This window comes from Gopherus flavomarginatus, chromosome 11 (genome assembly GCF_025201925.1).
Source record: "Gopherus flavomarginatus isolate rGopFla2 chromosome 11, rGopFla2.mat.asm, whole genome shotgun sequence".
NCBI classification, from domain to species: domain Eukaryota; kingdom Metazoa; phylum Chordata; order Testudines; family Testudinidae; genus Gopherus; species Gopherus flavomarginatus.
The window spans coordinates 47,361,178-47,419,015 of record NC_066627.1 but is presented as its reverse complement, the minus strand read 5'-3'; the positions used below and the strand labels follow the sequence as shown (position 1 = coordinate 47,419,015).

Genomic DNA, 57,838 nt, shown 5'->3' with positions numbered 1-57,838 from the left:
GGGAGGGATAGCTCAGTGGTTTGAGCACTGGCCTGCTAAATCCAGCGTTGTGAATTCAATCCTTGAGGGAGCTGCTTAGGGGATCTGGGGCAAAATCAGTACTTGGTCCTGCCAGTGAAGGCAGGGGGCTGGACTCAATGACCTTTCAGGGTCCCTTTCAATTCTATGAGATAGATAGATCTCAATATATTATTATTTATACATTAGAGGGCTCTGGAGCCTCTTGTTTTTATTTGATAGGAGCTGTTATGCTGCTGTTTGCATTGCAATAACATCTAGAGGCCCCATCCCCTTGGTGCTAGGTGCTGTACAAACATGTAACAAGGAGATGATTCCTGCCCCAAAATGCTTACAATCCACCTGGTCTCTTTTCCTCCTCTCTAGATTTTCAGGTGATCTGTACACCTCACACTGCTCCATCTGTCAGCCATCTTCTCCACCCAACATGACGGCCAGTGAGAACAACGTTTCATCCAGTCTGACACCTCTTGTACAACTGTGCTTTCCCTGGTACCTGACTCTCTGCACTGACAGCTTAGAGCCCTGAACCGTCTCTGCCCCCCTCTGCTGCAGGGGAAGGGTTCCTCCCAGCCTGCAAACCTCTGCATTGCCCTGTTTTAGGCAAGCATACCTGCAGTCTGCCACGTGCCTGTAGGATCTTGCTTTTCACCAGCAGAGCCCTCGCTCAGAAAGCAGAGACAAGTTAAAACTGCTTTGATGCATCATCCTGTAGGCTTTCCTCCTCCAACTGTTGATCACATCCGCTTAGCTTTTGCAGCAGGTATTCCTAGGGCACCCAAACCCGTTGGGAAGATAGCATACCTAGCAACGCTTCTCCCAGATGAGCCATCTCAGACAGCAAGGTCAGCAAGGATTTGAAAAATCTGATCTCACGTGTTTAAATTTAAAAAAATCCTCTTCTTACGTAATTGAGTGAACGAGAGCTTCAGGGACTGTGAAGCACTACTGGCATGGCCTGCAGTTAACGCAAGCAGTGACAAGAAAACCCCCCATCCATGGAAATATTCCTCCTATCCTGAGCCTAGAATGCGGTACTGGAAACAGAAAGGAGGTTAGCTTACCCTGGATCCTTTACTTCCTCAGTCATGTTAAAACTAGTGGAATCTCCCCAATTAAATCTCAGCGACTGACTCTACCTTTTGCTGCCCCGTGGTCACAAGCGTTTCTTTCGCTCTGGACTGTGCTCTCCACACTTCGACCTTTAAGCGTTTTAGCTGGGTGTGTGTTTCCATCCGTCTTTCCCCTCTTAAGGCTTTCAGCTGGAAGATACATTTACACTGTAAATACAACAGGACCTGACACACAACCTCAGATAATTAAATGTAATAGCCCTCTAGTTAATAGCCAGGAGCGGCTGTGTTCCATCAGTTAGCTACGTGGAGAATACCGTGTGCTGTATTTGACACATTAATTAATGTAAAGTGTTGTTTGTATTTATTATTTCCAGGTGCTCCACAGCTAAATAAGAAACATGTAACCAGCTTTTGGGGACTACTTTGGAAGTGCTTTTCAGTGGTGCTATAATTTATAACCATGGGACTCCACGGTAACTGAAAACTTGTCAGTCACAGGCAGATAGTTTTTTCTAAGAACATACCTGAGTCCTTAGTTGTTATCTCTGTTCCTCCCATCATCCCTTTCTTTTTCCCAGCCTGTATCCTCCCCTTCCCACAGTACAAGGATCATAAACTTTTCCAAATATGCTTGTTCTTTTTTTCTTCTTTTTAGACCTGTTACTGAATTGAAGGGACCCAAAGCCTGTGATGCCCCTGCTAGGATTTGGAAGTTATTAGGAAAATAAAATGATGCTAGAAAAGGGGTGTGGTTGGTGAGATTTTATCAACTATTTCTTGGTGTGCCAAGGTGGATGAGGTAATGTCTGTTATTGGACCAGAAGATGGTCCAATAAAAGAGATTGCCTCGCTCACCTTGTGTGTCTCATATCCTGGGACCCTGTATACATACTTCTGTGGGACTGGGTGTGTAATGCAAGTGCCTGCTTGTAGGGATGGTAAAAGCTACACCGGGATGGTTAGCTCAGCTCAGATGCAGTGTCTGGTTCTAAGTGGCATTTCTGCTTTTCTAGCTATGGTGGAAATGAAGAATCAGGAGGAAATACTCAGCTGCTGTAAATCGGCTACCGTTGGCTTTTGCTTTACACTGTCTGAGGGTCTGGCCCCGTGGGACTTGACAGAGGTCAGGAGTGAGTCCAATATTCCGTGTCTCTTTCAGCAAACAAGAAGTTTATGCAGCCCTCGTTACAAATAACAAGGTGCAAATGTGCGGATGCCGACTGTCCAGTTTAAATGCCTAAAGAGACGCAGAGCCATGGTGGATTTTTCTCTTGATGCACATGGTTAAGGCTGGTGGGGGCATGGAGAGCATAGTTGTGAACAGCAGAGTTGTTGGTGTTTTACACATAGTCCAGTGGGCAATGCGGAACTTGCTATCTCTTTTTTCCCTACAAGTTGGAACCTCTGCCTTCCCCACCCCCCTGCCTTTTTGATTCCTGTTCTTATGCTGGAAGTAAGAAAAGCACAACTTGGTGAAACTCCCTAAGCAGAAAATCCTCTCTCCAGTGCCTGGTGCTTGTGCAGATGATGCAGGCTGATGGGCAGCCATCAGTGGAGCCTCTCAGGCCAGGTAGGGCACGTTTGCTGTGTTGCTTTCTTGTGGGTAGGAAGTGGCTGGTGTATATTCATGATTACAGACCCACCAGTCCTTCCTTCCCCACAACGCCTATGCAGCAGCCTGGAATGATTCTTCGTGGAGCCCAGGTCAATGGTAGATGTGGAGAGGACACAAGTTGAGTGGCACTTCTGGCTCTCTGAGCCTTCGGGGTGGGGCCAGATGCCCCTAAAATCTGATCAAGTTTTGAGGCAGGCAGTTGGGGTATCATCAAAATCCTGGGGAGCACGCAGGGCACACTGGCACCGAGCCACGGGATTTGCACACGTTGGTTTGCTACCCTCTGCCACCTCTTCATGTTGATTTCTGGTCTCCTACAGCTGCTGCTGTGAACCGGGACTTATCTCTCTGTATGTCTCATGGGAAACCCGATGTGATTTACTAATGCGGCACCTTGAGACACTTTGTTCCTCACAAAAAGCAAATTTACCAGCCCAATGAACTTGCGTGTGAGTTTTTGCACTCAACATCAATGAAGTTACAACTTTCATAAAGGGGTGTGTGTGAGAGAATGAGAGAGAGAGAGAGAGAGTGTTCATTCAGTACTCATAAACATTTATCCTGAGGAGAGCCGATAGTGCTCTATGCCAACCCCATCCCAGGTCACTCGAGAACTCGGTGGCCCCACTCTGAGTAGCCCTGTGGACTCTGGAACAACAGTCCATAGAGTCCCAGGCCAGAAGGCACTGTTGTGATCAATGTGTAAGACAGGCCAGAGACCTGCTCCAAAGCAATTCCCAGAGCAGATTTTAGAAAAGCATCCAATGTCCAAGCCAGCACTTGGCAGCTTCAGAATGGGGTGATTGCCAAGTGCCTTTGCACCCAACCCCCCTAAATTGCACATGGCTCCAAGCACCCAGTCTCAAGGGCTGGTCCTATGGGCCATACCCTCAGCTCCACTGCCTGGCCTTTTGCCACTCACGTTTGCTACGTCAGCGAGTGGAGGGGGGATTTACTGCATCAGGGAATGGAGGATTGGCTACTAAGGGGTGTGAAGTTTAAGGAATTTAACTTTATAATATATCCAGGTGAGTAGACGGCTCTTCTGACCACAGTATCTGAAGGCTCCTGTGAGTTAAAAGATGCAAAACCGGACAGATGCGATTCCTAGAGCCAAACTCAAATGAAAAGAAAAATTGAAATCCAGATAAGAGAGAGGTTTTCAGCTAAATGTATAACGGTCTGAATTTTGCTACTGAAGTGGGCTTAAGTTGACCACTTAAGTGATCTAGCTTTGCCACTTAATTGAAAATTGCAACTTCGGCTGTCCGGACTCACCACGTAGGCACTGTGGTCCTCTTAAGTAGAGCTCTTAAGTAGCTGAGACCACTTAAACGGCATTATTATTCACTAAACCTCTGTTCAAACCATCACAACAGATCTCTTCCTCTCTCTCTTTTTTTAAACCATTTCTTTCAAACCAACAATTTGCATCCAGAAAAGGAACCAGAGTCAGCAATGGAATTCCAGACAATTATAACTAGTTTTCAATTCAATTTTTATTTTTTTATCATTTCTATGGATAATATCGATGTTTATTTTTAAACAATTTTTTCTGATTTTTATCAATTTAAATTTTCACAGTTGTGGGAAATTATGGGGGTCAGACAATAATTATTTAATTGACAGTAGACATTGAGATTCAAAAAGTTACAGCTTTATAACCGTTCAAACACAAGGTTAACATCACACATCAAAACATACAAAGTCAATATCTTTAAATCAAGCTCTAAGTTCTCAAGCAGCGTTTTTCTTACTTTGCCTCGCAGTGAATTTCAGTCATCGGTGGAAATATTCGTGTGTTCGTTTGTGTGTGTTTGGTGAAATTGACATCTACCAACACTGACTAGTCCAATCCCTCCCACCGTAACTATGGCAGCAGAGGAAAAATAAGAGGCACAAGAGCTAGAGTTCAGGGAGAGCAGATCACCTGGTGAGAGATGCAAATCTCACTAACATGGAAACTCCATGCAAACTTCAGACCATTTCAACTGGGATTTTTCACATTACATCGCAAACCTGAGGCCACATAAATGGTAAACTCCAGACAAGAAATGCAATAAACCTCTCCCTTTTATTCAACAGTCTGTTTTATACTGATTGCATCCACTAAAGAGCTCCAGTTTAAAAAAAAAAAACCGAGGCAGTTGCAATGGAAGGGGAGTTAGTGATCCAGACAGGTAGAGCCAGATGTCAGAACCTGCCCAGGACGAGGGCTGTACCTGGCAAGCAAAAAAATATTTGAGGCAAAAATCCAGACTACTCCAGCGGAAAACCTCCCCCTCTTACATTCTCTCGCTTGCTGTCTCTGTAACTCTTTTTTTTAACTCTAGCACATTTGAGGAGATAATTTATATGAAAGATCCTGCACAAAATAGAGGGAAATTATTATTTAACTGAGAAGTACCACTTGTACGTCTGAGTCCCTTCTACCTACCAGTAACTGGTAAGTACCAGAATGTATTTTTGGTTAAGTTCTAGTTCAAAAGACTCCCTTAATTCTTAAAGTGTAAACAGAGTTGACTAATGAAGCACACTCCAGCTGTGATTGTCAGGCCAGATGTGTGTGCAGGTCTGAGCCTATGGCTCCAACCCACAACGAGTTACACCTGATCTTCTAGTTTCACTTTCAGAAGTAGGAAGTTCTCAGTTAAAGGCAGCACAGGCGCCTGTTCCAGCACTGAGCTAGCATCACACGCCCCTGAGCGTTGATTTGAACAGATGATGTGCAGGGCTCAGGACTGAAGACATGGGTCCAAAAGTCCCTGCTCTGCTGTGGAGAAATTCTATGGCATAGCAGCCCCACGCTTGGACACAGCTTTGTTTGGAACAGGGATGGAAAAACATGTCAGGAAGCACTTCAGCTTCCTGACCTCCTTCTGGAACAAACTCTGGCCAAACACTGGCTCTGCTGACAGGCCCTCGCAGGGGTATTTTGATCCTGATCCTGTCGCCCTGCGGCCAGACCTAGAGCCGGATCCTGTCCTCCCCAGCGCCTCTCTCTTTAGTGCGCTGTATGATTTCAAAGCCAGGAGTGCAGAGGAGCTGAGCGTCAGCCGAGGAGACAAACTCTGCGTCCTCAAAGAAGAGGGGGAATATGTCTTAGCCAGGAGGCTTAAGGGGGAACCAGAGCTGGGCTACATCCCTGCTAATTACGTGGCAAGGATCAACGAGGAAACCTCTCACCAACCGTAAGTATCTGAATCCCAGCTCTTCACTGTGGCTTGTGTGAGGATAATCTCTTGTAAGTGGCGCACAAAGCGTGGGGAGTTACTGCAAGCTGGATCTCACAGCACCAGTGCTTTATATTGATCTAAGGCCTTGCAGAACGGGGCACCAAGAGCTCCCCTCCCAGCTAGGGACAAAGGCCAAAGGCTGGGCCTGCTGCCCCTACACTGAGGCTGTCCCCGATCAGCTCGAATGGTAGCATTGTCTTGTCTGTTTTTCTTTGTCATTTGCATTTGGTATTGTCGGCAGCCAGGGCCCAGGTCACACTGCAGTGATTGGGCTGGGGGTTGGAACCGGCGCATTGCACAGTTCTGGGCCAGGGCACAGAGATCTCGGAGCTGTTTGTTCTGTTTGTAGAGCAGCTCCCACAACGGGGTCCTGCTCCAAGCTGGAGGCTCCCAGACGTTCCAGTAATGCAAGTAATTATGATCCCTGGCAGTTGGCAGCCAATGGCCTGCTCCACTCACAGGTCCTGTGTGGGTGTTGCTGTGTCAGTTAGGGTGTGATTATTTTTTTTAACTGAAATAGTGATGCTGGTAAACCCCCCTGCCTGGGCACATAGATACCAGTCTGAAGGGGTCTTGTCCCAGGTATAGCTATTCCCCTTCCTGTCTGAGAAGACACTGTCCCAGGATACATCACCTTTCTAGTGGTATAGCTGCCTTTTAGACGAGGGGGCTTAGACCAGGTTGATGAAAGCAATGCCGTGTGTGTGTAGAGACAAGGCTTTTAATCCCTCTTTGTGCTGCATCAGTCCCCAAAACCACTGCTTGTCCTCTTCTCCCAGACTGGGGGGAGCAGGCCGAGGGGGCTGAGGCTGAGCAGACAGCTGTGGCAAACATGGCAGAGGGAGGCAGCTGCCATGCTGAACCCCTGAGCCGCACCAGACAAAACCCCTGTTTCAGCACAGCCATGGGCCAGTCGAGTTCTCCAGCTCGGGCTGGCACAAGGGGCTCCAGCAGCAGCAATCTACTCCTGCACCCCGCTCCCCCCACAACAACTCCCCTTCGATACCTTTGCAGCAGCTGGTTTTAAATTTAGAACATTAACCTCTTCCTGCCCAGTGGGTGAGTGAGTTTACTATTCTATAAGGCAGCGTTTCTCTCCTCACTCACAATAATCCAGTTCCAACATGCTTTGTGAAGCACACCTGAGACACTTCCGTTCTCCCCGTATCAGGCCCGTGAGTCACTCAGTATCATTAGCATATTACACACACACTGGAAGAAAGCATTGTGAAAACTCCTAGTGAACTCCCAGTAAAAGTTTCTCCTCTGGTCTTTCAAGTCTATTCAGGTGGCATCTGTGCTCTTACTTATCTTCCTGAACAGGGACTCAAAGGGATGGAGGATGGATGACAGCATCCAGTACACACCACAGTCAGTTTTCAAAGTGAAATCACTGCATTTTAAAATAAATAGGTTTCTGTTTCATTTCTCTATCTCATTGAGATCAAATAGACAGGACACCGACAAAACAAATGGTTGTGTGGTACAGCCAGAGTATACTTTTTTCAGCACTGATAAAATAGTTTGACTTAATCAAACTACAGGTACAGCTGAGCAAGCAGTTTGGGGGCTGAACTGAGAAATACAAGGAAAAACTGATTTTTTGGGAGGGTTTTTATCAAAGTGAAAAAAAAATTGCAGGACAGAGGGATCAGCATTTTCTAAACAATTTGCCATTTGTTAATTTTTTCCCCAGCTCAAACTGTCCACCAGATTCAATCTGAATTCACAGGTAGGGTTGGTCACCCCAAAACTGCATTTTTCAGTTAATTTAGTAATTGCCAAAAAATAAAAATTCTCCTAACTCTCCATACAACCGCCTGCAAGCCCTAGTATCAATGGCAGGGTGGGCATTGTACTAGTAGTCACCAGTATATACCGATGCCTGTCATATGCCAGGGGCATGACACTTGTGTAGTCCTGACCCTCAGCCACTGATTGGGGCTGGGTCAGTCTCTTCCCAGCACACCTGTGTTTCACACCTGTATTACAGGTGGCACAGGGGGCAAAGGAACCCACCTTTTCTTGCTGGTGGTATCAAACCTCAGTTTCGATCAGGAGTGACAAGGTTTGGTGATAGTGCATGTAGAGCATAAACCCACAATGCAGTTTAGCTGTTATGATTGGCAGCGCACCAGGACAGCAGAGGGCAAGTCCAGGCAAAGCTTCATTAACAAATTCATTCATGGGCCCCATGAATGAGAGGAGCTGCTATAGAATAATTCCAGGAGAGGAGTGAAAGTCACTAGTACTCCTATGTGGAAGAAATTGATCCTGAACCTGTGAAGTGTTCTTGGCTCCATTGATGCTATCCATTCCTCACTTTCATGCCTTACCAATTCATAGCCCCTTCAATAATCTGCCGCCAGCAATAATCTGTGTGGCAGAGAGAAATTAGTGGGGCCTACTACAGGCACCAGAGTCCCGATTTCTGAAAAGCGGCTTCTGAGTTTGTTACCGAATAGTATCGTGAGTGCAGTTTTACAGGAGCAAAGAATCAGATCTCACTGAGTCATCCAACTTGCTGGCTGCACCCACACAGCACCTAGTAAAGTGGGAATTTCAGAAGCAGTACCCTAGCTGAAATCCAGCGGCAAAACTCACCGGCGCCTCCGTGGCAGAAGCCTTGTGCCACCGCTGAATGTTTTTTGGGACTCCCACCTATGTATCCAAGTATTTTCAAATACACTTGCAATTGTTTGCACCTCACCACCTGCCCCTAGTTATCTGGGGGTGCAAGACTGATGGCTGAGTTGAGGCCCATATATAGGGCCCTACCAAATTCACGGTCCATTTTGATCAATTTCAGTGACATAGAATTTTAAAAGTCATAAATTTTATGATCTCAGCTATTTAAATCTGAAATTTCACAGTGTCATAATTGTAGGGGTCCTGACCCAGAAGGGAGTTGTGTGTGGGGGGGAGGATTTCAAGGGTTTTTTTTGCGGGGGGGTACTGCTACCCTTACTTCTGCGCTGCTGCTGGTGGTGGCAGCACTGCCTTCAGAGCTGGGCAGCTGGAGAGCGAAGGCTGCTGGCCAGGAGCCCATCCCTGAGGGCAGAGCCATCACCAGCAGCAGCAGAGAAGTAAGGATGGCAGGTATGGTATCACCACCCTTCTGCGCTGCTGCTGGCGGTAGTGCTGCCTTCAGAGCTGGGTACCTGGCTACTAGCCACTGCTCTCTGGCCTCCCAGCTCTGAAGGCAGCACAGAAGTAAGGGAGGCAATACCACGACCCCTCTAAAATAACCTTGTCACACCCCTGCAACTCACTTTTGGGTCAGGACCCCCAATTTGAGAAATGCTGGTCTCCCCTGTGAAACCTGTAAGTGCACAAAAGACTAGATTTCATGGTGGGAGACCAGATTTCACGGTCTGTGACGTGTTTTTCATGGCCATGAATTTGGTAGGGCCCCACCCATAGGCCAGTCAAGGCCAAAGATTCTTTTCAGATTCAGTCATTTTATTTTCAGGAACGGCAGCAATGCATTGCTAGGCGCAGGACAGTAGCTTCTTGCCTCCCTCACCTGTGGTCAGGACCCCCTTGTGCGAGGGGATGTCCCTGCACACAGGCATGACGCAGTCTCTCTCTGCAGCTTGCAAGCTAACTAAAGGCGAAAGATAAATTGTGGGAGGAAAAACTGAAAGGAAGCGACTAGCCCAACCGGTAGAGCCAGGAATTGGGCCTGGGCTGGTGCCCTAGCTTGTAGCCCACATTGCCTGCTATTTTGGAAAATAAAAGTTAGAGGCTTATCCAGAGAGGTGGGACTGTGGAACGGAAACACCAACCTGGCTGTAAGGACAACTGTAGACAAATCGGGTTCCACTCCAGCCGGGAGATAGCCAGGATTCCCCCAGCTGGCTAGAATGCTGAGGGCAAGACTGCAGCCCGAGGGGGAGAGGGAGCCTTTCTCCCAGCTGTAACACGGGCTGGAAGGCCAGGGTCTGTGGACGAGCTGCCTGCTCACAGGTGTGTGTGCACTTCGCCCCCTCCTATGCAGCCAGGCAGTGGTTGTCTTCGCCTGCGGCCTGCCAGTGATGCTGTGATTCTGCCCCCATCGCAGGTAGGAGTCTTGATAGCACTGCGTGGCCGCGGGCCTGGCACCCTCGATTCAGTTTTCGTCGATGGGGGTGAATGTGCGCTTGCAGCTTGCCCCGAACCTTCACGCTAGGTGAAGAGACGGGAGGGGGGACAGTGCTAATAGCCTGGGAGGAAGCAACTAGCCGGGGTTTATTGCAAGTGAGCCTGTTGCTGGGAAGCGAGACCAAGAGCCTGTCAGCTCCACATCCCATGACTGAGGCAAATACTCCCTTTCCTGCTCCCTTCTGTACAGATACACCAACCCCGGGCCCCAGGACAGGCCCAACCTGTCTTCCTCCCTGCCCCTCCCAGCAGGAACAAACAAGCAAGGTACACACAAAGAACAGGACGTGCCAGCTGTGTCTTGGGCCGAGTATACAAAGCTCCTGGATGAATCAAGTCACTGGTAAATGCAGGCTATGGGGCACCATTCACCCAGCACCCTTTGGGAGCCTCTCCCGGTGCATGCGTGGGGTGTGCGGGGAGGCTAACAGACCCCTTCACTGCTCATCCCTTTGTAACAAACACCAGTGCAGCTTTCTGCAGCAATGGCCCTGGCATCTGCCTTTATGCATGGAGTGGCTGGCAAGCAATGACCTCAGACCCTTTCCCAGGTGATTTTTAAATAGATTTGCACAAATTATAGGACTAGAGGAGTTGGAGAGGGAGGACAGATCCACTTGCATCCAACAGAATTCCGCACCAGCAGGATTTTAGGAGCAGTGCAGTTTAGGTTAGTACTTGTATTGTAAGTTTCTTGGGAGCAGGAACTGTCTCTTTCTGGGTTTGTACAGCCCCTAGCACAGTGGAGTCCTGCTTCACAACTAGGGTTCCTAGGCACTATAATCATACAAATAAATAATGTAATAATCAGAAGAATGGTGAGAAGAGACATATAATAGTGTCCCTGGCCCCCTGCTCCCTTACACACACGCAGTGGCCACGTATACATTTGAGTGTACAAATTCTAGTACCCATGCGTGTTAAGATGGGATAGTCCAGACTGGAGACAAGGCTGGCTCTGGGCCGGGACTGGGCAAAACGTCCCTGTTGTGGTGGTTAGTGAGCCCTCCACACTTAAGGAGCTTGCAAGAGTTGTGCTTCATTCTGTGTCCAATTGCAATTGGCTGTGCCTGTAGCAAAGAGCTTCCCGGAGCCCTGCCCAGACTATGTCTGGGAAGCTCAGCCCTTAAAGGTTCTGTCCCCAATAGCACACTTTGCACAGCTTTGCCCAGAGCACCTCACACCTAACCTGCAGCCCTGCCTTGCTACTCCAATCTTAGACCTCCTTTGGTCAGACAGCATTTTGCCAAGCGCAGGGTAGTTTTGTGACAGGAGGAATAGAAGAAAGGCCACCAGCACATTTGTACTTGTGACCTAATCCATATTTGAACCTGGATTTTCTAGAACTGAAGGGCATATAAGTGCCTTGTTTTAAGTACTACCAAACCCTTCTCATTCTTCCTGCTTCCTTAACTGCTGAATTAAGATAAACATGGCCGGTGTTTTTGGTGGAGTTAAGTGTTCATAGGCGACACGCCCTTGGTTCTCAAGATCTGCTCTTATCTGGGGCAAAGTGCCAGGCTTTCCTGTACTCTCCTCTGGAGTCCAAAGAATGAAGGAAATAGTTCGACATTAACAAGCTGGGATACCAGATAACAAAAGGCCCGGGTGAAACTGAGCTAATCAGTCAACAGCCTCTGAGCCCAAAGGTTAGCAATGACATCCGAAGGTGCGATTGTTTGCGGGTGCTCCTGTCTCTGTGCTGTAAATCAGCTGCTCTGCTGCTCATGTTGCAGTGCAGTGTCAGTGCTTGTGGTTATCACTATTTGTGTTTGTGCAACTATGGGCTGGAACTCAAGAACCAGCGTCTCTGCTATTCCAGCTCGGTGGGGACATGGTTGGGGGACGGACATCTGGCATCCTGATCTTCTGTCCTGTCCTGCCACTGGGGGTTTCTGGCCACCCCTCAGCGCTGGGACTGGGGTTTCTGCTCCCTTTGTGCCACAGGAGACGTACAAAGACACTGCAGAGGGCAGGGAATGAGTGTAACATGGTTCATACCCAAGGGGAAGGAAGCTGTGTGGGAGACATCAGAAAACAGCGTGTGTGTCTGATGTGACTAGTCCAGGGAGCGACATTCTACATTAAGGAAGAGAAATCGACATCAAAGGGCAGCGCCTTCAGTCCTGGGGCGCATGCCCCCGCAGTGGGTGTGGGTGAAGCTAGCAAACTGTGCTGCTGGCTTGTATGTGTGCAGCCACAATATACATTACTGAACTGAAATCCACATCAAAGGGCAGCTCCTTGCATACTGGTGAGCGTGAGCACTGGAAATTAGCAAACGTTTTCTCTGGCGTTTGCCTGGGCATCCCTCGCACTAGGTGTTCGGTGGGCTAAGCAGGGCTGGGTTACAGATGACGAAGTCTTTTCAAAACAAAGGAAATGGTTGGTTGAACTCAGTATCCAGCCCCACGTCCAGGCTCACGTGAGCAAACACAGTTATGCACCAATGTAACCCACTAAACGCCATTCCTAAGAAATGCCAGATCATACAACTTCAGCAACACCCAAGCAAGTGAGAAATATGCAAATTAAACCTGCCGGCAGGTGGGGGATAGTCGCTTTCCCCTCTTCACATACAGGGGGCGCCGGAGACCTGCAGGTTTCCTAGTTCCTGATCTCTGCCTGTGCATTACCCTAGCCCATGCAGGTTGTTCCTGCGGCAGCAGGTAGCTCTTTTTCTAGGAAAAGGCACATTTCTCTCTTGTGCACCCTGGGCACTGGCCACCCCATTTTTACTTGCTAGTTATCAGGGGGGCTGGATTTTTTTTTCACCAAGTCTTTTTTTTTTTTTTACCTGCCTTAGGAGATTTTACTGGTGCCCATCACTCCCATACCACACCACCTTCTGCATAAAACAGAGTCGCGCCCGTGAGCCCACCTGGGTCAGATTCTCAGCTGAGGTCGATCAGCATAGCTCTGTTGAAGTCAGTGCAGTGCTGCCAATTGACCCCAGCTGAGGACCTGACCCTCTGTCACTTATCCCTTGGCACATGCTATGGCTAAATGTAGCCACACGGTGCAGAGCCCAGCACAGTCAACACTGCCCATTTATATGCATTATTGGGCTTTACTCTGACTCACCTCGTCTCAATGCCTTTCAGGGCCTGGGAGCAGCGAGGGTCTGTCTTGGGGGCTCTGCCGCTCTGATTGGCCATTTGTCTTTCTTGCAGCTGGTACTTCAGAGGAATCAGTCGAAACGAGGCCCAGCAGCTCCTTCTTTCACCACCCAATCAACATGGCTCCTTCCTCATCCGCGACAGTGAGAGTAGCCGGGGGGAGTATTCTCTGTCAGGTAACCCCGAGCACTCCGTGGCGTCCAGCCCTGCTGCTCTGCCGCTGTCTGTGGTTCATTTCTGCCTTCGTGCCACAAATGGGGCTCAGCGCTGCCCAGGAGCAGCTGGTGGGGCGGGGAAGAGAAGATGGTTGTGAGCTACCTTGCCACCTACCTCCATCCTGGGGCTGGCCAGAGGCCAAACTGATCCCTGGCACAATTTAGAGCAGCCTCAAGGCACTTTTTGGCAGGATCACTTTTACGTTCTCTCTTGGTCGCCCTTCCCTGGGCTGTGCCAGGCCCTGCTATAGATTCGGTAAGATGAGGGGAAAGGGAAGCAATCAGCATGTACCACATGCAAGTGGGAGAAGCCCCTGGGCAAAGGAACTTTCTGCCTGAGGACTCGGGCTCACCAACATGCAGGAAAGAGCAGGGATGTGTTTAAAGCGGTTTATAGCATCCTGTTAAGATGGATTCACTTCAGCTCTGAAAAGGGACAGAAAGCCACTCCAATGGCCACTGCGTGCCCTGCGTATCTATGCAAATATTGATTGCTGAATCATTGTGGGGAGGGAAAGTACAATGCTCTCATTCAGGGATATGAAAGCCATAAACAATTTACAGCTTCATAAGATGGCTTCATAGTCCTTAGCCACAGGATTTATTTCCAGTGGCTTGTTCTATTATTCCGTGGATTATATAAAGAGAGAAATTGCCGCTTTAAGCTATCAGGGCCGGATTCAGATCTCATTTACAGTAATGTAAATTCATAGATTTTAACACCAGAAGAGCCCATTTTAATCACTTAGTCTGACCTTTGGCATGACACAAGATAAAGAACTTCACCCAATAATTTCTGCATCACGCCCATAAACTCTGTTTGCAAATTAGCATACAGTGATATTCAGTCTTGACTTAGACTTCAAGTGATTGGAGATTGCATCATGTCCCTGGGTAAATTGTTACAATGGTTAATTACCCTCACTGTTAAAAATTTACCTTTCCAGTCTCAATTTGTCCAGCATTAGCTATCAACCATTGGCCTTGGTCTGCTAGATAAAGAGCTGTCTACTACCTAATCTCTGCTCTCTGTTAGTATTTAGAGACCATTTATAGACCAAGTCACCTGTTAAGAACCTCTTGGATAAACTATCGTGATTGAGCTTCGTTAGGGTGGAAGTCAGTGTTGTTACGCTGGTGTAAATGGGAACAGAACTGAGGCCAGAACCAGCAACGCTCAAGGGAGGGGACTAGTGCTGGTTGCATGGGTGACTGAACTCTGTTTCAATTTCTCCTTTGTTTTTTTCCCTCGCAGTCCGTAATCATGCTCAAGTTAGTCATTTCCGGATCTGCAAGGGGCCCGACGGAGAGCTGTACATACAGAAGGGATGCCATTTTCCCAACCTGGAGGAGCTGCTTACCTTTTACACAGTAAATTGGAAAGTTGTACAGAGCCCCTTGTTACAACCCTGCATCCCTAAGGTCTGTGTACACAACACTAGCGTCAGCTAGTTTCTTTTACTCTTACCCTCATCTTAACCTTGATGCTCACCGTTTGGTTGCTGGCCTGGGCCGTTCTCTTTCTTCATTATTTCATTTTAGTCTTGTAACTTAGGGTATGTCTACACTACCCTCCAGATCGGTGGGAGCTATCGATTTATCGGGGATTGATACATTGTGTCTCATCTGGATGTGATATATCGATCCCCGAACGCGCTCCCGTCGACTCCGGAACTCCCCCAGGGCAAGTGGCAGTAGCGGAGTCGACGACGAGGGAGCCGCAGCCGTCGATCCCGTGCCGTGAGGATGGGAGGGAAGTCGAAATAAGATACGTCAATGTCAGCTACACTATTCCTGTAGCTGAAGTTGCGTATCTTACATCGACCCCACCCCCTACTGTAGACCAGGCGTTATTCTGTGGTTGTGCTGGGGTTGGAAGCAGGTGATTTGCTGGGGGACATGCTGCGATTAGAACAGAGGCATTCTGAAGGACCACGCAGGCGGTTTCCTATAGAACTGCTTGCATTTTTTATTTTATTTTTTGGTCAAAACTTTTTTTTTTTGGCGCCAAAACAAAAATTAATCAGAAAACCGTAAAAATTCTCCAGTGGGAGAAATGGGGCCAGAATGAAAAAAAATCTGCCTTCATTCTGTCAAAAAAAAATCAGTGAAAAAATGTTGAAAATGAAAATATTTTATTCAGCATTTTTTCACAGATATGTGTCCATAATTTTTGAGCTGCTCAATTTTTGACGCTTTATTAAATGAAAAGTTTGTGTCCTTTAATATAGCTGCCTTCTTATCCGTCCATCAGCCTCTTTGCTTTCAGGCTTTGCTGTTAATTATAAGGTTAAGGAGTCTCTCTTGTTCTGGGACTTTTATCTGGTTTGGTTTCCCTTTCTTCTAGTTGAATTGCACGGGGCTTTCTCAAATGCTTACTCCATACTCAAGGCCAGCTTTAAGGTCATTGGTTCCAGTTCAGAGTGAAAAAGAATTTGAAATGTAGAATTTTCCCTCGAACATAAACTCCAAGTTTCAACCAGCTCTACTGAGAAATTTAATTTGCAGGGGACAGAGACCAGTTTCCTATATCTTCACTGAGCACCCTCTTAACATACAAATTAATATTAATGGTGCTGGTGGAATGGTCTCTCCTAGGGATCTGCGTGGTTGCTGCCCGCTGCATACCCCTTCCAGCAGCTTCTCTGCCTTCATGCTTCCTGCAAGACCTAACTGCCTCCTGAGAGAGACCAGAGCCCTCAGTATCCCTTGAGACTTTGTAGGTCCTGGTCCTAAAATGGTGACAGATTCCTGCAGTCTCAAAGTTCTGTTCTCATGGACATCTCTGGCTCCCAAATGTGTCCAGTGCTCCAAAGGCAGCAGCCACTGCAAAGGATTCTGGGACACATCTGAGGGTCAGAAGTGCACATGGAGAATCAGGATGAAGAGATGCTGTTTGGGACTGGCCTGGATGCTGACTTTGGTTGCTTTCTCAGCCTATGCCCAAGTTTGCCCTGGTTCATAAAGCTGCCTCTACCTGATGGCGCAGGCCTGAAATGAAATGATCTATGTGTCTATACGTTTAATACAGACCCCTCCGGTGAGAGATGCATGGGAACGGCCCCGTTCAGAATTCATCCTCAGGAGGAAACTGGGGGAAGGATACTTCGGAGAGGTGTGGGAAGGATTGTGGAAGAACATGGTGCCAGTTGCCATCAAAATCATAAAACAAGGTGCGTGGACATGAAGGCAGGGAACATTAACCATGCGCCACCTCGTCTCTTTCACTCACTGCCATGAAAGATCTCTCCAGTCCGTTTCATTTCCCCCTTGATCACTCAACCTCTCATGTAAACAATCAGACTGAATAAACTAACTGTATATAGGACCTCCTGCCTGGTATAGTCGGGCAACCCTAACTCATCAGGCTACTTGCCTGTAACACATCTGCACACACCCATTTGAAAATCCAGTCCAATCTACGCTGAGGCCTTTACAACATGGCTCCTCCCTACCCCTAACCCTCCATCTGGAGGTTTCATGGTAAGACACTGCACTGTTGTGTGGAACAGGGGCTCTCAACCTTTCCAGATGACTTCTCCCCCTTTCAGGAGTCTGATTTTCTTGTGTACACCTAAGTTTCACCTCACTTAACAACTCCTTGATTACAAAATCAGACATAAAAACACAAAAGTATCACAGCTCACTGGTACTGAACAATTGCCGACTTCTCATTTTTACGAGATAATTATCAAATAAACCAATTGGAATATAAACATTGTGCTTACATTTCAGTGTGTCGTATATAGAGCAGTATAAACAATTGTCTGTATGGAATTGTAGTTCATGCAGACTTCACTAGTGCTGTTTATGTGGCCTCTTGGAAAACTAGGCAAAGATCTAGATGTGTTGATGTACCCCCTGCAGGGCCAGTGCTTCCATTAGGCGACCCTAGGCGGTCGTCTAGGGCGCCAGGATTTGGGGGGGCGGCATTTTGTGCACTCCCCACAGGGCGCACGGGAGCTTCCAGTTCTGCTCCTGTCGCACCGCTGAAGAAGGACCTTCTGCCTATGTGCCACGGAAAACAGTGACAGGCAATTGAGCAGCTCAATGACTGCCACTGTCACCTGCGGCATTTTGGCAGAGGGTCCTTCGGTGCAATGGAAGCAGAACCAGAAGCTCCTGCGCACTCTGTGGGGAGCGAACAAAATGCCAACCCCCCAAATTCTGCCTACAGCACCAGAAACCCTGGCTCCGCTCCTGACCCCCTGGGAGATCTCTGCATCCCCCCAAGGGTAGGCTTACCCCAGCTTGAGAACCACTAAAGTGGAAGTCCCTGCTGCACTCAGCCAGCTACCTGAAAATGGCATCTCAATCCTAACGAGAACAACCTCAATAAATGTTACTGTTAATGAGCTGTGAGGGAATGGGGTGCGTGAATGCTGAGGGGTTGGGTTGGGGCTGGAAAGCTCCCACAGTCACGTGGAGAAAGCCAAGATATGAATGGCAGGATGAACTTAGCAAGAACCTTACCCCGGCAATGTCTCGGCTTCCTCCACAGCTGACATGAAGGCGGAAGATTTCACCAAAGAGATTCAGAATCTGAAGCGGCTGAAGCACGAGAGGTTGATCCAGCTCCATGCCGTCTGCTCTGTGGGCGAGCCTCTGTACATCGTCACCGAACTCATGAGGAAAGGCAACCTGCAGAGTTACCTCAGCAGTCAGTACCACCCTGCCCTTACTGCCTAACCCCCCTGGGGAGTCGCCTGGGTGGCACTGCTGCTCTTGGTACTCGAGTATCCCGGCACTTGAGAGCACCTTGAAGGGACTGCAAGGCCCAGTCGAGTTCCTCTGCCCTACCCAAATTAAAATGGCAACAACGCACTAATGTCAAAAGAGGCAGCTCGCCAAGCTCTGCTCTCGTTTACATTGGGGCGAAGGCAGGACAGCTCCACTCTAATCGATGGAGCAATTCCATGCTTGCACCAGTGTAAGGGAAAGCAGAATTTGGCCCCAGGTACATACTAATTCACCCTATATGGACCAGGGACAATTCGCCATTTTAAATTTTAAACCTGTTATAGAGGCCCTCGTCCCTATCACCGGTAACCACACAACAGGCCTCTTTGCAGAAAAGCTTCAGTTGTCCTAAGCACCCAGATCTGAATGTAAAGCCTGGTCTTCGCACTGTTTTTGGCACTGGTATAACTCACTTGGTTGGGGGTGATTGTTTTACTGAAATAGATATACCGAAATAATATCTCATGTGGGTTATAGCTGTATAATGCTGTCTTATTCCAGTACTGTTTATTCCCCCTTTATGGAGGGTGGTACTGCTCTGACTATACCAGTGTAGTGAAAATGGTACAACTTGTGTGTGTTGACAAGGCATAGGCGTCCTCAAAGCTCCTGCAGGTTTGACCTCCTGCCGTTGCTTGACACTCCTCTCTAAGAAGAGCTGCTGTGGTGTGTTAAGACATTTGCGCAATCCGAATGGCATGCAGCTTTGTTGTTCACTGACTCCAAAGGCGGTTGTTTCACCAGGGGACTGCGAGAGGGAGTTTTCAGCTCCCCAGCCTGCTCGGCCACAACCCCAGTTGGAAGCAAATTGCCAAAACTTGCGCATCTGAAACTGATAAAAGGGCAAGTCTCCTGTCGCCATCTTGATAAGTCAGCCCTGAAACTGCATGAAGAACATGCCTGTGGTGTTATTTCTCTCGTTCTTTTCTTTCACTCCCCCAACCGGGAAATAGTCGTTAGGGAAACAAGTCACACAGCTCACAGCTGGGACCTGTTCTTTTCTAGGTAACATCCTCCATTGACTAATGGGACCTCTTTTGGGGGCATGGGTCCAGCAGGGCTCATTATCCTAGGAGCAGCAACTCCCAAGTAGGATGGTTTCTGAAACACAACTCCCAGCCAAGTGGCTCTTACTCCTATCAGTGAACTACTTACGAGGAGCATCTTCCTCACTGCAACAGAGGCCACAGGGGTCCAGTGCCTGCCAAGCTCTGAAACGTGCTTAACTTGACAGACGTGGAAGTCAAGGGCAACCTGCACGTGCTCAGAGTTAAGCATGTGAGTGAGTGCTTTGCAGAGGTGGTGGCCGAATAATGAAGTCTACACACGTTCATAACACGAGTGTTTATTTTGTCAGTTCCTAGTGGTGGGTCTCTTTCCCAACAAGGATGTACTGATTCCATAACGTGCTCTGTGAGAGTTTTAATGGATCAGTCTAAAACAGAAAGTGATTTTGGTCCTTCGATCACTGGTTTAACAGGTCTGGAAGGGAGGGCTCTGAGCACACTCCACCTGATCAGCATTGCTTGCCAGGTGGCCGATGGGATGACGTACCTTGAAGAACAGCACATCGTTCACAGGGACTTGGCCGCTAGGAACATCCTTGTGGGAGACAACCTCACCTGCAAAATCGCTGATTTTGGACTTGCCAGGCTCCTCAAGGTCGGTCTGCTGGAAGCTGTTGATCCCTTTGCCTTGCTTATTTCCACATTCCCTTCTTTGTCCCCAAGGGGCTCCCAGTTTCAAAGCTGCAATTCACACTGGAACCTGCTAGCCCCACCCTTGAGGCTTCTACAAGGTGGCACTATCCTACCAGCTGGTTAAACCCAGAGACAGCTGATTAACTGGCTCGGGGGTTGGGTTTGAATGCTACAGAACAGACAACTCTACCTGTCCCCAAACACTGACTCTCTTACCTCCGCTCAGTCCCTGCCTGCCTAGAGGATGAGAAACTAGCGCCCGGGATCCAGCCTTGGCTGACCCAGGTTAACAATGCCCAGAGCAACCAGACCGAGGTACTGAAACGTAGTCTCCAGTTACATCGCGTGTGGCTGGACACATTTTGATACCTGGTCTGCTCAGCTGTCCCAGGTCTCTGCCAAATCAGTGTCGGCATTGAAACCAGTGCACTGTCGGAGAGAGAGAGCTGTGGGGCTAGTAGGGGTTACTTGAGAGAGCAGTTTAGGCCTCTCCTGCCCCCGAGCCTTTGAGAGGGGGGATATTATTGTTATTTTCCCTTTGCTCATGGCCTATCTCCTGCCGCTTTTTAGGACGATATTTATTCCACCAGCGGCAGCACCAAAATCCCAGTGAAGTGGACGGCCCCAGAAGTAGCAAACTACCGTACCTACTCGCTGAAGTCCGATGTTTGGTCCTATGGGATCCTGCTCTATGAAGTCTTCACGTACGGGCAGACCCCGTATGAAGGTATGGTGCCCACCCTTCCCCTTCCTCTTTGTCCGGCCGTGCGGCCTTCAGGGGATATCGTGCCACGCTCTGGCCGAGAACGCCCTTCACGGTGCGTCTACACAAGAAACGCAGCTGTGTCGCAACGCTCGGAGCCCAGGTCAGCTGACCCGGGCTCGCACTGCGGGGCCAAGTGTAGATATTCAGGCTTAGGCCGGAACCCAGGCTCTGAAACCTGGTGAGGGGGGAGAGTCTCGCAACTCCGACCTGAGCCTAGGGTGACCAGACAGCGAATGTGAAAAATCGGGACAGGAGGTGGGGGGTAATAGGAGCCTGTATAAGAAAAAGACCCAAACCTCAGTACTGTCCCTATAAAATCAGAACAGTGGTCACCCTACCTGAGCCCTAATATCTCCCCAGCTATTTTCAGCCCCCTGGCACAAGCCCTGCCAGCCTGAGTCAATTGCCCCAGACTGAGACTCGGTGCCACGGATTGGTTTGGTCTTTTGCAGTGTAGATGTACCCTCATTGTGCTCCCCTTACACAAGGCTGCTGTCCTCTGGCTCCCCACCTCACCGACACCCAGCAGACCTCTCTGATGAAACGTGCTCCCCTCCCCTGCCCCGCCACCCAGTCTTGCTGCCGGGAAAGGAGACTTTCAGCACAGTGCGTGGAGCAGCTACTGCACGGCCAGGAGGCAGCCTGGAGAGTCGCTTGACACAGGTTTCACTACACATGGGAGGTGCACTTGATGAGGGATCGAATGGTGCTGGAGAAGCCGTTCCATACTAGCAGTTGCTCAGGCTGGCTAGACTCTTCACAGCCACCCTGAGCCATTTTGGGGGATAAATTCCACAACATGATGGTGAATAAGGTCATCGGAGTTTCTTGTTTCCTTGCAGGAATGACGAACCAAGAAACCATACAGCAAATCAGCATGGGTTACCGCCTCCCCCGGCCAAGCACTTGTCCTCCTGAGATCTATGGCGTCATGCTGGAGTGTTGGAAGGGTAACGCTGAGGAGCGGCCCACCTTTCTCGCTCTGAGAGAGAAACTCTGCTCCATTTACAAACGGGTGCACAATTCACTCTCCTGATGGAAATGGCCTTACACCCCACCCCCATGATTATTTGGGGTTCCATTCCCACACCCACCAAGTGTAGCAGCACTGCGGGGAGTATCCATTCCATTGGCTACCTGCGCAGGACTTGAGTCCAGGGGGCATTCTTGTGTTGCACATTTCAGATGAAGATACACAAGGCCTTCTCCTTAGGAGGGACAGAAAACCATGCTCCATTTTGGAGAAGTTTAGCCTCCTTGCTATGGTCTGGCTGCTCCCTCCACAAGAGGACTATTCATTGTAGATGTGGTACAGCAAAGATGTCACCCTGGGTATAAGAAGTTCTTAATCTAAACAGTACGGCAGGATTTCACAAGCTATTCACTGCGTTGAAAGTGAAGTTTCCCGTTTACTTTGTCTGTGTAAACTATTGATTGCTATGGATTTATTCATGCCGTGTGTCTGATTTATTTATTGATCAATGCATGTAAACCCACCCAGTTTTCACAGTGTGTGTGGACAATCTAACTCTTCAGTGTACTTGCTAATATCAGTGGCAAGATCAGACCTGATCGTGTTGTAGTTCACAGCAAGAAAAAGCCATGTAAATCCCTGCTTCCTCATGGGGGTTTGGAGACATCCAGGCATCCCACATATGAGCAGAATTTGAGTCTCAGATTTGCCTGGACTTTTCCCTCTATGCCTGGAACTGCCCATTACCACTCCCCCCATTCCCCACAATTTGGGGATTGTATTCCTCTAACCATCATCTTTCCTACCCCCTCCCGGTGTATATTATTAAGCTCTCATTTATCTCTCACATTCCTCATTTAGACTGTTAGCTCTGCAGCAGAGGAACCTGGCTTCTCGGTGTTCCCCAACTGTGAAACAATAAATCATCATCGTCATTAATTCATACTCCAGGGAGAGCTGAGCCTGATCGCCCTGTCTTTTAGCACCACTTAGTGGCTGCCTGAAGTATGACATTCTTTTTATTTGTTAATTGCAAATGTTAACTGTACATTTTCTGCCTCTTTAAATACAAGTATTTTAACCAACTTTCTCTGTTTTTATCATCAAAGTGTTGGAGGAGGATCTGTGAAGCTATTGGAAGGTTCTCAAGAGAATCTAGGAAGTGTCCTCTTAAAAAATAAAAACACATCAACTATGTGTATATCCATCTCTTACCATACTTCTTATCTTTCTTATGCATTGGGATAGTTTGCACTTGTGCCTGTAATAATGATGCTTTAAAAAACTGCCAGACGTCTTGAACTCTCTTTCCCCTTAGACTTGCTTCCCATGGGATTGTACCTACCAATTCCCTGGGTTTGCTAAACTCTTCCTTCTTGAAGTCCATTGTCATTATTCTGTTTTCCCTCCTACCGTTCCTTAGAATCAAAAACTCTATCAATTTCATGATCGCTTTCACCCAAGCCTCAGCTTCTCAACCATTTCCTCCCTATTTATCAGAATCCAGTGTAGAACAACCTCTCCCCTAGTTGCTTCCTCCACCTTCTGTAATAAAAAGTTGTCTCCAACGCATTTGAAGAACTTGTTGGATAATCTCCGGCCCTGCTGTATTATTTTCCCAACAGATGTCTGAGTAGCTGAAGTTTCCTGTCACCACCAAGTGTTCTGCTTTGGATGATTTTGTTAGTTTTAAAAAAGCCACATTCACTTGTTCTTCCTGGTTAGGTGGGTAGACACCTACCATGACATCAATCTTGTTCTAACCCCATTTAGCCTGTCCCATCCATAGCCTTTCGACAGGTCTGCCTCCCATTTCTATCTTGATCTCAGTAGGAAAGACAGTAAGTATGGTAAGAGCCCACCATGGCTTAACTAGAAGATCGTCAACGACCTGAAACTCGTACAAAAAGTGGAAACCAGGTCAAATTACTCAAGATGAATATAAAAAGACAACAACGCCAGCATGTAGGGACAAAAATTAAAAAGCCAAGGCACACAATAAGCTAGAGATTTAAAGAGTAACAAGAAAACATTTTACAAATACATTAGAAGCAAGAGGAGGACTAAGGACAGAATAGGGCCATTACTCAATGAGGAGAAAACGACAATATCAGAAAATACAGCAATGGCCAAAGTGTTAAATGCCTTTTTTGTTTCAGTTTTCACCAAAATAAATTTAGCAGTGATTGGACTACTAATATAGTGAGTATCAGTGTAAATGGGGTAGGATCCAAGGCCAAAATAGGGGAAGAACATATTAAGAATTACTTAGACATGTTAGATGTCTTCAAGTGGGCAGGGCCAGACAAAATACATCCTACAAGACTTACAGTACTGGCTGAAGAATCTCTGACCCATTAGTGATTATCTCTGAGAACTCATGAAGAGCGGGGGAGGTCCCAGAGGACTGAAAAAGGGCAAATATAGCCCCTATCTATAAAAAGGGGAATAAGGACCACCTGGGGAATTACAAATCAGTCCGTTTAACTTCAGTACCCAGAAAGATAATGGGAGCAAATCATCAAACACTTTGTAAGCACCTAGAAGATAATAAGGTGATCGTAACAGTCAACATGGATTTGTCAAGAACAAATCATATCAAACCAACCCAATATCCTTCTTTGGCAGGATAACAAGCCTTGTGAATAGGGGGAAGCAGTAGCTGTGATATACCTCAACTTTAGTAAGGCTTTGGATACTGTCTCACATGACCATCTCATAAGCAGACCAAGGAAATATAGCCTAGACAAACCTACTATAAGATGGTTGCACAACTGGCTGGAAAATCATACTCAATGAGTAGTTCTCAATGGTTCACAGTCCAGCTGGAAGGCCAAATCAATGGGGGTCCCTCAGGGATCTGTCTGGATAATAGGATAGAGAATACACTTATAAAGTTTGTGGAGAATACCACCCTGGGAGGAGTTGCAAGTGCTTTGCTTTGGAGGCCAGGATTAGAATTAAAAAATGACTTCCTTTTGCCTCAGTTTCCCCTAATGCTGGACTGTAAACCATTGATACCCCTTCTTTGAGTGTGATTTTCCAGCCAGTTGTGCACACACCTTATAGTAGGTTTGTCTAGGCTACATGTTGTGAGCTCTACAGGTGAAAAGCCCTGTATGGACCCCGTCCAGCACAGTCAACAGGAAGTATTCCATTGACTTCAATGAGAATTGGATCAGGTCCCATAAAAGGCACAGGGGAGTGGGATCCCATGAAAGTGGGACTGCACATACAGCTGAGTGACTTTTATGGAGCAGTTATTACATATGGCAGATAATGATGTAAGACAATATCCTCCTGGCCTCTGTTTTGGGGGAATGCGAGAGACATTGACCATAGCTCCTTGCCCCAAAATGGAGGACAGGATATTGCCTTTACACCCTTATATGTCACATGCAATAACTGCCTTTTTAACATGCCTGAAATGCTCAGGCTGACTCAAGAATCAACACTAACCCTCTAAAATTTCATTTCATTCCCTATTCCCCTCCCCTTCGCCCCTTTCCCCATTTTCTCTCTCTTCCCTTCCTCCCTTTTTAACCTCCTTGACCCTCGTCTTTCTCTATAAATTCGTCTCCCTCTCTTCTCTCCTAGCATCACTGTTTTTCCCCTTTCCCACCCCTTCCCCTCTCCCATGTAGCAGTCTACAGCTGGGTGAAATTCACCCAGGGGACGGCTACACTGCAATCGGGGTGTGCTTGCAATCTAACTAGCCTGGAGACCACTAGCAATGAAGCCATGACAACACAGCTAGCCATCCAAATGATACCCGGGTCCCAGTGGGCTTGCAGAGCCCGGGATGAAGTCCGTCCTGCCACAGCATCACTGCTATTAGTATGTGAGCTAGTTAAAGGTAGGTCTTGTATGTCTGCACATGCGTCAATCACACCTCCTGATTGCAGTGCAGATTTTAGGTACCCAAAGGTGAACCCTCTTCGTGTCACCCATGGCCTCTCCACCTCTGGCCTTTAGCTAGGCAGCCCTGCTTGCTTCATGGGGTTGGTGCCCTGCACCCATCTGAGACCTGGCAGCAATTCACTTGGCTTCCTCTGTCCTTTTGTTGCCAACAGAGGCGTGGCTTAAGGGCAGGGCTGCAATTTAGCTATAAAAAAGATGATGTACAGAGGGCGTTATTGCAAAGTCTGCTCCTGGCAGGTACCATCTGACCTGTCTCCAATGAGATACGTTGGCAGAGTTACACAGACACCTTTGGAAGGCAGCTGGAGACAAGCATTCCAGGGCTGCTCGGCACAGCTTTTTAAAGAGCTCATGGCTGGAAAACTATAAGAACCTCGTCGACGTTGGCTCTGCTGTGGGGAGACCTAACTCCTGCCATAATTCAGCTCCTCTACCCGGTAGCATGAATTCCAGGCTTGGAACCAGTCCTCTGTACACCAGCCTCTGGGACTTTGATGCTAGAACACGGACAGAAATCAGCTTCCGGGCAGGAGACCTCTTCCAGGTCATCAGGCAAGAAGGAGAATGGTGGTGGGCCAGGAAAGTCGACAGCTCGAACAGGATCCTAGCCGAAGGTTATGTTCCTTACAATTACTTAGCTGAGCAGGAGACAATGGAGGCAGAACCGTAAGTAAAACCTTGCCGGGATAAGGAATCTTAACCACTGTTTAATGCTGGAAGATAAGAGGGCTTTGCATTTGTTAGCCAAATGGCAGTCTAGCTACACCAAGCAGCTTGGTGTCAGTCTCTGAGCCTGAGCCGTAGATAGTGGCTTGGTTCTGTATAGGAAACTACAGCCCTTTTACAAAGATTTGGGTTACAATGAAATGCCGGGGCAGCATCCCACAAGGCAAGGCCAAAGAGAACCTGTGTCTGACGCCCATACACCCAGCACTGGATGGCAAGGACAGCCTCTGGAAAGGGAAGTAGGGAGGGCTAGGTATCTAGGGCCTGAGTCATCGACCTGCTCTGGCTGCCTTCTTTGTGCCATGCCAGTGTCCCAGACCAGGCATAACCTCAGGTCAACAAGCTTCATTTATGGCTGTTTTGCCTCACCAAGGTGGTGCAAAGCAGGTGAAGGGTCCTGGGAAGCCTGGTCCCCTACTCTTTGACTGTGAATCCCAGAGAGACATTGAAGGTGTGTATGAAAAGCGGGTGGGGACACCACTTCCCACCAGTGACTGGCTCATGCTCTTTGTTAACCAACTTCTGTAACTTAAATAACTTGTAAAGCGAACTCATCCATAGGGTTAATGGGGCCGATTAACCAGTGGCTAGTGCAGCCTGGACCCCTGTGATGAACTAGTGGGGTCCTGTGGAATATGATTAGCCAGCGGGTAAGCCAGCAGGAGGAAGCTCTCCACCAGCAGCCACTCTGGTGCTAAACCTCATGGCATGAATTTATGTCCAGGGAGCTGGGAGCTGGTGCGCCACAAAGACAATGCAGCAACCCCAAAAGAAGTCATAGATGCAGAAAGAGACTGGACCTTCCTTAGCTTGAGGGGTGTGTTGATGGAGTGGGGGAGCAGAGTCCTGTCCCCTGAAGCAGGTTCTTTGTGGTTGGGGGATGCAGAACAGCAACACACCGAGGTCTCTAGGTGGCCATGGAGTTGTTCCAATGGGTTCATGCAGAGATCCCCAGGTGTGCTGACACTCTAGGGAGACTCCATCTCAACACACATTTATTTTATCTCCTCCTCCAGCTGGTTTTTTGGGCAGATCTCGCGTTCCGAGTCATTACACAGGCTGCTGTCAGAAAAGAACAAGACGGGGGCCTTTCTAATCCGAATCAGTGAGAAAAAAGATACTGACTACGTGCTTTCAGGTAAGTCTAACTATTTCTCTCCCTCCTTCTGACCCACCTTCAGTAACAAAACACCAGCCCTTTTGCCTAGACCACTGAATATGGAATTTCCTTTTCTGGATATTTAGCAACTTCACAGGAGCCAGCCATACTAAAGAGACACTATCCATTTTTTTGAATTGGCTAAATTGGAAGAACCTTGCCCTTTCAGATAGAGTGCCCTTGCATTCAGTGGAATGTCTTGATTTCTTTTTTAAATTCCTTTGAAAGAAGTAATGAGTTTTTCTGCTCCACCTGTTGCTATTAATAAGGCATTTTCCTGTGAAATTGTTTAGCTTGTTACTCCAGGGAATTGGTGAAACTGACCACAAACAAAGCTCTGTCAGATGCTGAAGATACCCCAATACCTCTTTCACCCATTTCTTTCATAGATAGTGATCTGGGTAGGTACAAACATTTTGGAAAGAAATGTGCTTAGCAGGCTGGCATGTCTCTTTTAAGAAACCATATGTGATCACTCTCCATTCCATAATACAGAAATCACATACTACTTCCCCTCCTCCATCCCAGATCAAACACATTGAAAGTTGTTCCTTTGAGCCAACTGCTTGGACAGCTGCTAGAAATGAGGATTCTGAGCCTCTCTGTTACAGGAAGACAGCAGTGAAGTTTGCAGTCTGCAGTTCCAGTGGTTAATCTCCTGCGGCTACATGAAATCTCAGGACAGTACCTACCAGGAAACAGAGCAAAAATAACTTGGAAGGTTGCCAGTAATGAGTGATTTAAGTTAAGGTCAGGGCTTTAAATGTAAATGTATTTAAACCTTTTAAAAAAAACCCATAGTTCCAGCTGAATCCGGGGCTTGTGAGTTCCAGGAAGACTTCCTGGAGGGCATATGTCTAACAGAGGTGTGCACTGAGTCAATGTGCAGCAGGGAACAAGGATCAGAAACACAAGATAAGAGGACACTGGATTCTTCTCTGCAAGCATTGGCAGTGTTTGAAGGGAACTGACTAAAATTCCTGAATGCATTGCTAGTCCTCACTAAGACACGTTCGAGATGGTTACGTATTTGGTTTATTTTAGTGAGCAAGGTGCTTTATAGACACTTTTAAGTTAGACATATTCTCTGTCTCCAGGGATTCCAATCACCATTACACCAAGGGCTTTATTTCCCAAGGTGCTGAGCACCCACAACTCTGCAGTCAGTGAGAGTGACAGATTGTTCAGCACCTCTGACAACCAGGCCTTAAGTTAAAGTAAATTGGTGATTTTAGTGAGGGATCACCCCATTCGATTCTGAAACCCAGGCGCCGGCAGCAGGCAGACCCTGTACAGATCCAAACCTTTCCCCCCACCCATGACAGGTGTGTGAGGAATGACTTCTTGCCTCCTGGCATGGTGTCAGTTACTGGAACGGGAAGGTAGCAACATATTTAATGACTGTTTTGCATTGTGTGCTCCTCCCGCCTCTCCTCCTTAATTTCCCAGTTCGGGATGACTCAATTGTGAGGCACTACAAGATCTGGCGGAACTCCCAGGGGAACCTCTACATGAACGCTGCGCTCTCCTTCCCGGATCTGCTCAGCCTAGTGGAGCATTACAAAGCGAAGAATCTTTCCCATGGCCTGAGACTGACAATCCCCTGCTGGAAGGTAAATCTGAGCCAGCCAAGAACTGCCAGGATGATGCTTGTGGTAGGAGTGTTAGTTGGTGCGTGAGTCAGGATATGGCAGGGCAAGCTTGACGTCTTCTTGCATGCAGGCCTGGAGGTCAGATGGGCTCAGTACAGGGGTGACGGGGTGAAATTTTATGGCCTGTGTTATACAGGAGGTCAGATGGGCTCGATCACAGGGTAAAATTCTCTGGTTTGTGTTCTACCGGAGATCTTAAAATCTATTCATTAGACCAAGGGACTTGAAATCAGAAGACATAGATGCTATTCCTGACTCTGTCACCGACTCTCTGACTTTGGGCATGTCCTGAAACCTACCTGTGCCTCAGTTTCTCAATTTGTAACATGAGAAGAATAATACCCACTTTTGTAAAATCATTAGGAGGTAGATGCCATATAAGCACCGACAGCCAGATTTCAAAGGTATTTTAGAGCCTGGAGGTGCAGATAAGCACATAGTAGCGTTTTCAAGAGCTGTTAAACAGGTTAAGCCCCTAACTCCCATTCAAATCAATAGACGTTAGATGCCTAATCTGTTTAGGCATTTTTGTAAAATCCCTCTAGGCACTTACCTGCATCTTCAGGTGAATAAATATCTTTGCAAATCTGGCCCTACGTATTCCTATTGTTAGGTGATACATGAGTTGTCACACTTATATCATGAGAGAGATACCATGGTCTAGATAATACTTAGTCCTGCCATGTGTGCAGGGGACTGGACTAGATGACCTCTCGAGGTCCTTCCAGTGGTATGATTCTATGACTTCAGGAACTCAGCCAGAGCTCAGGGATCTGTGACTGGAGTGTGTGGGTGAGGTTCTGTGGCCTGCAATGTGCAAGAGGTCAGACTAGATGATCACAATGGTCCCGTCTGGCCTTAAAGTCTATGAGTCTATAAGATCCACAAGAATGATTAAAGAATTGGATAACATGGCTTATAGTGATAGACTCTAGGAAATCAATCTGTTTAGCTTAACAAAGAGATGGCTAAGGGGTGGCTTGATCAAAGTCTGTACGTACCTGCATGGGGAACAAAACTTTGATAATGGGCTCTTCAATCTAGCAGACAAAGGTATAACAAGAGCTAATGGCTGGACGATGAAGTTTAGACAGATTCAGACTGTAAATAAAGCACCATATTTTTTTAACAGTAGAACACCTTACCAAGATCTGTGGTGGAGTCCCCATGACTGGCAATTTTAAAATCCAGATTGGATGTTTTTTCTAAAAAATATGCTCTCGTTCAAACAGAAATTAATTCAGGGAAGACCCAGGGCCAGTGCTTCCATTTAGGCAACCTAGGCGGTCGCCTAGGGTGCCAGGATTTGGGGGAGCGGCAATTCGGCAGTGGGGGGTCCTTCCGCGCTCCAGGTCTCAGGCGGCAATTCTGCAGCGGGTCCTTCACTCGTTCCGGGACCCACCACCGAAGTGCTCTGAAGACCGCGAGTGCAGAAGGACCCCCACCTAGGGCGCCAAAAACCCTGGCGCTGCTCCTGGGAAGACTCATGGCCTGTGTTATCCAGGAGATCACGCTTGTTAGTCACAATGGTCCTTTCTGGCCTTATAAATCTGCAAATGAGTAACTAAATCAGCCCCTGACCCAGAAATGCACACTTAGTGCCAACTAAACACTGCCATCCAGTGACTACACATATGTTATATACTCCTGGGGGAATTCTGCCCCACTGCACGCATACAGAATTCATATCCTCTGCAGATTTCTTTGCTCCCCACAGAAAAATGGGGAAGCAAAGAAATCTGCGGGGGACACGTGCCCCTTCCCAGGCAGCCTGGACATCTCTCTTTGAGACCCTGGAGCAACCGGTGGAGATGTAATTCACTGCACGGGGAGCAGGGCTGGGCGTGCGTGGGGAGACATCAATCACTGCCAGGCAGACAGGGCTGGGCGTGCATGTGACTGAATGAGCGAGAGAGGCTATTGCCACACACCTGGCATGGAGGGCTAGAGCTTCAGGTTGTTTGGAGGTAGGCTCAAGGCAAGCTCTATCCCCTCAAGAAGGCTAATGGCATTTTGGGCTGTATAAGTAGGGGCATTGCCAGCAGATCAAGGAATGTGATCATTCCCCTCTATTTGACATTGGGTGAGGCCTCATCTGGAGTACTGTGTCCAGTTTTGGGCCCCACACTACAAGAAGGATGTGGAAAAACTGGAAACAGTCCAGCAGAGGGCAACCAAAATGATTAGGGGGCTGGAGCACATGACTTATGAGGAGAGCCTGAGGGAACTGGGATTGTTTAGTCTGCAGAGGAGAAGAATGAGGGGGGATTTGATAACTGGTTTCAACTACCTGAAAGGGGGTTCCAAAGAGGATGGAGCTTGGCTGTTCTCAGTGGTAGCAGATGACAGAACAAGGAGCAATGGTCTCAAGTTGCAGTGGGGGAGGTTTAGGTTGGATATTAGGAAAAACTTTTTCACTAGAAGGGTGGTGAAGCACTGGAATGGGTTCCCTAGGGAGGTGGCGGAATCTCCTTCCTTAGAGATTTTTAAAGTCAAGCTTGACAAAGCCCTGGCTGGGATGATTTAGTTGGAGATTGGTCCTGCTTTGAGCAGGGGTTGGACTAGATGACCTCCTGAGGTCCTTTCCAACCCTGATATTCTATTCTATGATTCTATTCTATTCCCATTCTTAATCAATTCCCTCAGCAGCATAAAACAGGTGTAAACGTTTTAAGGCTCCTTTACATTGCCAAGGTGGTGTAAAGGTGCCTTATTGTAAACGAGAGGAAGGGAATCCTCAGCTAGGAAGAGCTATGTGGTTTCTTGCTTTTTTCCTCTGCCCAAGTGGCACAATGGAGTTAGATTGCAGCTCAGGATCTATGTTACTTACCCATTTAAAAAAAAAAGACACTGACGGCAAATAAAACATTTGTCAAGCAGTCAAGAAAATGTCAGGACAGTCGGAACCAAGCACTGCATGGAGTAGCCAGCCAGGTCGAGATGAAGTTACCAAAGGGATATTCATTTTTGTGCATGACATGAATGGCTTTCACATCCTGCACTGAAAACGGCCACGCCAACTTCTCATGCTTGAGAATTCCCTGCAAAACTGCACCTAGAGGGGGACAAATTATTTTGCGCATCCTGCAATGTTGTTCTCAGTCATGACCGATGTTCTGTAATTTGTTGATCATTTTGCCTTAAAAAAAACCCCAAACTGAAGGACGATATGGCTCAAGAAGAAGGCAGAAACACGTACGCTGAAAAACAAAGCACAGGCGGAGAAAGAACATGTGCAGGTGAGTGGAAATATCAGAAAATCTTAAAATATAGAAAAATAAGATAAGTAGCTTAGAAGAGATATAGCGATGGGGTCTCTTCACTTGCTCAGAGATCTTGAATAGACAGCTCTGTTTTTAAACTTTTTTTAAGTGATAACTATGGTCAGTTTTCTGTTGATGATAATACACTCTACACTGCCACTTTTGCACTTTCACGTGATGTTCTACAGTCGACTGTAATTTAATAATGCACTTTTGTTATCTCCTTGAATAGAGACATAAGCCAAATAACTAAATATTACAATATATATGGAATCATGTGATCATATACTATACTATAAATCTAAATTAAAATCTAGACATTTGGAACTAAATATAATGTGAATAAATGTATTAATCTAAGATTAAAGATGTTACATGAATAATAAACATTGGTGCTTACTCAAGACTTACCTAACTTCTCTACTTTCAGATTTGTACAGCATGAGCGAAGACACTAGCGGGTGCCAACATCCCTATGTCGAAGACTGACCACCCACTTATGCGAGATTTTCTTGACAGCAGGGTCTGGAATGGTGGTGCTATTCCTGATAGGACATAACTGACTGAGACACTCACCCAAAGTGTACCTCAAAGAAAAGGAAAACTTAAAACTGAAGCTTAAAGATAAGAAAATCGCTGTTATCTTTGACTGTACTGTTTGCACCATTAGAACCTGCTTGCCAGGGGCATGTTAACTCTTTTTTGGTGGATAAAGTGTTTTTAGATGCTGTTAATCAGTCAGCTGTTTCACAGGCTGTAGTCAAAGCAGGAAATGAGTACCAGCTTGATTATGAAAATGTTTTCATAATTGATACTGACAATGTTAGTTGCATGAAAAAGGCATTTAATTCTGTTTTCTCTACGCTGTTTCCAAATTCTGTACCTATCACCTGTTTAGCACATATTGTTAATTTAATTGGTGAATCATTTCGAAAGCCTTTTCAGCTGGTTGATACACATGTAAAGTGCTTCAAAAACATGTTCTATAACTCTAGTAGTAGGAAAGTGAGGTATGACCGTTTCATTAACCAGAAACTACAAGAGGAGTCTCCAGATGCAAAAGCATCCATGCCTTCCAGCCAGGTAGAACACATGGGAACATCTGGGTCCATGATATTCAGTATCACTCTAAGAACTTTCAGTTCTACAAAGAGTTCTTCAGTGACGAGAGCAACAGCAACTCCTCAGTTTCTGTGCCAACTATTCAGATAATGCTGAATGATCCAAAGTACAAATCGCTTTTGTACAGATCGTTTTTCTAGCACAGAAAGGTGAACAAATTCTCAGTTTAAATCTGGCATTTGAGAGCAGGAAGCATTGCACTGTTAAAGCATTTGACCTTCTGGAAGAATGGCAGATATATTGCAGTTCACGTCTAGAGCTCCCTTCAGAAAGCACCTCAGAGTTTTTCAAATTTAGGGGAAACTTATCTCCTGTTGAAAGACTTGCCTTTCTAGCTCTCTTTAAAGAGGCATTCCATGAAGCTTGACAAATATTTGTCCTTTGGACAACCAGGTCTGAATTTTCTGAAGGCTTGTAGGTTATTTGATCCTCATTGTGTTTATATCTTGCCAGTACACTATGTGAGAATTTTCAAGCAATACCTGGTTTTTCTGAGGTAACTGAACAGGAGCTAAAACTGTACAGGGAAAAGATTGTGCTTGAAGCTATTCAAAGTAAACCTATTTTTGTAAACCTCCAAGTGTTTTGGCTTTCGGTGAAAGAGAAGATTCCAAATATCGCCAAATTGGCCTTGAACTGTATAAATGCTGTCTCAAACCCTGCAGATGGAAAGAGAAGTTTTTCACTGTACAATTAGCAAAAATGAATGACTTTCATGTGTGAAAGTCGGAGCAATTTAAAGTGACATTCTACTTTATTTTTATTTTGCTGTTTGGTGTTCTGTAATGTAATTTCAATGAAAATCCAGATTATAACTGGAATGCAGGGTATTGGTTACCAAGTATTTGCAGTGTAACTTTCATGTGTTTAGGAAATGCTGGATTGTTGTTGTGATTTTTTTTCTGTACTGCAGTTTAAATAAATTACTAAAATAATTGAAACTGGCATGATTATACTGGGTTATTTTGACAAAATATGGAGAATTTTGCAGAATTTTTAATTTTTTGGTGCAGAATTCCCCAGGAGTATTATAGAAGTTCTTTCAATGTTGTACATACATCCTATTAGTCACTGTCCATTCTGTAAGATCAGCAACTATAGAAATCAAATTTGCTTAGCAAAAATCAATCCCTGGTGTAAATATTGAAGTCAGGGGAGTTACCCTCAGGATGATGGCAAATTAATGCATAAGCATGTCAAGAAATGGCAAGGGAGACTGAAGGAGCAAGGTATAGGATAGCATCTCAGATTGGCAGGTGGTTTGGGTGTATATTAGAACTTTGTGTGGGTGGAAGATTGAGTGTTATCTGGGGAGTCTGCATCTATGTCATTGGACTAAGGAAGCATGTAGCGTCTCTTATGCTCACTCAGTGACATGGAAATAGCAGCTGATACATAGATCATTCCTTAACCTCTTCACTGCTGCCTGTGCACACATGCCTCACTGCAGCAGAAGGAGGATGCAATGAAGAAGTTTTGTCTCGCAAATAGGACACTTGTAGAGAAGTCAGCCAAGAAACCAGCCTTTGCTTCATGGATATTCATGTTAGAAACCTGAGATTTGGCAACAAAAAATCATAGATTTCACCCTAGGGGAAAAATAATTTCCAGTTGTGACTATTTCACCCAAGCGCAATTAGGAACTTGGCCTGGGGTGCAGCTTTGCTCTCTAGATAGTGAAGTCTCATTTGTTTTTGATAGAAAAAACACTTTTCCTTGGTGAAGTGGCATGGGGTTTATGCTTGTGGATGCTGCCTTTCAGGCTGCAAAAGAGAAAGTAAAGAAAGAAAAGGTGGCATTTTTGCAAGTGGAAAAACATGTGTTGCCCTGCCCCAAATGGTCTAATTATCTAGTTGCTTACATAATTCCCCTCAATGAGGTCTGCAAACATCTCCATGGTATCTGAGTACTTCCATGGTAATGACACATTGGAGGAGCATATATCCTGGAACATCTTGTTGTCACCGACTGGCGTAGAGCGAATATAACACCCTTTCTCTGGATTTATAATCACAGCGATCACCCTGCTCGATTGGTCCATCAGCCCTCGCAGAGAGCACTGATCATAACACATCATTCATGTTGTTCTAGCCAGACCTTCAGGCACCTGCTGGCCTGGCTGTCAGTGGTGAACGTATATCTCCGTTATTTCCCCTGATGGACTTTCTCAGGCTGAAACATTATAAAGTTGTTTTGTTGTTGTTTAATCTAGCAAGAACAAGAGCCTCTGCCTCACTGGGATGACTGGGAAAGACCCAGAGAAGAATTCAGTTTCATCAAGAGGCTGGGAGCTGGATACTTTGGAGAAGTTTATGAAGGATACTGGAAAAACAAGGTCAAAGTTGCAATTAAAACAATCCCCAAAGGTGAGAGCTTTTATTCTGGGGGGATGCTTGTGCTCTTTATCTAGAGAGTGTAGTGGTGGCTTGTCTTCTCTTTGCAGCTTCAGCTTCCCCCACTGTCTGGCTACTCTCAAGCACTCGCCAAACCACAACTGTACCCTTTTCAGGATAACGAGAGTCCATTGACAACAAACAGCTGTTCCAACCCAAGTCTAAGCCTTCACCCCTGAGTCCAGTGCTTCTCACACAGCCCGCTCCCAAACAAAGAACATACCCCATCGTTCCGGAGTCCTGCCTGCTTCTTGGATCTTCCCTGGATCTTTCTCAGAGTGCTTCCCACAGCCCCTTCTAGCCTCCTTCCCTGATTTCCTCTCAGCAAAGACCCCATCACTGCGGCAGCAGGCCTCTCCTACCTGTCAACAGAAGATTATTATAGGCAGGAGATGGAAATGGAGAGCATTTATATTCCTGCTCCATTTCCCAGCATTCTTTTCTCTGGTTTATAATTGCAAGAGTGCCACTGGGAACTACAACTCCCAGGATGCCTTGCTGCATGGGTAGGGTAGTGTCACTGTAGAGCTGCCTTCAACTCTGTGGTAGAGGGTCCTCAGTCGTTATTTTTTTAAAGGGTCATGAAGAAATGCAAAGTATTTGTAACCACAGTGGTTATGGTGCAAACTCACCCCCTACCCTGAGGCTTGCCTTATATAATAACAAAGCCCTGAGGCAGGCCTGTATCTACAACATGGAGTGTAGCCCCAACTCTGAGCAGGCTGTTTCTAGGGTTTCTCTCTGAAAGGCTTTCCTCCTGCTTTCTCTGACTCCAGAAAGGCTACCCTAGGTTAAAAGCCAGCCAGTTCTATGGATTTAAGTGTGTTAGCCTACATCTTCTTAATGAGTATTGAGAGAGCTTTTCGCTTGTGTGAAGCTAATTGAGCCAACATGGTTGAAAAACACTTCCTTTGTGACCATCAGGGCATGGCTTAGTAGTCCTGAGATGGAGATAATAAGTCCCACTTGGTCCAGCTGCCAAAATGAGTCACTAAAGTCCCGTGACTCCATGCAAGGTCCTAAAGCTGATACCCAGTGTGGCAAAATGGCCAATGCTGGTATGGTGGGTCCCACACTTTTCTTGGTGGGGAGCGCTAGGACACCGTCCCTTACCCCTGTTCTTGGGGTGCTGAGGTCCGCGCTAATGGCCCGAGAAGGTGGTAGAGGAGAGAAGCAGGGAAGGGGTCTGGGTTTGCTCCTCACTCTGAGCCCTAGCTACTCTCAACCCCTGTGGGTTTCTTACCCTCTTCCCCCTTGGGTAGGGTTACCCTCGGTCCTTGACACTGAGGGAGGGAGTCTCCCTGCCCTACTGGGGCAAGGTATCCCTTCCTCCCATTCTCTGGTCTTTTAATTCTCAGCAACACACCTCCAAACTCAAGTCCTCTCTCCTTCCTCACACCATCCTGCCTGCCTGAAGCAGGGTTTTTTATTAGGTTCCTGACAGGGCCCTAATTGAATACAGGTGCTCTAATTAACCTGTAGTAACCTTCCCTACTATACAAGGAGCCATGTCTTAATTAGCCTAGGGCTTACGCCCATCCACTTCCCAGCACCCAATAAGATCACTCTCTCACTTCTCCCTGGCTCTGCTGTGTCTCACCAGTCACAATATTGGTATGCTGAGAAGTAGGGGTGACTGAATGGGTCACAAACCTCTTTGAGATGGGGTGCGAATGCACCCTTCAAATAACACAACTCTCAGGATAAGTTAAGCACAAGTGCCTCCCCTAAGACAACAGGGGTTGTGAACCCCCCTAGGAGTTTTAAGCTGGGTGGGCAGAGCAGAGGGGCTTTTCACTGAGATGAGCCCAAGGTGACCCTGGAAAAGCTAGAGAGAGTGCTTTTGAGCCTGGTGTTGGCTAAAAAGGCTTGGGGCTGTAAGCTAAGACACCGCTCCTTTGGTTCTTGACTCCTCCTGCATTCGGAGATGCAGGACTTTGGACTATTTCCTTGTAAATAAACAAGATTGCATCAAAGAAAACGCCAGACTCCATCAATTTCTGCTTCCAACTGGAACATCTTCACGGCCCTGAAATTTGACTAGCTGCCTCGGTCGAAAAGGGGCAACAGTATTAATATTGTCACCTCAAGAGTAACACCAGAGACTAGCTCTGTGAAATGCCCTACTTTAGGATTCCACATCTCTTATCTACAAAAGGGGTGTTAGTGGGACAATTTTCTTTGTCCAAGTATTCTTATTGCTTTAGGACGGACATGAATGCCCTTGTCTCCATATCTCTTAGGTTTCTGCCAGTAGCCTCTTGGACTTGGAAGAGGTAATTCAATGTAAAGATCTCTATTAAAGCACCTCATTCCTTCCCATTCTCTTTTCTTGCACGGGTCCTTTGCAGCTGACCTGACATACCAGGCCACTTTCAAGAATGAAATCGAGGTGATGAAGAATCTGAGGCACAAGCACATCCTCTCCCTCTATGCCATCTCTTCTGTTGGAGATCCTGTCTACATCATCACCGAGCTCATGCTCAAAGGAAACCTGCTAGATTTTCTCCGAGGTAAGGCAGAGTAGTGGTGCTCCCTGGTGACTTCAAGCCATGGTGAGTGGAGAAAGGTTTGATCTTGAAGCCACCCTCTTCCCTTCTTCCCTAATTTACAGCGATGATACAAACTTAGGTTAAAAAGAGGGAATAAAAACTAGAGGATGATCTCCAGGAAGGAGCTGTCTCTGGAACAAGTATGACTGATCTAGTGGTAGGTGAAGCAATGACAAGTGTGGTAGTTCAGGCAGTAGCTGTCTCGTGTAGGGCACCCAACAGCTGAGGCCTCCAAAATAATTGGTGGACATTTTTTAAAATGGTGGTCTAGTCTCTTGGAACCACAGATACTTCAAGGTTCTGGGATTAAGCAGGTGGAAAGTGACCCAGGGTTCACTTTTTGAAACCACCTCAGTGTCTTAAGAAGCTAAGTCTCTCATTGGACTCCTAAGGTCCAGTTTTTCAAAGGTATTTTAGGTCCCTACACCCATGGGAGTTAAGCACCTAAATACCTTTGAGGCTCGGGGCCTAAGTCACTTTTTAAAAAGAAATTTAGGGTCCTAAGTGACTTAGTCGCTTTTGAAAATTTTAGCCCAAGACAATTTTGGCGGGAAGATACTAAACCCATGTCAGTGATTACCTGATACTTTTCAATGGCGGAGATAATTTAATTGTGGGGAAAAGTGAGAGGCACAATTTCATCCCTGCTGTTCATCCATCATTGGTTTTAACAACAGCAGGGATGGAATTGATTCACTAAATTCAGTGATGTCAGCTTTTGTCATCCAAAGAAGTGCAATACAGAGATTGATTGTGTTGGTGTAAGGGGCGTTTCTAGAGATGTTTTGATTTTTTCCCCCCAATCTTTGGATACATTTATATTGTGGGGAGAAAAAATGGTTAAAATTTATGCTGGTAGAAAAAAAAGGTAAAAATTTGCTGACTTTTTTCAATATTTTTACTATTGTTTTTATCAAAGCTGGAAATTTTGTCTAAATTTCAAAATTTGAAAAATGTCAAGTTTAAAATCTCTGAAAATTGGATATCTTTATGCCTTTGGAATTCTTCTATCTTTTTTTCTCACATGCTTCAACTTGTCAAATACAAAACCAAGCCTATTTTATCAGATGATGGAAGAGATATGAGATATATACTGCTCTACCTCTGGAACTCTCTGAAACTTTTTGACTGAAATTAAATTTAACATATGAGTATGCTCTTATCCCTATGTGACATCTACACAGGCTTCCATGACCAGCTAAGATCTTGCTTTGCCTTTTCACCACAGTGTGCCTTCCACCACCCAGAGCTATTTTCCTGTCTTTGATCCATATGGCCATTGGAGCTAGATAATGATAGAAGGATCTTTTTTTCACTTTTTGTCAGAGTCAGAAAGGGAGCATCTGGAAATGACCGATTTGGTTGACATGGCATCCCAGGTGGCTGATGGGATGTGCTACTTAGAGTCTCAGAATTTTGTTCACCGAGATTTAGCTGCTAGAAATATTCTTGTTGGAGAAAACAACATCTGCAAAGTGGGTGACTTTGGCCTGGCCAGGCTTATCAAGGTATTGTCAATCAATTCAGGGCTGACAACGGTTGGTTTGGAAGGGGGAAGTAATGAAATGTGATTACTAGACCCTGATGAATCCCTCAGTGAGCTTAAGATAACATAACTGAGGCCCACTGATGGTTAATAACCATGAGCCATAATCTGCTCACAGTTATCCCCATGCAACCAGTGAATTTACTCCATGGGGTGCTCTGAATACATTCCCCTCTGAGTAATGTTAAAATGTGGCTAACTTTGGACACACAAATTAATGGAGCAACAGGCGTATTTGCAAAGGAATTGTCTCAGAGCCTGATTCTGCAACCCATTCTCATGCAGGATAGTGTTTACCTATGTGAGTAATTCCATTCAACTCAGAGGGTGACAAGAGGTGAAGTAGTATTGTAGAATTAGGTGGGTTGGAATGGATCCAATGATCAGGAGCTGGGAGAAGCTTTCCACAGCAGGTGCTTCTCAACCCCAAAACAACATCAATGCCGAATACACTAATAATCTCTTACGGCCAAGTGCCTCCCAGTTTTCTGTGGTTGCAGAAGGCCTGGTTGCTGCGGAACCAGTGGGGTTGCACTGGCCAAGAGTTGGGGGCAGGATATGGAGACAATACGGGATGTGAAGCCATCCTGTCGAGGCTCCCTGCCCAGTAGCACGTAGGGAGAAGGCCAAGGATGGGATCTCTGTGGAGATTGTGGGACAGTCATGGAATATTATGCTGGGCTGATGTGGACTGCACGGAGGAGCTCCTCAGCTAATGTGGGAGGGTGATTCCTCTCTTTCTGCTTTGCCCAGTTTTTCAGACTGGTCTCATGCCTGATCCTTGGAGAGCAGTTAGCCAGTCTCACCTACTGTAAAATCCCAGTTTTGTTTCCTTCAGTCCAAATCGAATGGCACCGATTTTTGACCTCTGGAGGGAGCAGAGTCCTGCTTCCAGGAGCTGTATCTACCTCTCCTTTTAATCACAAATCCTTTGTGTTTGTAGGATGATGTGTACTTGTCTTACTCCAGGAATATCCCCTATAAATGGACAGCCCCTGAGGCCATTTCGCATGGACGCTATTCCACCAAGTCCGACGTTTGGTCTTTTGGGATCCTTCTGTATGAAATTATCACCTATGGACAGATTCCATATCCAGGTATTGTGCCTGAATAGCAAGGAGTTGCACACAGCAGAAGTTTCATTTCACGAGATATCGTGGAAAGCACCTGCTTTGTGTTTGGTCTGGAGCCCAAGGTAGAGTTATTGGCAAGAAGCCATGATGACTAGAGCTGTGCAAATAATGGATTTTTAGCTATTCCGAAAAAGGAAAGAAAATTGCTTTGATTTTGAGCATTTTGGAAAAGTTTTTAATTTTTTTTAAATAAGATAATCAAAGGAAATTTTGAAACAAAATGTCTCTTCAAATGGGAAGATCCATACATTTTATTTGTGATTTTCTAAATGAAACATTTTGGTTCTTTTGGCATTTTTTAAAAGTTGTTTTTGAACAGAAACTATTTGATGAAACTGACCTGAATGCACGTTTCGATGTTACCAAATCTACATTCTTCACTGAAAATAAATGTCAAAAATTTTCACCCCACTCTTGTGCTGACAAGATACACACGTTACAGGTATCAAAGCTTGGGAAAACACTCTCCTGATTGCACCCACAGTATAAAGCAAGGTTAAACTCTCCTTTCTGCCCGCAGTTACACCAGCATATTTCCTGCTGACTTTCACAAGTGTAACTCAGGGCGGAAGTGAGCATGGCAATTTATATCCCAGCCACTTTCCCAAGTGCCTACAAATATGCTTCAAGAAGGAATAATGGCACTTACCCCCAAAGATACTGGATTCCCATTGTTATTCTGGCTGCACTTGGGTTATGTGGTGATGCTTCTAACACACTTTTTCTTCCTTATTTGTAGGTATGAGTAACAGTGAGGTTTGCCAAAAAGTCCAAACAGGTTTCCAGATGTCCTGCCCACCAAAGTGCCCACCCATGCTCTATGAAATCATGCGCAAGTGCTGGCACCTCAGTCCAGATCAGAGGCCTGACTTCCAGCACCTCAAAGGGAAACTCCACAGTTTCACACACTACGAGAACCCAGGGTGATAGCTGCACCAGCAGCCCTTGTCTTACTGTTTCCTTTCACCTCTTTTTAAGTCTGGCATTTTTGTTATAAAGACCTCTGGGATATGAAACCAATAGCTTTCTGGCTTGGATATCTGCGGACTTTTCCTAGATCATTTTCTGCAGAATAAGGATTCTGATATACTAAGGATACATGCTTAGAGAACAGCTGTTTCCAGAGAAGATGAATCTATTTCAGGAGCAAGGACTCATGTTAGTTGTCATCAATCATTTCACACACACAAATCTGAAGCAACACAAGAAAAACCATTTGGGGTCGATTCTCTCCTGATAAGACAATATATTCCTTCTGTCTGCCTTGCAAATTCATTTCGAGATTTCCTGCTCACCAGACCATTGTATAATTACACCTACTCCATAGACGTGATGGGGTTCTGTAAGACTTAATTTTTGCCATAATGTTAAAATGTGTAAATGATTAGCAAAATATATGACAATAATCTACATATCCCAGGAAGCCTTTATTGGACTCCACTGTGAGGAATAACAGAATGATCAGCTGTGCAAGACTCCAGGGTCTTGGAAAGGGAGCAATGGAAATCTATTGGGAAAGGTGGGTGGATCAGTATAAAGCGAGAACACCTGATTCCATTCAAAATTGTGCGGTAGGGGGCCTGTGCATTGAACTGCAACTTTGGATTCTCTTACTTTGCTTCAATACAAATTGTTATACACTGACTGCTGCGCTAGATGGGGTCACTGAATGCTACCACTGTTCAAAAAGTGCATCGTCATGATCATTAATGTATCATTCATTGTGCCTCCAATTCTGCACCGCACATTGGGTGCAATCCAGGATATATTTTTAGAATGATGAGTTTTGCCCCCAAATCCATTATGTTCCTTTTCAATCCATCTTTTTTTTTATTTGCTCCACTCCCCATTATGCAACATAGTAACTGTCCCTGTATTTTAACTATGTCAAATCACCAGCTGGGCAGGAGGGGGGAACTCAATAGTCCTAGCCCTAAGTCCAGGTAAATGCTTGCCCGAAAAGCTCCCAAGCATCAAACTCAGACTGTGGTGAACCAGCAGAAGAAAAGTTCTGCATCCAGAAATCTTCTACCAGGAGTGCCCAGCCCTGCTTTCAGTTCTCCAGCTTCTGAAGGGGAGGATTGTCACCCTGAACATCTCAGCTGGCCTGCGCAGGATTCCAACTGCAGACTATGGAGAGGAAAATGAACGGTCAAGGTGGAAGATGTCCACCCTGAATAGTGAAGAGTCAGGGCTAAACTTTCTAGGGCTAGCTAAAATAATGACATTCAGGTTTATTAGGAAGGCGTGAATATAAGGCATTGGAAGGGATATAAACCCTCATGCCCTAGGGTGTAACCTCACCTCTAATTAGTGGTGGTGAGGAGGAAATACTTTCCTTGTTGACAGGTTATGCTGACACTGCCCATTGCAGGGTACCTTACACACTGATACAGCTGGTGCTGGCTGCTGTCAGACACAGGATACTGCACTAGATGGCTCTTGGACCTGGTCTTGGCTGGCAGTTCCTATGTTCCCATGGAAGGCTAATGGGGAAAATACCACCCCCCGCTTAACGTATAAAGCAATCCGGGTGACCTCTGTGAGGAGCACTAAGCATGAAGGGAAAATCATTACAAAGTGAGTGCCCGTAGGGAGGGAAAAAGCAGAATTAGGTTGATAAGACGTTGGCAGGGGAGTCCGCAGAACCAGTTCCAGGCCTTGGTCACCTATGGGAATTAGAATTGTCTGGAATCGAAGTTTATTCCTGGCCTAGCAGGGCTGCTCCTCCTCAGGAGGAATAAATGATGTGGGTGAGGTTTCAATATCACATCCACTGCAATGCCTGCAGAGGCAATCATTAGAGGGTTGCACACTTCATTGCTTCTGTAAGCCAAGCGCACGACATCCACCCAGGGTTCCTTGCAACCCTTATTCCTCCACCCCTCCCACCAAGATTTGTGTGTGCCGCCCTCCCATCTCCCTTTATTTCAGGGAATAACTGTAACCTCCCCCCAGCCCTCCCTCATTCCAGGGGCTCTGTGTGCTCCCTGTTCCCCCCACCCCCATATCAAGATCCCCTGCTATCCCCACTTTCACCCATTCCCTCCTCTCTCCCATGACAGGGGTTCTGTGTCCTGCCTATTCCCTTCTACCCCCTGCCAGAGGCTCGGGGGAGGGGGGGTGTCCCATGCCACCTCTTGAGTCCTGTGGTTCTATGTCCCACTACCCCCCCAACTACCCCAATTCCAGGCTTTCTGCATGCCCCACCCATCCCTGGGGTTCTGTGTCCCTCCATTCCCTACCTCCCCTGCATTCCAGGGCCTCTGTGTGTTCCCCTTCCTCCCAGAGGTTCTATGGGGGTCCCACTTCTGGGGTTCTGCGTCCCTCCATTCCCTGCCTCCCTGCATTTCAGGGCCTCTGTGTGCTCTCCTTCCTCCCAGAGGCTCTATAGGGCCCCCATTCCACCCTCCCACCCCATTCCTGGGGTTCTGTGTCTCCCCCCCCATTCTGGGGGCTTTTCATGGGGTCTCCCCATTCCCTGCATGCCTTCAGCTGTATGTCCCCTGGCCCCATTGCCGTATCTGCTAAGGGCACACTGTGCCTTCCATTGCCTGCGGCTCTGTGCACCCTTATTCCCGCCTCGTGTTAATGGCTCTGTGTGTCTCTCCCATACCCCTCATGGACCAGGCTTTGGGGAGGCAGCTGGGAGGAGGGTGGAAGGTGCTCTTCGCCCTCTGGCTCCCCTTGCTGGCCGAGCATCTGACCCACAGCTCTGAGGCAGCTCAGCCTAGTGAGCAAGGAGCAGCCAGCTTTCCTGGCTTTGCAATTCTCACCAAAAATCCATCCCATTCAGCCCGCTGACAGCTAGAACGTTCCTGGAAATTCTGAAATTCATCAGTTGTAGTGTTCAAAAGTGATTGTGTCACATCTGGACAAACCTAGAAATGCTGTCACGTTACATAAAGAGCTTCTCTGATCTCGGCCAAGCATCAGAGCTGATTGGCAAATAGTAACTATTTCACCATCCAGAATGTCACAATTCAGTTTAGGCAACAGCAATGATGGTGAATTGTGGAAATCAGTTGGTTTTCTCTTGTTCCCCTTCCATCCCAGTTGTCTGGCACATTATTTGCAAGTTCAAGTTCCAGGTCTTAGTCCTTACCTTCAACGACCTAGGCCCCAGCATACCTAAAAGAGCCTAAAACACCAGGATGAGGACTGTGCTCAAAAACCCTGCTCCTCATGCACAAAGGATCTCTCTATCACAAGGGTCCAGCGTGTCTGTTCAGGAGATGGAGCTTTCTTGAGGGCTCAGATCTCACCACCTTCCATGCCACATGCAAGGCATGCTTCTTTGACCTGTACACATGGAGCAGCATGTACAGCTACACAAACAAGTCACCCTACTGAACCGCGACTCGGCACACCCAGTGCTCCCCAGGGCGAGATGACACAATACCACCCGGGTACAGATGTGTAGGCATGTTGCTTAATGCCCAACTAGCAAGTGCTCAGCTGCTATGGTAGTAAGTGTGGGAGAAGACAAGACACAGAAAAAGAAGAGAAATCAGTGGACAGAAAACTCACAATTCTTTCTGCCACCAGATGGTGGTAAAAACCTAGAGGCTGCAGACTGCACTGTATGAAGATTGTCTGGGCGTGACGAGCTTTGTCTGTCTGGCTCAGGAACAAAGAAATATGCCTGCACAGATGCTACTATGAAAAAGGGCAACTGTGGCAGTTTGTAATTTGAGCCACCGGGATCCTGGTGACTGGGGCGGTTCTGGACGGCCAGCTGGCTTGCTCGTTGGCGGGAGCATTAGTGCTATTCTTGTTTAATATAAACTATATGTAGGTTGCCAGGCCGGTTTCCCTTGTTTTCTCGGTTGCTGTGCACCCAGGCAAACAGTTCTAATGTATCACATGATACGCCCTTGTTAGCAAAAAGGAATACACCAAGGCAAGCACTGGCAAGGCGAAGTGGAAAAGCAGCGTCATGAAAGATCGCTCTGAGCATAGCATGGGCTGCAGAGAGTTCAGCTGAGGTCTTTGCACACCAGCTGACCCAGAGAACAGTGGGTCAGTTCACAGGGGGATGTCTCTATGAAGTATGAAAGCTTGCACTATGCTAACGGCTGTGGGCCTGTCAGTCTGGACCTTGTTTTCCATTCATTGCCAACACTAAGCATTCAAAAACCATGAGCCACCACCCGCCCCGCCCCCAAAAATCATGTGATTGACTTAAAAATTATTAGATCTTAAAGCAAGGGTGCCAGAACTGTGGGGGAGCAGGGAAGGAAGGGTCTATGTCTCTCCTACTTTTGAAAGTGGACAGCCCTGAGCCATCCACTTTCACCATGGGCCAGGCTCTCTGCCCATCCTCTTCCCCCCAAGCCTCCACCCCACCCCAGCTCCAACCAGGCTGGAAGCTGGAGCCTGGCCCAGGAAAGAGCAGCTTGGGGAGCCCTGGTAGCTGTAGAGAGCCCTGAAACCTCCACCTGCCCTGGGCAGGAGGTCTAGGGGGGACATGGGTTGGGGGCTGCTTTTGCCCCCTGCCCCCCGGCAGGTGGAGGGGGCCCTGGTTAGGGTTGCCAACTTTCTAATTACACAAAACCAAACACTGTTGACCTGCCCCCGGCCCCACCCCTGCTCACTCCATTCCCCCCTTGCTCCATTGCCCGCTTTCCTCCACCCTCACTAACTTTCACGCTGCTGGGGCAGAAGGCTGGGGTGCAGGAGGAGGTGAGGGCTCCGGCTGGTGCCAGGGATGAAGGGTTTGAGGTGCAGGAGGGGGATCAGGGCTGTGGCAGTGATTGGGGTGCAGGGGGGATGTGGGCTTCAGGAGGGTGTTTGGGTGTGGGAGGGGGCTCAGGGCTGGGGCAGGGACGCAGGAGGGGGGTACAGGGTGCGGGCTCTGTTAACAGTAAAGCAGACAAATGATGCAGGCTGGGCATATCAGGGCGTGTTTCTGTGACGAATAGTGGGAATGGAAATACAGTCACTTTAAATGAGCGTTTGTGTTTTTTTCTTTCAAGGTTTGCTTGTATTTAGTCGCGTCGGCGTGCTCCGGGTCAGCCAGGCCCCTACCGTGTCATCTAGTCTGACCTGTGTCTCACAGGCCACCAACAGCACCTGCACACCGAGCCCAACAGTGAGGGGGAGCCCCCGGAAGGGAAAAGCTAATAAAAGGCATCAATGCACTTTCCTAGCAAATGCAAAGCGAGTGAGAAACTAAGCCAGAGAACCAGAGCGTGAGATTCAGCGACAGCCCTGCAGAATGCCCCTGCCTTCTCCTTGGGCATTGTTGACACACAGTTTTCATAATCATTGCTATGACAGGCAGATCTTGTTCCCTTAGCAACCATTCCCGAGCAAGCACGGTATCAGAGTGCAAATTTAGAGCCACGGGACCAACTGCATCCAAGTTGTCCTGAAGGGACCTTTATTTAGAGGGTTTTGGGTTTTGTGCACTGTGGTTTGGAGAAGGAGGGTTGAGCTGCTGCAGCTGAAAAGCAGCAGATGTGCAATGCAGCCTTGCTTCATGGGCGGGGGCAGGAGGCAGTTTTTATTCTGTGATGATCTGTGGTTTTGGAAAGGAAAGGATCACTGCTCCTCTCCCAGCAGGGTGACCAGACAGCAAGTGTGAAAAATCAGGAGGGAGGATGGGGGGTAATAGACACCTATATAAGACACAGCCCCAAATATGGGGACTGTCCCTATAAAAGCAGGACATCTGGTCACCCGATCCCCCAGGCCCTTCCACCTGTGCATTTCGAGTGCTCAGAAGTGACAGTAAACGATTTTGGCAGCATGGCCGCATCCTCTGCCAGCCAGTCTCCTGATTCCCTTTATGCTGACTGCATTTAGTAGCGGCAGCTGAAGTGCAGAGTCAGCATCTCTTGGCAGAGAACAGTAGGTGCCAGGGGCATGAGTGGGGGGGTAGGGTTCTGAATGGAACGTGTTTTAATATGGCTACATTGAGGAACAAAGCATGCAGGATGGGGGCTCTAGCCTGGGAACCAGTGATGATGCTGAGAAAGATTTGGGGGGTGTGGCAGGTAATCAGCTGAATACGACCTCCCAGTGCAATGCTGTAGCCAAAATCGCTAATGCGCTCCTGGGATGCACAAACAGGGGGCTCTTGAATACCAGCCGAGAGGTTATCAGGCATTATTTGGGGGCAGGTCTCTGGCCTGTGTTATAGAGGAGGTCAGATGAGAGCCTCGCACTAGTCCCTTGCTGGACTTGCAATCCATGAAGCCCGGACTCATTAACCCAAAGCCACGTTAGCCAGCCCAGACACCAAACACAAAGGGGCTCCGTGTTTGTTGAGTCCTGGCCCATGGTTCAGCTTTCAAACCCAAACTGACCCAGTAGGACCATTCTTTGCAATAGATTGTGCCCCATACATGCAGCAAGAGCGAGGTGTTTCCATCACATTTCCTGACCTTCTGGCGACTGGGACCTTATATGGGGTGTGTGAGTGTGGGTGGGGGGACGGAGGGGGGCAGCAAGCAAGGCCTACTGGTCTAAGCACACCCATTCTGGAAGCCACACAAGAGAGGAAGGCATACAAAGCCCAGTCCCTTCTCCCCCCCACCCACCCCCGATATCAGAAGCATTCATAGTGCAATTCTCTCTGGGAGCAGGACTAGAGCAGAAGATGTCATGGTATGAACTCCCCTTGCTGAAACTGATATGGGGAAAAGGAGTGCAGCTCCAGAGGGTAAGATCGATGGGTGAGGTCAGACTGGATGCTCAGAACTGCCCTTTAAAATCTATGATTCTATGCACTCCTAGCTCAGGGTTGTTATGCGTCCATCCTTGAAGCTGCCAGACACGCTAGCTGCCTTCCATTCCGGCTAGATGAAGGAACATATACCCTTGTTTGTGATAGCTGAAATGATTGAAGCCAGCGCTGAAATCACAGACCAACATGGCAAGGCTGGAATAGAAGCTGTGCCATGCAGTATGTGTTTCCCTGGGGTCGGACTGCAAACTCAGGGGGCTGGTTATTGTTTGGTGGAGCTGTGTGTGTCTGTGTGAGTCAGAAGCAACCAGAAGGCGAAAACAAGTGAAGTAGTGCATAGCGTGGCCCTGAGACAAAGCCTTGAGAGGGGTTTTGGGGCAGAGTGCTGGCTGAAAAGAGCTTTTGAGTTGTGAGCAAAGACACTGATACCTTTTGCCTAATGCCTACTGTGTTCAGGGAAACAAGACTTTCTGAACAATCTTTGTAAATAAACAGGATTGCATCAGTGAAATACCTTACGCTATCATCAGTTTCTCCTCCTAATAGAAACAACTCCTCGAATGTTCACTTGGGCTAAAAAGGGTATATTCCCCACCTTTCAGACACGGGACTGGCAGCAGGTAGGAGAGGCATGAAACTCATGTCCTATCTCGACATCAACATAGGAGGGACAATCAACCTCACTGATCCATCCCCTCCATATCAGCTTCCAGCCCTGAAAAGTATATGGTCAACCCGCAGCCATGTGCTTAAACTTTAAGCCTTCTTCCTTCCTTTTGTTTTCCTGATGGTAGTGTGGAGCAGGAGAGACACTGCCAGGACATTGTGGTGCTAGAGGAGAGTGGGCACCAAAGACCTGTCTCTGTCTCACCCACTTGGGTGCCGTATATTAGAATGAAAAGCTCCCCATGGTGAAGGGGATCAGAGGGCAGGTGTTTGCCCCCTTCGCCACTAAAATTATGGGTAAAATTCATCCCATCCAGCACACCCTTCCCTAAAGGCCTGCATCCCTTAGCTGCCTAAGCAGGGCCTATGTGGTATGATGGGACCTCAGCACCAGGGTGAATTTCACCCAGGGGCAGCAGATATCTTGGATTAGTGGAGACAGCCGTGGTATTGAGGCAAAGCTGTGGACCCAGGCCAAATCCCTGTTTTATAGCTCTCCAAGGTACCTGGCTTGCACAGTCTGTTATGGGCTTTGTCTTGAGGGGTCGGCTGGAAGCAGTACAGAAAAGAGGGGCCTTGTTACTCCTGACCCCAGGAAGAGAAACTCCCTCAGTCAATGTGCCCACGGAGAGTTCAGTGGTTTTCAGCCTGCGGTTCCCTACCGGGTGGCAGTGTACGCAGGTGCTTGGGAAAAATCAGTTTGTATATAAGGTTCTGAAACAATCAACCAGGGCCCTGTCCCTCCAGCATACAGGCCAGCAACTACTCAACCCTTGAGTGCTTCCACCCCAGACCCATGGACTCACCTCAGTTATAGGAACCAGCAGCGGCCATTCCAGCTTGCACAGAGGGATGCTTGGAGTAAAAAAACTGTCTGTGATGTTTTGGGGATCCCCCAAAGCAGTGAGGGGTTTGGTCACCACCTCCCCTGTGGCCTGAATGTGGCAGATCCCTCACACCAGTGGTCTGCCCACTAGCACAAGGTATCCTCCGGGCTTTCACCAGGCTAGTTACTCCTTTCAGAGTGACATCAACCATCCTTTGAGTCCCGGCTCTCTCCAAATTCATCCTTCCTGAGGTCTTAACTACCAGACACGCAAACTTTTCCCCTCCAGTTTGTCACCACACAAGATATGAAATCAGCTCACTTTGGCCCCCACACGCCACACAGTTTGCACAACAGAGCCATGAGTATTTAGTAGAAAACCCACAGATTCAGAGAGGAAATAATATGGGAGAGCAAACAGATACTAGTTACATAGTGAGTAAACATCAAGATGCTGCTTCAGGCTTTACACTGCTCTGTTAGATAAAATCCCTCCAACAATACAAGTGACCTGTTCCCTTTGAACAGATCCCTAGCCATGGAGGTGGGGGATCCAGCAGCCCCAGACAACCTCCCGCCTTCAAGACTGTCCCTCACGTTTTGGATGGATTTCACTTCAAACCCCTTCCATTTTAAAAGAGCATGGCATGTTCCAGCCACCCCACGGCCAGCTCTCCATCTGTCCCAATCTAAGCAGTCCAGGAGAGGTGCTAGCTATATTCCCCTATTGAAAGGGAATCCCCAGATGGCTACCTATGATCTGGTTCAAAGATATGGCCTGATGCACTGAAATCCCTCAGGTGACAGTGCATCACAGCCCTGTTAAGGGGTGCCCCATTGTTTTAGTGTTTTCCCCTTAATCTAGGACAGATGCTGGTGAAAATAATATCAAATGGTTGTTAAAAAAAAAAAAACAGCAGCATGATCTAACCCCTTATAATCCAGAGGGCCCCAAGTGCCCAGAGTGTTGATTAGCGTGAGAAGCTGGCTCTATATTTGCTCCCAGCGGTGAGATGAACCAGCCTGTGAAATTCAAAGACAACAGAGTACAGCGAGGTCCCCAAAACTGCAGGGGGCCAAGTCCATCACTTGCTGCACTTGGTCCTAAGGATGGCCCTGGCTGCCCTCTTTGACAATGAAGGGCAGCTGCTGCCTCCAGTGGAGGGATGCAAAGGGGACACTTGTCTCTCATGCCACATGCAGGTGGGGGGGCACACCTGGGGGTCTCCAGATGTGGATGGGTGTGACGGGGCGGACCAGCCCCACATTGGGACTGAGAGGGTTAACCCTTCCCTCCTTGAAGGGGAAGCCCCACCACTGAGGCTCTGTTGGGCATGCTCAGGTACAAAAGCTGGCAGAGCTGCTCAGTCAGGGCTGACTGCTGAGGATGAAGGATGCCCGGCAGAGGCTCCAGCCCAGGAGCCATTGCAGCTGTTACCTGCGAGAACTGAAGAGCCCAAAAACCAGGACCAGAGGCCAGCTGCTGTCAGAACTCCAAGACATGCATGGTGCTGAGGAGCCTGGAGTCCCTGATATTACATGAACTGCTGCAGCAGGAGAGCCAGTAGGAAGTGACCTGGGGGGGTAAGGGAGTGCTACTTCCCACCCCCATGAGGGCAGTGGGTTTTGATGGGATACCCCGCTGCTCTGGGGTGGGCTGTGCTACCTGCTGTTAGGGCCTTGGGTTGGGGCCCAATGGAGTTGGGTGGGCCCAGGCCCCCCTACTGGAGGCTGCCACCCTCATGGGATGACCCCCAGGCTCAGACCTCCAGGCCACTCTACCCTACTGACAAAGGTGGCTGAAGTGACTCTAGCTGCTAGTCCATGCTTTCCCATTAGGGGAAGAAACTTAGGGGGACTTTGGCCATTAGCCCATACTGCCCTATAGGCACGCTGAATTGACACTGGCCATTAGGCTGTGCTACCCCACACGGGAAGAGACAGTGCATAGGCCCTGGTCAGTGGGCTACATCATGTGGTCTACCAGAGGGGGCATAGAAAACAGACCGGGCATAGATAGGTGGGGTACCTCCTACTCAGGGAGTTGTGGGGGTACAAACCCTGCCACAATGGGACTCAAGTGTTTCCTGTTGTTAAAGCGTCATCAGAATCAACCTCGGAGGACACCGCATCAGGTGCAGGCTGTGAGGAGTGCTGCATGTGGGCTCGGGATGGTAGAGAATAGAAAGGGTTATTTGGAAACAACATGGGATCTGCTTGTAAAGACTGCTGTGGAACAAGCTAGACAACCATTTCCTGTTGCCTAAGATGTGTATTCTACAACCCAAAGCTGAAAGAAGAACACAGGAGGCCAGTTTTCAGGGAGTTCACTGTCACAGTGCAGATCAGAAGAGCAGAGCCCATGCTCAAAGGTATATCTTTGCTTCCTGTTTAGGTTGTCCTGGAGAGGTCTCATCTACACTGACAGACACAATCAATCTGGCGACGACAAGCAGAAGTGCATCTAAAAGCAATATTCTGTGTTTAGTCTGAAATTTATTCAGAGCCACAGAGTTCAAAATTGCTTTAGAAAGGTGGGCAAGCCTTATCATCCAGATTGTACTGATGGGGAAACTGAGGCACAGAGCCGTAAAGTGAGTGTCCCCGTTATATGCAATGGGATTGAGAACACAGCCTTAAAGACTGGTTATTATTATTGTTCTCCCAGGACACTAGAACTTGTATTCAGCATCCAATTTTCCATATAGCTGTGATATATCCCATTTTCTAATTAGGTGCAAAGTGAAACAGTAAATCAATGGCTCTTCCAGAAATAGGACCCCGAAATCTTCTGGCTTCTTGGAGAGAAGTCCTAGAGAATATAACTTTACTTGAGAATTTTTAAGCCATCCAATAGAATACTATAATTCTTTGAGATTTTTAAGGCTTTCAGAATAATTACTATCATCAAATTCTATTAGTTTCATGTCCATTAAACTCAAAAGATTTTTTCCATAAGGATTTGCTCTAACCATTAGATTACAGAGCCTCATTGGATACATCTACACTGCAAGAAACCCTCCTCCCACCTCCCCAGTGGTGGTAAGCCCAGGTCAACTGATTCAGGCTGATGCTATGGGGCTAAAACCAGCAATGTAGATACGCTGCCGTAGCCACAGGGCCAGGCTTCCCCTCTGCTAAGCGAAAGACGTTTGGAGTTTTCCTTCCTGACAAATGATATTACCGGTTATTTCAACTGGTTAGAATGCTTTTGACGAAATGGATTTTGGCTGAAATATGCTGTTTTGTCATAACTGAAACATTTAATGGAGGTAGATCAATTTCAGCAACATTTTTGATGGGAAGATTTCTGAGGTTCAGGGTGGACTCTGGGCTGGGGTCACGTCTGAGCAGAGAAAGCAAGAACCTGAACTGAATACCTGACTTTTCTGATCCCCAAATGAACATTTCGACACAAATCTGTTCTGCAAAAACGGTTGAGAGGTTGGGGTTTTTTTCATTCCAGGAGGAACAAACTGCAATTTTGAAACCTTGAAAGTCCTTGCAAAATGGATTGTTGTCTTGAGGCCAGCTCTACTGGTTAGTTTGGCTTCCTTGCCAGGAAAACTCCTTATTTATTCAGTAACAGTTTGGGTTACTGGTCAATGAAGAGAAACAACCAAGAGGGGAAAGATTGCAGGCAGATTGCATCAGGGTTTTGCTGTGCATAAGCAAAGCCTCCCCGTACAGTCTTGGACGCACTCCCCATCCCTTCCAGAAGGGGGTCTGCTCTACAGCCCCCTTATTAAAACAAACGCATCAACACAGAGTAACTCAGTACATGCAGTGTAACCGGATCCCTGCAAGTCATTCTCCTTTCCCCACAGCAGCTGTTGCCCTGAAATCCCAAAGGCTTAATCCCCGTACAGAGGATCCCAGCAATCCTTGCCTGTCTCTCTCCTCCCACCCCGCCTCCGTGCCTGCCTTGCTGAAGAGCAGAGGCAGTGGAAAGACGCATGCGCCCCAAGGAAGCCATCTGCTCGTCCTCATGGAAAAGTGGGATAAAGGTCAGCCAAGCAGGCAGGGAAGAGGGGTCAGGCCAGGTTTCATTTGGTTTGCATTTCTCTCTGCATTAGGAGTCTGGATTGCCACTTGGGGGAGAGGGGAGGGAGGGTGTCTTTTATCATCTATTGCTAGGAACATGCTATAAACTCCCCGGGAATACCAACATCTGGAGGCTTTCTTACAGCCACGTCCATGACAAACAAGAAACCTCAGCAGAGCTGCTCGCCCCTCTGGGGCCTGCTCCAAAGCCGGTTGAAGTCAACAGGAGCCTGGCACACGAGAGGAAAGCTGGGTTTGATGTTCTGGTCCCTCCCTGGGAGAGGGAAGGATTTTGGTGTGTGTGTGTTTCAACAAGAGGCCTACGGCCTCGCTCATCATTGCCACAAATGTCCCTCGTTCCCTTATCCCTTTGCCACAGCGAGGGAGAGCCCCAGCCGTGGTCTCAGCTTGCCCGGCAGCTGGAAGAGTGCTGTAGAGGAGCTAGGGAAGGGACGGGCAAACTTTTTGGCCTGAGGGCCACATCAGGGTTCCGAAATTGTATGGAGGGCTGGTTAGGGGAGGCTGTGCCTCCCCAGACAGCCAGGCGTGGCCCGGCCCCCGGCCCCTATCTGACCCCTCTTGCTTCTCGCTCCCCTGTCGTTCCCCGCCCCCCAGGACTCCTGCCCTATCCAACCCTCCCCCCCTGTTCCGACCCCTGATGGCCCCCCCCAGGCCCACTGCCCCATCCACCCCTCTCTGTCCCCTGACCCCCCCCGACTGCCCCCCACCGCACCATCCAACCCGTCGTCTCATTCCTGACTCCCTCTCCTCCGGGATCCCTGCCCCATCCAACCATCTCTTCTCCCTGGCCCTTGATTGCCCCCAGAACCCCTGCCCCAACTGCCCGCCCCACCGCCCCATCCAGTCCCTCCTCTCATTCCTGATGGCCCCCCCAGGACCCCTGCCCTATCCAACCACCCCTTCTCTCTGGCCCCTGACTTCCCCCTACTGCCCCATCCAATCCCCCTCCTTTCTGACTGCCCCCGCAGGACCTCTGCCCTCATTCAACCCCCCCCGTTCCCCACCCTCTGACCACCCTGACCCCTATCCACATCCCACCCCCTGACCACCAGCCCAAACTCCCCTGCTCTCTATCCAACCCCACCCCCCACTCCCTGCACCCCTGCCCAGAGCGCCAGGACAGGCAGCCACACCACCGCACAGCATAGAGACCGGGTCAGGTAGCCGTGCCACCTGGCTGGAGCCAGCCACACCGTCGTGCAGCACAGTGCACTGGATCAGGCCGCAGCTCTGCAGCTGCACTGACCCGCAAGAGCTCGCAGCCCCGCCGCCCAGAGCATTGTGCCAGCGGCACAGTGAGCTGAGACTGCGGAGGAGGGGGGCAGTGGGGGCGGGGCTGGGGGGGGCCAGCCTCCTCGGTCAGGAGCTCAGGGGCAGGAGGGTCCCATGGGCTGAATGTCCACCTCTGAGCTAGGAATGTGATGATGATGCAGAAAGCTGGATTTTAAATAAGGGGAAAATCTTCAGGCCTAACCCTGGTCCTTTTCTGCTTTACATTGTTCTCGATAAAGCTGACCTCAGGGTGTTCCTAATTCCTTCCTGCTCCAAACCCCATGAGACAGCACCAAACTGTGTTGAGGGACAAATCCCAACCCCCGGTGTCAATGCAGAGTTCCCCCTGGGAGAGTGACCCCCATCTGTGACTGAGACCAAGGAGCATCTGATGCACCCCAGAGGGAGTGGGGTGCAAAACTGGGTTTGAGCAATCTATGCTTTGGGCCGACTGGGAGCTGCTGTACCTTGCACCAGCCGGCGATGGCTCAGGGGGCTGTTACAGAAGCACAGGGCAGCTCTAGCCATGTCCCCCCGGCCTCTTGTCCAGCTGCCTACTGCTGCCACAGGGAGGTGGAAGCTTTAGGAGCTAGCATCTAGCCTGCTCCCTTCACTGGAAGAGACTCAGGCCTGCTTTGTGCCAGAGAGGAGAGGCTTGAAGTGGCCAGAAGAAAATCTCCAGGCCCTCTGTGCAAGCCGCAGGGAGAGAACATGCAGGGTTTCTGGTTTAAAAGCTCAGTTTCCACGTGTGGGACTGTCTTCAGTAAGCCCTTTCCTGAGGGCAGCAAAAGCAACATGTGACAAGGTTACAATGGTTAAGGCAACAGTCGAAACTCAGACCTCACCCCAGTGCCTTGGCACAGGACTCTGGGGAAATAAACACAGGGAACACATACAACCATATATACCTAGGTTGAGATTACGAGCCACCGCCCATCGGGGTACTGTCAGTACTGGCACTGGTTCTCAAAGCTGAGAAAAGACGGTTACTCACCTTTGTAACTGTTGTTCTTCGAGATGTGTTGCTCACATCCATTCCAGTTAGGTGTGCGCGCCGCGCGTGCACGTTCGTCGGAAACTTTTTACCCTAGCAACTCCAGTGGGCCGGCAGGTCGCCCCCTGGAGTGGCGCCGCCATGGCGCCCAATATATATCCCTGCCGGCCCACCCGCTCCTCAGTTCCTTCTTGCCGGCTACTCCGACAGTGGGGAAGGAGGGCGGGTGTGGAATGGATGTGAGCAACACATCTCGAACAACAGTTACAAAGGTGAGTAACCGTCTTTTCTTCTTCGAGTGATTGCTCACATCCATTCCAGTTAGGTGAATCCCAAGCCATACCTAGGCGGTGGGGTCGGAGTGAGAAGTCGCGGCATGGAGCACTGCAGATCCGAAGGCCGCATCCTCTCTTGACTGCTGGACCAGGGCGTAGTGGGAAGCAAAGGTGTGGACCGATGACCAGGTCGCTGCCTGACAGATTTCCTGGATGGGCACACGGGCGAGGAAAGCCAGCGACGACGCCTGCGCCCTGGTAGAATGTGCAGTCACACGGCCCGTAGGAACATGGGCCTGCTCATAGCAGGTCCTGATACAGGAAGTTACCTCTGCGAAGAAATGGGAAGCCCCTTCATGCGGTCCGCTACTGCCACAAAAAGCTGGGGGGATTTGCGGAACGGTTTGGTCCTCTCCACATAGAACGCGAGAGCCCTACGGACATCAAGCGAGTGGAGCTGCTGCTCCCTGCCTGAAGAGTGAGGTTTCGGGAAAAAAACCGGGAGGAATATCTCTTGGTTGACGTGGAAGGCTGAGACCACCTTGGGGAGAAAGGCAGGGTGTGGCCTCAGCTGCACCTTATCTTTATGGAAGACTGTATACGGGGGGTCTACCGTGAGAGCCCGAAGTTCCGATACCCGTCTAGCTGAGGTGATAGCTACTAGAAAGGCAGTCTTCCAGGAAAGATAGAGTAGGGAGCAAGTAGCTAACGGCTCGAAGGGGGGCCCCATGAGCCGAGACAACACCAGGTTAAGATCCCAGGTCGGGGCAGGGAGTCGGACGTTAGGGTATAGACATTCCAGCCCCTTCAGGAATCTAGTCACCGTCGGGTGAGAAAAAAAGGAGCGGTCATCCCCACCCGGGTGAAAGGTGGAGATAGCCGCCAGGTGGACCCGCAGGGACGATATCGCCAGGCCCTGTTGTTTGAGGGACCAAATATAGTCCAAAATATTGGCCACCGAAACTTCCATCGGTCGGAG

At 48.0% G+C, this 57,838-nt stretch overlaps 2 protein-coding genes across 2 annotated transcripts; both read left to right on the top strand.

Moving 5' to 3' along the window:
* Nucleotides 1-5,389: 5,389 nt before the first annotated feature.
* Nucleotides 5,390-22,759, top strand: SRMS (src-related kinase lacking C-terminal regulatory tyrosine and N-terminal myristylation sites). Its single transcript, XM_050918721.1, has 8 exons — nt 5,390-5,900; nt 13,262-13,383; nt 14,678-14,844; nt 16,454-16,595; nt 17,924-18,082; nt 19,643-19,824; nt 20,433-20,589; nt 21,471-22,759. Exons 1-8 carry the CDS (start codon nt 5,545-5,547, stop codon nt 21,662-21,664), a joined length of 1,479 nt encoding a protein of 492 aa, XP_050774678.1. The 5' UTR covers nt 5,390-5,544; the 3' UTR covers nt 21,665-22,759.
* Nucleotides 22,760-25,623: 2,864 nt separating this feature from the next.
* On the top strand, nt 25,624-41,995 carry PTK6 (protein tyrosine kinase 6). Its single transcript, XM_050918724.1, has 8 exons — nt 25,624-26,188; nt 27,265-27,386; nt 28,857-29,020; nt 35,657-35,810; nt 38,189-38,350; nt 39,716-39,897; nt 40,879-41,032; nt 41,808-41,995. Exons 1-8 carry the CDS (start codon nt 25,965-25,967, stop codon nt 41,993-41,995), a joined length of 1,350 nt encoding a protein of 449 aa, XP_050774681.1. The 5' UTR covers nt 25,624-25,964.
* The last annotated feature ends 15,843 nt before the right edge of the window (nt 41,996-57,838 follow it).

Excerpts from the sequence above, each read along its gene's own strand:
- PTK6 (XM_050918724.1), top strand. The coding sequence starts at position 25,965 with ATGAATTCCAGGCTTGGAACCAGTCCTCTGTACACCAGCCTCTGGGAC. Across the intron at positions 29,021-35,656 it reads TGACAATCCCCTGCTGGAAG|CAAGAACAAGAGCCTCTGCC; the intron begins GTAAATCTGAGC and ends TGTTTAATCTAG. Across the intron at positions 38,351-39,715 it reads CCTGCTAGATTTTCTCCGAG|AGTCAGAAAGGGAGCATCTG; the intron begins GTAAGGCAGAGT and ends ACTTTTTGTCAG.
- SRMS (XM_050918721.1), top strand. The coding sequence starts at position 5,545 with ATGGAAAAACATGTCAGGAAGCACTTCAGCTTCCTGACCTCCTTCTGG. Across the intron at positions 19,825-20,432 it reads GACTTGCCAGGCTCCTCAAG|GACGATATTTATTCCACCAG; the intron begins GTCGGTCTGCTG and ends GCCGCTTTTTAG. Across the intron at positions 20,590-21,470 it reads CGGGCAGACCCCGTATGAAG|GAATGACGAACCAAGAAACC; the intron begins GTATGGTGCCCA and ends GTTTCCTTGCAG.